The following is a 71477-nucleotide window of genomic DNA, read 5'->3' on the forward strand; positions in this document are numbered from 1 at the left end:
GAGCTTATACTATAGACAAAAACAGATAAAGAGGAGTGAAAACACAGGCAAAGTGACTCAGCAAAGCCAGGAATAGAATGTAGCTGCTCTGACACCTACTCCTGTGTCCTAGTCACTGAACCATATTGCCACTCTCTTTTTCTGGAGCAGTTACAGTGAAATGTAGTAGAACCTAGCAACGTGCAATACAGATCTCAGGAATGCTATGAGCTTCATCAGAGCCTGCAAAATTTAAGCTTTAATTAAAAAAACTGAGGTTATAATTCTTAGAGTTGTTGAAACAAACCTTCTAAACATGAACCACATGCTGCACCACACCTTTTTTAGACAGAGAGCCTGAAACACTAGGTATGAAGCCCTCCATTTAATGGTCTAGCTTCATATGGGCCTTACCTACACTAGAAAATGTTGTAAACCATGGAATGTAGCTACACCGTTTTTAAAAATCAGGGCTTTGGAGCTGTGCTCCAGCTCCGCTCCAACTCCAGGCAAAAACCTGCAGCTCCACTGCTCCGGAGCTGCTTCATGCTCCAGCTCTGCTCCAAAGCCCTGTTAAAAATGGTTTAAGTACTAGTACAAACCAAACTCTTTTCCACACCAGTTCAGACATATGCAATTCATACCTGGTGGAAGGTAACATATTTTTCATCTGTGTTTAAAGGTGCTAGAGGTGATCCTGGGAATTAGACCAATAAGCCTCACTCAGACATGAGGTAAAATGGTTAAACTAGAGAGAGAAGCCACTTGACTATCCAGCATGATTGCTGCAAAGGAAAATCATGTTTCATGAATCTCTTAGAATGGGACAATAAAATAATAGGTCTTAAATTTATGGATAAAGGAGAACTGGTTGATCGTTTATTAGACTTTCAAAAAGCCCCATATAAGGACATTAAAAAAATCTAAGTGATCATCGGTTGGGAGGTAAAGAGGCACTATGGATTAAAAACGGGCTAAGACTCCAAAAAATAAATAAATAAATAAATTTTCATGATGGCTAAAGATTAACTAGAAGGGCCCCATGGTTCCATGCTGTGACTGGTGCAATTTGCTGGAATCCTGACTTTTTTGGTAACTCATCTTTATCCACCCAGACACCTCCTTTTTTCTGGCACTTCGCTGAGGCTTACATGCTGACAAATCCCTCCCTTCTTGTGTTTCCCTTAATTACTTTCCAGTATCCCTGAGCCACAGCTTCTCTTATTTCCTCTGTCCTGTCTCCCACGTCTGAGCTGCTGGCTAAAACTGTCAGTAAAATTTACCAGGCAGAAATGACAACAGAGTAAAACAAAAATATAATTTACATGTAGTCAAACATCATATTAACAGAAGTGTAGAGTTTTATCAATGGCCATTGGAGACTTACTCAGAAATTTTAATATAGAATGCCAGTTATGTTTACAGTTCTGGCTTGTTAGAGCTACAGGCTCAAAGAAGGCATTTCTGTTTTTCATATTCATAAGCCATTGGCTATAGTGAAGAGCTATACAGTTAGAGAATGTTGGAGGTTTGTTTCCACTACCTCTCTTCCTCACATGGAATTTCAGCAGAACTTTACAGAAACATTGTTTTCCTGATAGCAGTACATTTAGCAATCAAAGCTCTGTAAACAGTGGTGGGTTTAAAATAAAAGGCAGTGTACTCCGTGCTCCATAAGCAGTCACATTTAGAAGACACTGAATGCCGCTCTACAAGGAGATGTACCCTGCAGTCCGTTGTGATGTGAAAATTCTGGATTGCTTCTTTTGTTAGATTTGTGCCATCAGTAACATCAAGTTCTCGCAAACTCTCCATTTTAGCCAAGCTCAACAAGATATTGTCAGTCAAAACAAAACCACTGCGGATGAAAAACAGATTGTATTTAGGGCTTCAGAGGCAGTACAAACAGAGAGACATCTGAAATACAGAGCAAAATAACAGTTTCTGTATTGGCGACTTAAAGATCCAGAATCTCCCACTAGTGATGGCAGCGATGTGTGTTCATAGAATCAGAGAGATTAGAGGTGGTCTGGGTGGCCTAACCGGTCTCTTCCACGTCCCTGTCAATGCACAAGCATGCCAGCAGTGAGCATTGCTAGGGACAAAGGATTAGTAATGTAACTAATTGTAAAGAACTTTTTATCCCAGAGGGCTGCCCTACGGAATACGGATGGGCAAAGGGAATTATATGTCTACTCCAAAGCATGATCAGGGCATTTTGGCCAGCTCACTGCTACTCAAAGGTCAGATCCTCCCAAACTGCTGGATGAGCTACCAGGCCCCTCCCCCACACCACCACTTGGGAGAGAGGAAAAACTCTGCCTGCGCTGGATGGAGGAGTGAAAATGGCAGCCTACCAGGCCTGGACGTCACTATCTGGAAACCAGTAAGTTAAAAAGACTTCCCTGGGGGAAGGAATATTGAGGGACCAGGTGTACTATTCTCCTGCCAGAGACTATGGCTCTGCCCTTACTCCAGCTTCTCACTTCCCTGCTCGGTCCTTCAGTTTTTGGCTACCCAGCGTCATTGCACAGTTGCAAGTGCTGGCATCGTACAACCCTCACCATGGCATCCTCCTATGCTCTTTGGAAGTCAACTAACGAGCTCACTAGCCGTCTCATGTGGGGGTCAACAAGGTCAACTCACCTCCTGCTCACGTCTCCCTGTATATTCAGAGGATAAGGAAATGAGGGCAAGTTTCCCATGCCCACAATTCTTTAGCACTTGTGAGAGCAAAAACACTTGCTCCTGCTACTGACTACCAATTGCCTATTAGCTTTACTTGCATGATAAGGGAGATATCTCCCCTGCCCTGCCCTTCCTCTCCCCCGAATACACTGGGCTGAAACTGATGGTGTGGAAGCAAGGACTTGTTCACATGGTAAATGGAACCAAAATACTGAATGTGGCTACATTTCACATCTGTAATTATTGCAGTTCAAGCCTGTTTATTGATACTCTTATTTCTGAATAACTTGATTTCTTTTGTACTGAATTATTTCAAAATAGGGCATTTATTCACAAACAGACAAACTGAAATAGTCAGAGGTGTGAATTACAACCGATTTAGTTATTTCACTTCCATTTACTGGATAAATAACTCCCAGGAGATACAAAACAGGGTAAATAAAGAACCCCCCCCCCTTCTTAATCGCTTTGTGCTGCCTCTTTATTTAGCTTTAAAGGGGTGTTAACTACAGCCATGTCTACACACAGACTTGCACCAGTTTATCTAAAAATTGGTTTAAAAACCTCACACTTTTAGTTAGACCAGTGCAGCTTGTAACATACAAGTCCTAATGTAGTAAGTTTCTTTCATTCTTCAATATCTGCAGCACATTGTTTGGTCATACCTAAGGCAGAGTCTAGTCAGCAGTGGAAAGAGATGGGGAAATTGTTTCAGAGTCTTTTCATCAAATCCATATGAGAGGGTTAGATCCATTTCTCTTAGCTTCCAGGATTTGTCAGACAAACAGCTGAGAGCAGAGTTTGAGAGCTTGGTTCCAATCACACTTAGTTTAACAAGGCTGGAAGGAATGTTATCAACAAACATATCCAAATTGGAGATCCCTTTAAAAGCAGACAGAGAGGACAAAATAGAAAGACATTTATGACTCTTTTCTTGACAATATTTTTCAAAGTAAGTATCAGGGTTTGTTTTTTTTTAAGTAAACTTTGTCTACTTTTTTTTAATAGATACCAAAGTTCTATGTTTTTCATCCACTATTCAGCAAGAATGAGACAGTGCAAAAGCATGAAAGGTACAAATAAAACCAATGTTTGTGTTACATTAGCACCTAGAGGCCCAACTGAAATCATGGCTCCATTGTGCTAGGTGCAGTACACACACACACACAGACTAGGTCTACACTACTGCGGTAAATCGACTTATGCTATGCAACTCCAGCTACGTGAATAATGTAGCTGGAGTCGACATACCTTAGGTGGAGTTACTGCAGGGTCTACACTGCAGGGGGTCTTATCTTATTCTTCTTGTCGGGGGTAGAGTTCAGGGGTCAACTGGAGAGCGATCTGCTGTCGATTTGGTGGGTCTTCACTAGACCTGCTAAATCAACCGCTGGTGGATCAATCTCAGAGCGTCAATCCCGGCTGTAGTGTAGATGTAACCTTAGTGACACACTGTCCCTGCCCAAACAGCTTACAATCTAAATAGACAAGACAGACAACGGAAGTATCACCATCCCCATTTCATAGAGGCGGAAGTAAAGCCTGAGGAGAGTAAGTGACCTTCCCAAGGTCACAGAGGAAATCCATGGCAGAGCCAGGAACTGAATTTGGATCTCCTGAGTACCATCTAGTGCCTTAACCACAAAGGCTCTCTAGGAAGACTACATTTTCAAAACCTGCATTTTCAAGTGCTTAGCTTAATAACAGTATCTTTTGCTCCCCTAATAAAAATAAAAACGTCCAGTCCTGTGACTTAGGACTTGTCTAAACTTAATATGCTACAACCATAGGCACCGACTCTGTGGGTGTTCCAGCTCTGGGGCAGAGTGGGGGTGGGAAGAGGCGGGGTGGAGGTGGGGCTGGGGGCGGAGGGGTTGAGCACCCCTGGGGCCCAGAAGAAGCCGGCACCTATGGCTACAGCAGCACAACTGTGCAACTGTGTAGCACTTCAGTGTAGACACTAACTATAGTGACAGGAGGGATTCTTCCATCACTGTAGTTAACCCACCTTCCCTAGAGTCAGTAGTTAGGTCCATAGAAGAATTCCTTCCATTGACCTAGTACTGTCTACACCAGGGTTGGGTTGGCATAGCTACATCTCTCAGGGGTATGGATTTTTCACACCCCTAAATTTTCAGCATAGGCCAGCCCTTATAGAGAGGATTAGAACTTCATAGGGGTTATCACAGGTGCAGCTGCGTCCATGGCTGAAATGGGGAAAATCCCAAGTGTAGATAAGGAGTACTGGGGGTCTGTCAACTGGACTGGGAAGGAAACCAGGAAGCCATTAAGAGCCGCAAGGCAGCAGCTTCATTAAATGGTAGATATCTAGACTGATTTTTCAGTCAAGTTTGAATGAACACAGTCAAGCCAATCAGATTCTGAATTGGGGAACTGATTTTTTCAGAGACAATATTAAGATATATCAGCCAACAGAAACATCCATAAAAATAAGCTCTCTGCTGTCTTGCCAGTCACCATTTAACAGAAGATGAAACTACCACAAACCTTCCTAAGCCTGCACAGAACAAAACCCAAAAACACTTCAACCTTAAAAACAACTTACATAGAAGATTTAATTCTGTCAAGTTTGGTAGGTTCTTCAGCACTTGTCCAAAGACATCCACTGAGTGTAACAAAAAGTCCTTGATGTAACAAACAGTCAGTGTGTGGATAGTGGAGAGCTGATCCAGGAAACGCTCTGAAAGAAGGTTATAACCAGTTTGCCTCAAGGCCAGAGCGTGAAGCTGAAGTTTTGGAACAGGATGCGACTCTAAACATAGTGGATGACTGAAAAGGTGGGGGGGAGTACTTATTTGACATCCCAGAGATATTTGTTTTCCAATATTAAGGCACAAGTTATGTATAAGTCTTTACATTAGGTTCATACTTATGGTAGCACATAGTGAATATAACAGGAAAGATAGGGGTGAAATCCCCACACTTTGAATAAATTAGGTTGCAGTTAAGCCAAATTATTAACCAAACTGGAAGATATCTGACAATGAGTTATCTAGAAAGTTTGAACAATAAACAAACTAATCATTGGTTAGTAGAAGGGTCTGAAAAAAAGGTCAGATATGGAAATTTCACAAAGCGTCCATTTTAAAATTATTTAAAATTCCTAAACTAAGGAACAAATTCAGCTGACGATCCCCAGAGAACTTTCTCTGTTCTCTCTGATTATGTGCTGTAAAGTTGGTAAAGATACACAGGATTTTTCATACAAAACAAAGAGGTTGAATCTCTGCTTTAAGTGTAAAACTGAAGTATAAAAATGCTACAATACTTAAATGTGTGTGTCAAGATTTAAAAAAAAAATTACTAGTGATTTGGGAGAGACAAGGTGGGCGAGGTAAGTTTTTTGTGCCTGATTTTGAGGACAAGTGCTCAGCTCTTTCTGAAAATCAGGACCCATTAAAGGTGTCTCCATTTGGACATCAGAAAACAGACACACTTAAAATCAAGTCACTTTTGAAAGTCTTGGCCAAGAACTATATCCTCCTTTTGGGCTGTGATTATATTCTACAGCCTAATCACGGGTCCCCATATTTTATTTTTAGAGCCTGGAATTCCCAAAGGAGTCTAGCATCCAAAAGCTATCAAAATTCAGGGGAGAGGGACACCGAATTCCTTAAGTCCCTTTTAAAAATCCCAGCCATGATCACAATTTGAAAAAGCTATTTATATATTCAGTTTAAAATACTCCTCAAGCTTTAGGAAACATGTTTACGACATATCAAAACAGTAATGCAATGAAAATCTTAACCTAGTCCACTAAAGGAAGCGGATACAGTTAAGAATAAATCTTCACTAACAACACACTCTAATATACCCAGCGTGCAGGGGTGGCTCTATGTATTTTGCTGCCCCAAGCACAGCAGGCAGGCTGCCCGCGGCGGCTTGCCTGCGGGAGATCCCTGGTCCTGCGGATTCGGCGGCACGCCTGTGGGAGGTCCGCCGAAGCCGTGGGACCAGCAGACCCTCTGCAGGCATGCCGCCAAAGGCAACCTGCCTGCTGCCCTCGCAGCGACCAGCAGAGCGCCTCCCACGGCTTGCCGCCCCAAGCACGCACTTTGCGTGCCGCAGGGGCGGCTCCAGGCCCCAGCACGCCAGGCTGCTGGTCCCACGGCTTTGGCGGACCTCCCGTAGGCGTGCCTGTGGGGGGTCCGCTGGTCCCGCGGCTTCGGCGGACCTCCCGCAGGCTCCGCCGAAGCTGCGGGACCAGCGGACCCTCCGCAGGCAAGCCACTGAAGGCAATCTGCCTACCGTGCTTGGGGCGGCAAAATGCCTACAGCCGCCCCTGGCGTGCTGGTGCCTGGAGCAGCCCCTGCCAGCATGAAACCCTTTGAGCAACAACGGCTCCAATCCTGCCAGCTCTTATGCATATATTTAAAGTTTCACCCTGAGTAGTCCTATTGATTTCTCATGGTAGCAAAGTGAAACACCTGCATCAGAGCTGGCAGGACTGGTGCCATAATTCTGAATATAAATATAGCCTATAGAAACAACACTCACCTTCTGAAGAATAAGGGATGGGATGTTTATCTGGCAAACTGAGGCATAACAAAAAATGCTCCTTACTCAGGATACAAGAAAGTGACAGTTCTCTGAGTTTTGGTAAATGGAATAAAACATACTCTAGTGCTTTCTCAGGAAGAGCCTTTTGCACAGTCTGCAATGAGAGCGTATGTAGGTTTTGTAAGCAAGCAATTTTGATCAATTCACTGTCACTTAAGAAGGTTATGCCACACAACAACAAGTGAGTAAGGCGTTGAAAGCGCACAACTTCCATGATTACACTTCTCTCAGATAATCTAGAGCACGTTTTCAAGTGAAGTTTCTGTAGATCTGTGAGCAGCTGTAACCCTTGCAGGATTTCCTCACTCCAGAGGGAATCCACAGTTACATCTAGCAGACCAGGCATGAACCTCAGCAGCTTTTGCCATTGCTTAAGCCTAATGTCTTTCACTTCTACAGAAGTGATCTTTCTTTTCCGAAGCATGTCCCAGAATTCGGCGTTGAAAGCGCTTATGCGTCGGAGGACAATGGTACTCTTTTGCCACACAACAGGCTGATCAACCAGGTCCTTGAAGAAACTGCATGTGGCACGGACCTTGGATTTTTCCGCAGCAGGAAGGTACATGATTATCTCAGTCAGCATTTCTTGCGGTAACTGCAGCAAGTGAGTGGCTCTCATTATCCCTGTATTACTGGCTGGTATACTTTTCTCCTGCATTCTTCCACTCTCTTTAAAAAAAGACAACAATTAGTTATATAGCCAAGAAAAGTATTATGTAAATGTAAGCCCTGTGGCCCAAAGCCTACAAGGGGGAGTTGACTGAGGCCTGGTCTACACTAGGACTTTAATTCGAATTTAGCAGCGTTAATTCGAACTAACCGCTCAACCGTCCACACCAGGAAGCCATTTAATTCGAACTAGAGGGCTCTTTAGTTCGAATTTGGTACTCCACCCCGGCAGGTGGAGTAACGCTAAATTCGACATGGCTAGCTCGAATTAGGCTAGGTGTGGATGCAAATCGAACTTAGTAGCTCCGGGAGCTATCCCACAGTGCACCACTCTGTTGACGCTCCGGACAGCAGTCCGAGCTTGGATTCTCTGACCAGCCACACAGGAAATGACCCGGGAAAATTTGAATTCATTTTCCTGTCTGGGCACTTTGAATCTGACATCCTGGCTGGACATCGGGGCGAGCTCCGCAGCACCTGCAACGATGCAGAGCTCTCCAGCAGAGGAGTTCATGTGATCTGTGAATAGAAAGAGGGACCCAGCATAGACTGACTGGGAACTCTTTGATCTGATCGGTGTGTGGGGCGAGGAGTCTGTGGTTTCGGAGCTGTGCTCCAAAACAGGGAATGTGAAGACCTACGAGAAGGTCTCCAAAGCCATGAGAGACAGAGGATACAGGCGGGATGCAACGCAGCGCCGCGTGAAAATCAAGGACCCCAGACAAGGCTACCAAAAAATCAAAGCGGCAAATGGACGCTACGGAGCCTGCAACCACTGCCCCACCAGTGACCATGGGCTCTGATGATGGGGCAGTGTCGACGGACAGTTCCTTGACGATGTTCACGGACGGGGAAGATGAGGAAGGGTTTGTGGAGGACGAGGCAGGCCACAGCGCTTACAACGCTGGTTTCCCGGAGAGCCAGGATCTCTTCATCACCGTCACGGAGATCCCCTACCAACCCTCCCCGGCCATGAACCCAGATCCTGAATCAGGGGAAGGAGCAGTCGGTAAGTGCTTTAACCATGTTAACTTTTATTATTAATGTAACAGGAATCTTAAGTGTGTGAAAAGGAGGTCTCTCTATATATGGGGATAGAACAGAAATCCTCCACAGAGATCTCCACGAAGCTCTCCTGGGGTTACTCGAAAAGCATCAGCAGGAGGTTCCTGGAGAGAGCTGCCTTATTGGGTGCTCCGTGGTAGCACACTTTTCCGCGCGAGGCTTTCATTAATTACTCATGGAGCACTGCCTCCCCGAGCACGGCTGCATCGGGCCCTGGTTCGTGCTAGCTTTCACGCAGCATGCGCTCTCTATCTCCTTCAGTGACCGTCCTCAGGGTGATCTTGCTCGGAGACTCCTGCATCTATTTAGGGTAATTACAGTAATTTTACGCCTGGTCCAAAGTATGTTTAAAAAATCTCCAGACAGACGGCATAGCAGAGACTCAGCACGCAGCTGCGTGACGAGCGTAACGGAAAGCCAAAGAATATCATGGACGGTCATGGAGGGAGGGGGGGAATGAGGACGCAAGGTATCCCACAGTTCCTGCTGTCTCCGCTAAGCATTTGCATTCTTGGCTGAGCTCCAAATGCTTCTAGGGTCTAACACAGTGTCCGCGGTAGCTCAGGGCATAGCTCGGCAATTTACGCAACCCCCCCCCTACACCCAGAAGTGAAAGGGGAAACGGTCCTGTGTTGACTCTGTTAGATGTCACCGTATCCGTAATGAATGCTGCAGTTACATGCGATGCTGCAGCACTGAACAACGACATCCTCACTCCCCCCCCCGCCATGGGTGGCTGACGGTGCAGTATGACTGATATCCATCGTCATCATCAGCCCATTGGCACATGGGGCAGTGCAAAAGGACTGGTAACCATGCGTACTAGCATCGGTCAGGTCGATCAAGGGCGCCTGGCCCTAATTTTTCATGGTAGATGGTGCAGTATGGCTGGTAACCGTCCTCATCATAGCAACAGGGGGCTGAGCTTCATCAGCCCCCACCCTTCATGTGTAAAGAAAAGATTCAATTGCCCCTGGACTATCAGCAGGATGATGGTCTCCTTCATCCACAGTAATTAATGTCCTGCCTGGACTATCATTGCAGCTGGAGGCTTCCTTCCACTCATTTCTCACAAACAAGTCCCTGTGTCTTATTCCTGCACTCTTTATGACTTAATCACAGAAGTGGTGGGACAATGGTATGGTAGCCCAGGAAGGCTGCGGGAAGGCCGGAATGAGCAGGTGGGGTTGTTTCAGGATCACCCACTGTGAATAGCATTCAGCTCAAAATTTATGTATTATCGGACACAGAGCAGCTGTGCTCTCTGGTTCTATGATACAGAGGTTCTCTAGTACACTTGCCCATATTCTAGGCAGGACTGATTCTATTTTTAGATACCAAAAAGGAGGGATTGACTCAGGGAGTCATTCCCAATTTTTGCTTTTGCGCCCCTGGCTGATCGGCCAGGGGCACTTATGACAGCACCACATGGTGCAGTGCAAAAGGACAGGTAACCATGAGCATCTTATTACCGTCTTCTTACCAATTCATGGTATGGTAGACGGTGCAGTATGCCTGGTAACCATCCCTGCTGTCATGCAAAAGCAAAAGCATGCTGCTGTGTAGCGCTGCTGGCCTGCCTCTGTCAACGGCATCTAGTACACATACGGTGACATACACAAAAGGCAAAACAGGGTCCATGGTTGCCACGCTATGGCGTGTGCAAGGGCAATTCCGGGAAAAGGGGCTCGATAAGATTGTCTGCCGTTGCTTTCCCGGAGGAAGGATTGAATCGCGACATTTACCCAGAATTCATCGTGAAAATGATTTGTGCCCCACCAGGCACAGGGGTCTCAACACAGAATTCACAGAGACAGCCTAGACTCAGTTATTTGTTCGCAAAAATGTATCTTTGCAAGGAATTCACTCGCTGTTTCCCATCTCACAGCTTCCACTGTCTCCAGACCTGCCACAGCATCCACCTCGCAGAGGCTGGCAAAGATTAGGTGGAGAAAGAAAAAGACAAGGGACAAGATAGTCGATGAACGTATGGGCTGCTACCTAGCCAAGGCGGACCAGCAGAGCCAGTGGAGGGAGACCATCTCTCAGTACCAGCGATCACACAGCGAACGGGAGGAGAGGTGGCGTGAGGAACACAAGCAGGCGACTCAAACGCTGCTTGGACTAGTGAGGGAGCAGACGGACACGCTCCGGCGCCTTGTGGATGTTCTGCAGGACCGCAGGAGGACAGAGCCCCCCTGCAGTGTATCTTCAACCGCCCTCCCCCGCCACAAAGTCACATACCCCCCTCACCCAAAAGAACCAGGAGGAGGGGCGCCCGGGGCCGTCAATACTGTCAGTGCACCCCAGCAGAGTGCTCAAGTACCCAAAAGCTCCCATACCCTACTTTTTCAGAAGTCCTTCCCTTCCTGACTCACACAAGTCCCAATCCCAGTCCCATCACCTAACTGTCTACTTAAGTAATAAAAATACTTTGCTGTTAATTAATGTTTCTGATTTTTTTTTCCACAGAAGACTGTGTTTCAATGGGGGGCGGGGGAAAGGGGGTTGTTAATTGCATAGGACAGGCACCTTTCACACGGTACAGACACGGGGGAAGGATCAGCAGCGGGTCACACACACAGTGCAGTCTGTAGGCACCATGGTCGGTATGGGAGGTGGTTTCCAGGTTCTGAGTGGGCGGTGGGGATGTTACTTTGTAGCGGGGGAGGGCGGTTACAGATCTTAGACAGCGGTCCTTGTCCTGGACCGCAGAGTCACGCAGCAGAGGAATCTGTATCCGTCCTCCTCCGCCACAAGGTCACATATCCCCCCGCACACAGAATTCGAAAAAGAGGGATGGCAGGCTCCGTTGAAAGAAGCATTCCGGCACTGCGGACCGCTGTAGGAGCAGGAGCCTGTCATTTCTTGAGTTTACAGGCGGTCTTTACATCAGCGCACACCCTACCCAACACAGTCTGCGTCCCAGTGTCAAGCCTTTAACGAAAAGTCATGAATAAAGAAACCTCTCTTAAGTAACAGTGTGACATGTATTTTATTTTTACACGTGTGTTGGAAATGGGGGAAACGGGGTGAACGGGGTATGTAACCGAAGAGGAGAGTCAACAGTAACTGGGTAAAGAAACAGGGGCACGTTCAGCTTCTCTGTAAAAAAACTGACCAGCCACAGGTCACGCTGCTCGCTGCTCGCTGGGATTAGAAGAGTTCCTTGTCGCTGTCCCAGGCGCCTGTATAGGGCTTCATGAGCAAGTGCATTAGCGGGCAGGCTGGGTCACCTAGGATGACTATAGGCGTCTGCACATCCCCAACAGTTATTTCGTGGTCCGGGAAGAAACTATCTTCCTGCAGGCGTATGCGCAGCCCACAGTTCCTGAGAACACACGCATGACGAACCTTGCCCGGCCACACGACATTCATGTTGGTAAAACGTCCCCTGTGGTCCCCCAGTGCTTGCAGCACCATTGAAAAGTAGCCCAATTGCTCAGCAGCTGACTGTGGAAGAGGTGGACGATAAAGTGCGAGGAGGAGAAAACGACGATGATAGCAGCGGGCTCCATGCTTGCAGTGATGTGGCGTCCGCGCTATCACTGACCAGAACAGTGCACGAAGAGATTGCCTGCAGGCGCTTTAAAGGAGGGAGGAAGGGATGGCGTGATTGACGGTTCAATGACGACAGTTACCCAAAACCACCCTCGACACATTTCTTCCCCCAGCAGGCATTGGGGGCTCTACCCAGCATTCCAATGGGCAGCGGGGACTGTGGGAACTGTGGGATAGCTTCCCACAGTGCACCGCTTCCAAAGTCGACGCCGGCCCCGTTAATGTGGACTCAGAAATTCGAATTACTGTATTTAGTGTGGATACACAAATTCGACTTCATAAGGTCGAATCCACAAATTCGACTTAAGTAGATTCGAAATAGTCTTGTAGTGTAGACAAGGCCTGAATGAAGTAGCATGACTGCCAACTACATTTATACCACATATTAACATGTACCATGAAATACATAAATGTGTGCATAAACTACAGTGTGTTTTGTAGAGATACTGTAAATACCATACACGTGTTACAATAAAAGAATGTTAAGGTTGCAAGGTCAAGTACAGGAAAGTTAGGAAGTGGCAGAATTAAGGTTGTCTGTGCATAATGATACAGTAGGGCATTGAACTCTGCATTAAAAATTCAAGCTGTCACTTGAAGTATAAGGGTTTTCTGGTTTTGCTTGGGGGCTCTGTAGGGAAGCGTGTGACCTGGATTTTCAGCAGTCAGTCTGTAAAGAGTCAGCCTAGAGCAAAGTGGATTAAGTTGTGCTTCTCTGTTTGGGGAACAACCTGCTTTGTCTCGCTCTGATTTTGATTCTTGTGTGTTAGGGTCCTGGAGTCTAAGAAATAAAGTAGTGTGTTACCTTATTTCAAGTGCACAAGGAACTGGCATTCTTCCTTGATATTACAGATAATCTAGTGCAGAAGGGATAAAATGGGCAACCATACATTAAGTTTTAGGAGATTTCCTGAGGCAAAACAGTATGTAAAACACTGGATGCTAGAAGATAGCAATAACCACTGCTATAGGATGGAGCCACTCATTGACACCACATGTACCTTTGTACGTATAATACAGCCAATATGCTTAATTTCTATTGCCCTGCTACAGCCCCAAGATTTGTTTATACCTAAGCCACAATTACTATCTAAACAACCAGACACAAAATATAAAGGTGCCCCTTCCCTTGCAGCTACTGTTTTGATTTTTTACCAACTTCCTCTGGTGTTTTCTCTCTGTCTCTAATTCTATCTCCCTTTTAATTTTACCAGCTAATTGTTGGGTTTATTTTAAATTACTTTACCAGATGATCCCAGTTTAACTGATTGATGCACGGTTAGCAGCACAGGTAGATGAAACCAATAGCATAATGCAAAGTTATCGGCTTGCTGAAGAAAACAGTGCATGGGACTGGTGAGCACTTCCCTTTCAGTTTTTCACAACCAGTCCCCTTTCTTCACCACGTGCACATATAGCATGTTGCCTCTCATCCCCCTGCACACCGGTTGCTCTCTCTTCTGGGGTTGGAGTTTTTCTATACACAGATTAGAGGGGAAGCAGCACAGATACTTAGGAAATCCATATCTGATGGTCTTAGCAAAGAATGGGGTCCAGACAGCCACTCTTGCCCAGATGCCTTGAGCTTATGAAGGAGATTTTTCATCAAACTCAACAAGCTGTTACCAGATCCCTCTCTGAAGAGAGGAAGCTTGGACTCTGAGCGCCTATAATTGTGTATTTTCCTTTTCCTTGATTTAGATTTTATATATATGCACTGTGCCTAACTAGTGTAATTATCCAGTTAGTTACATTGTTGACTAGTTAATTATATGGCCTTTTGCCTGCAACTCTGCATTTTAAAGCTCAACTAGTGGAGCCAATCTAAATCCTTGAGGTCTGGTCTATTAGATGCCTTGGCTATCTCCTGATTTCACTCCCTTTTTATTTTTTTGTTATCTCAGTGAGCTAGCACATCTGGATAAAAGTTTTGTTAGTGTCACCAATCACTTATCTTTTTCCTTTTGTAACATAGTGGTAGAACTCACCATTTGGAATATTACCCCAGGCACTAATAATACCTACAGACCTACTGAAGTCATTAGTAACAAAAGGGCTGCCTCATCACCTGGTGGATATAAAATCTTGTGCCCAAGTAGCCGTGAGATAAAAAACCCACTCAGATGGAAAATATTTCTTAAATTGAAAGAGGACTTTGCCTTTCTTGACAAAACGCAAATCAAACTGAGCAAGAACATTTCTTTTAAAAGTCTTAGGAAATTTCAAGAACAAAGCAGAGATGCCCCTCTTGTTAATAAAGAACACTTGGCTCATGCAAACACCTGCACATAAGTAACTTTACTCATGTGAGCAAAGTTGCTCGGTTGAATGGAGTCTTTGAGGGGGAGCCAGAGTCCCTTTTCTTGGTCAGATATTAGGCACTGAAAGTAAAATCCTGTGTGCGGGGTTAGCAGAGACCCCTTAGCCCTGGTTGCAGGTGTATGGGCCGAATTCAGCTGAGTGCTGATGTTGACATACGGGGGGGGGGGTTAATCTTCGCAGCCTTGCGCCAAACCGCCCACTGAGTTTCCGAAAGCGAAATGCTGAAAAGGAAAAAACACACGAGAGGCGGCCCGGGGTGGGGGGCTGTTCCCCCTATAGCGAGCGGCCTGTTCTCGGGGTCCAGTCCCCGCGCTGCTTCTTTCGCTGGGGGACCCGCTGAGGAACCGAACCGAACCGAACCAGCCCAGCCCAGCCCAGCCCAGCCCAGCCTCGCGCAGTCAATCAGCACGCACCGCCCCCGACCCGGGCCGCAGCGGGCAGCGCTCACTTCTGTTGTTAAATAATAAAGGGGGGGGAGGGGCACGTTCCCCCCTCTCACCCACCTCACAGCGACCGCGGCTGACAGGCTGGACCCACCTAGCCCGCAAACACCCGCTTCCCGCTTCCCGCCCACCTCGCCTTACGTCACTGCGAGCGAACCACGCCCCGCGTGCCACGGCCGCAGCCCGGCCTCCGCCGACGTCACTCCGCTCCCTGCCAATCAGCGTGCGAGGCGGTGGGACTCAAAATTTCTAACGGCTGCGCGCGCGCGTGGCGCAGAGGAGAGAGAGGCGGCGGCGGCGGCGGCGGCGCGAGCGAGGCGGCGGGTGAGTGTGGCGGGCCGGGCGCTTGGGGGAGGGGTGGCGGTGTGACAGGGCAGAGCGCGGTCCGGGCCCGGCGCGTCCCTGACGCCCGGGGGAGGGGCGGAAGCCGGCGGGGCTGTCCGGCTCGGCCCGGTCCGGTCCGCCCCGCCCCGCCCAGGGCTAGACCCGCGCTGTTGTCTGGGCTAGGGGAGAGCCGCGGTGGGTGACCGCTTGTACCAGGCACCTGCTGTCAGCAGCGGCGGCTGTTCACTCCCGGGCTTTATGTCTCTCGTGGCCGGTGCTCGGCGCTGCACACGAGCTCTGTGGCGCCCATGAAACCCCAGCTCTCCTTGCACAGATGCCCTGGATATTGACTATGGCTAACAGGGCTCTGGGGGTGGGGAACTCCTAAGCCCAAGGCTGAGCTTTCCCCATCAGTTTCCTGAAGCCGGGAAGAGGCTGGAGCCTTGTAGGTTTAGAAAACAGCCAAGGGACTTGCACAGTGTGCAGAGGCGGTCAAAAAAGCAAACGGGATGTTAGGAATCATTAAAAAGGGGATAGAGAATAAGACTGAGAATATATTATTGCCCTTATATAAATCCATGGTACGCCCACATCTCGAATACTGTGTACAGATGTGGTCTCCTCACCTCAAAAAAGATGAGGTAGCCAGAAGGATCCCTTGTACAATATGGGGAGTGGGTTAACTGTGCATGTCCTTGCTTCCAAAGACCGTCAGTATGCAAATTTTAACAACAATTCTCAATTAAAAGATTTGGCCAATGTAGTTTCTTTCTCTTACTTAAGAAAATCTATTAGACTTTAGTATATCACATTTTCTGATGTAACCAAACACTTTGTATTCTAAGTTGAACAAAACAAGTATCTGCATTTCAATCCAACACTTCCGCTTGAGTTCAAATCAGACCATCTCATGAAAATATTAAACACAACAATTCTGGCCACGAGACAAACACCACAAGACAGAACATAGAACACACAACATAATTTTGACTGTGCCAGTAAATCATGGTACGTTGAATGCTGTGCAGCTGGCATTAGTTTTCTTTGATTATCTGAAAGAAAAACAGAGGTCCACCCCTTCTGGGCAGTTAAATACTTAAAATATACAAATACTCTTGTTGATTCTAGGCAAAACAGAGGAATTACCCCATATTTTCTCGTATGTGTTTCTTAGACATTCCTGGTTCAGCGGCCTCTACCTTATCAGTTAGTTAATTTGCATTAACACAGATGCTTTCTGGCTTGCTTTTATTTCTTTTAACTCCTGCTTTTAAACACTGAAAGAAAACATCACCACTTATAGTGCCTAATAAAAGTTTCATTACATAGCACTGTATACATTCTTCAACTGATTTAACAAAATTGTTCATAGCCAAATGATTGCAATCTAATAATTTCTTTGCCTGAATTTATCTACAAACATTTCAAAGACACCAAAAACTTTTCTCTTTAGCATTTTTACAAAGTTCAACTGCTGTTCCATCCAGCAACTACAGAGTCAACTTTTCACTTTCCTTAAAAATCACTTGCTTGTCTCCCAACAGTCACTTTTATCAACTCAAATCACCATTCCAAATATCCTCTTGAGTATTTGAAATCCTCATGCTTATATTCACTTACTCCTTCTTTCCACTACACCCTCAAAAGTTTCCAACCTGTTTTCCAATCTCTTTGTCTGTTGCCTGCCCGCCTGGGCCCGATCCTTTTTTTCCTCGCTGAATCATTCCGTCCATGGACACTAGCTTGTTCCACAACCAGTTCTTAGCTAGGAGGGTGAGCTTCTCAACTAGCCCCACCCTTCTGGTCTTTTCCCCAAAACATTTCTACTCACAAGACTTCCCGAGTCCTCCCTTGTAAGGCTTGCCACCTGGGCAAAAATACATGGCCATTGGGTAAAGGCCATTTACTTAACACATAATCCAAACCACTTTAGGGGGTCCACCCAGAGACCCACCCATTTGTATGCTGACACTTAAACAGAAAAGAAAATTACACAGAAAGCAGAGAGAATTACAGTCTAAGCCAGATTTTTCTACTTCTATTACATTGTCCGTTACAGGGGGCGGGACAGAAAGATCTCAATACAACCTCAGAGCTTCATCGCACACATGGCTTCCACTCTGAGGAATTACGAACGAGAAGTTCAGTTCCGCTCACACACCCAACGCCCAAATGAACAGAGCAGAAAAACAACAGTAACCGGTTAAACAAAACAGAACAAAACTAAATAGTGTTTCCTTATTCTATTAGGACTCACCTATAATCATGCAATCCTTATCATATAACACCAACAATACCAAACAAAGCAAACATAAAATAACAAGGGTAAAAACAGATAGATGGTGTAAATTCTGCAGGGCTCCCTCATACATAATTGCTCACCAAACTGTGACAAATTCCTGTTACTAATTTATCCCCCATGTCAGGTGATCAGACTGACAGAGCATATAATCAAATTTTAAAGCTTCATTAAAAATAATAAAACAACAATGGAGAGTGTTGGGAATGCTCCCACCTCACACAGGAAAAATATGAATGCCCCAAGCCTTAAGCCACTTTAATACTCACACATGTCTCACTGGAAAGTTAAGCTTTGCAAATATAATTCCAATTCTGTAACTTGTACTGCCTTTGGTTGCCTGTGTCTCTATTTTCCACAAGCAGCTGGGGCTGAAAGCAGTTTTTCTTTGCACTTAGCATAGTCTGCACTGATTCTTGACCTTGAACACAAAACAACTTCTCCTTTATCTCTGGGCTAAACCGAATTTCAAATTAACCCGTTCCTAGACAAATTGCTCACACTGTGTCAGAGGCTTTTCTTTGGTGATTAAAAGCTCCTCTTAGATATATGATCTCATCTAGATTGAAGGTACCTTCTAATGGGCATTATTTAGATGGATTTTCACGCGTGTACAGATTCCAATCATTTAAATACCTGCAGGTTTTAGGACCATAATGTACGTGTAGCGAGTCGGTGTGGTTCCCCTCCGGCCCAGCAGAGGGAGCTCCTGACCGGGAGCCTTCTAGGAACCAAGGCAGCTGCCCAGACTGGCCTCCGCTTCCCCGCGCCCACTACGAGGAAGTGCCGCCCGAGCCGCCCCGTGACAGGTACTGGGACCACCCGCCGGACCGCCCCTGCGCCCCCCCCGAAGAGGAGCCGCCGGGGCTTCCCCGGCCCTGCTTCCCAGAGGAACCGCCGGAGCAGGCCTGGCCGGACTTTCCGGAGGCACTACCAGACCTCCCCCCAAGCCCAGACCCGGAGGAGCCGAGGACCTTTGGCTGGCCCGAACCGAATACAAGTGTGCAGGTAGGCCCCGAGGGGGATATGGAGTGTAGCCCGGGGATAGCCGACCCCTGTCAGGCTACGGACACTGAGGTCCCCATGTCAGTGTGTTGCGGTCAGGACCCCACTGACCAGCGGCCGTGAGAGCCGCTACTAGGGCCCCGGGCTGGAACACAGTGGAGTGGGCGGGCCTGTGTTCCCCCTGCCACCCCACTCGCGGGTGGCAGTTTCCCCCTCACCTCCGCGCTCAGGCACGGAAGCCTATATTGACTTTGCTGTTGCTCAGCCCCTGCTCCAGAGGCCTGAGCCTATATTGACTTTGCTGTTGCTCAGCCCCTGCTCCAGAGGCCTGAGCCTATATTGACTTTGCTGTTGCTCAGCCCCTGCTCCAGAGGCCTGAGCCTATATTGACTTTGCTGTTGCTCAGCCCCTGCTCCAGAGGCCTGAGCCTATATTGACTTTGCTGTTGCTCAGCCCCTGCTCCAGAGGCCTGAGCCTATATTGACTTTGCTGTTGCTCAGCCCCTGCTCCAGAGGCCTGAGCCTATATTGACTTTGCTGTTGCTCAGCCCCTGCTCCAGAGGTCTGAGCCTATATTGACTTTGCTGTTGCTCAGCCCCTGCTCCAGAGGTCTGAGCCTATATTGACCTTGCTGTTGCTCAGCCCCTGCTCCAGAGGCCTGAGCCTATATTGACTTTGCTGTTGCTCAGCCCCTGCTCCAGAGGCCTGAGCCTATATTGACTTTGCTGCGGCTCAGCCCCTGCTCCAGAGGCCTGAGCCTATATTGACTTTGCTGTTGCTCAGCCCCTGCTCCAGAGGTCTGAGCCCAAGGACTGCTGTCCGGCTGCCCGCCCTAACTGAGGGCCGGGGCGTATACTTAGTGACTGTGTGCCTTGTGCGGCCCCTGCCTGAGGGTCTGGACCTGGACTCATATTGAGACTGATTGCCGTTATCCAGCCCCCCTGCTCCAGAGGGACTGGACTTATATTGAGACTGATTGCCGTTATCCAGCCCCCCGGCTCCAGAGGGACTGGACTCATATTGAGACTTTTTGCTGTTATCCAGCCCCCCTGCTCCAGAGGGTCTGGACTTCCCACGTAGAGGGGACAAGGAGCGAGTCGGTGTGGCTCCCCTCCGGCCCAGCAGGAGGGTTGAGCCCCGACGCGCCAGCTTACAGTACGTACATGTAATATGCTGGGGTACCCTTAGGGGGTAAGGTGGAATGTTTAGACTGTCCCTCCCCCATGTTCCAATCACACAAACTGAGGGGGTGCCCTGTCCGCGCTAGCGGATCAGAATCTAAGGATCTCTCCCTACAGGGTACTCACACAGGAGAGACTCACAAGGAAGACTACGACTCTCCTTTCAGCAAAGAGCGTCGGCTAGTCTCTGGGAGACGGCGCCGCGTACTCTAATTGCATCCAGTGAGACGAACAGATTGTCAGTAGCCCACACAGAAGGGAAAGGGGAGGGAAGATGGGTTCACACACTCCTAGACCCAGGCAGCTTCCTCGCCGGACTATGCCAGGCTGAGTCAGCCCACCGTGGGTCGGATCTCCTAAAGATCCACTAGTTACCGGGCTTGCGTTAGAGCAGTCCTGATCATTAGCTTCCGCTTCACAGGGTACTCTGGGCGTCTTCCGATAACGATCACTCACACTGGTGTACACACACACACACACCAAGGCCTCTTTCCTTTTTTTTTTAACCCTTTTTAAACCTTTTTATCTCCTTTTTAAATTTTTTTTTTTTTTTTTTTAAACCACGATGCATCTTTACCTGGTCCAGACCAATACCATGAGGCGGTATGACAACCCCTCTTGAGGCGGTAAAAACCCCTCAGCACCGGTGCATTCTAATGCATTTACCTATGCATTACCTTATGCATTTCCTTGGCCAACTCAGCAGTTCCCAGTACTGCTATAAACTAACCTTATTGGGGCCTCTCCCCAATACCACTTTGCATCTGATCCTGCTGCACAGTCAATAAGTTCAGATGGCGTGAGCCCAACAGAGACAGATGTCCTCACGGACAGTCCTCCTCCGATACCCCAATAGAGATTTCAAAAGGTCTCATACCTCTCATGTGGCGCCATGGGGTTCGAAGGGGAATGATCCATAGTAGCCGTCTGTGGGACCGTGGGCGTTGCCATCCCGGACGAGCCCCCAAATTGTCGAAGAAAAACTCAGTTCTCGCTTTTTGTTTGGGTGCAGCAAAATCAAATACTTTATTATTTCTCCAGTAATTACAATGGAGGGAGAGAGTGCCATAGGACACAGGGTCGCCCCAGTCCTGGACAGGTCTCTCAACTGGTAAACAATTACATCAAGCCTTTATACCTTTGTTACAGACAATAGCTAGCAATTCTGGAGACAGTAAAAAGAAAACATTTGCATTTGTTTATACATAAGCCTCTTTGCTATCTTATTTATCTCACTACTAAGAAAAAAACAAGACTGCACGTTGCAAGGTCGTAATAACTTTTACACAGTTCACTCTGTCTTACATTATCTTGCTTCTACAAATCTCACGTCATTAGGGTCACAGTATGGCCTGACTCTTGCTAACTGACTAACATGCATTAAAATCCCCTTCAAATCCTTATTAATTCTTTCCTTGCTTCCACAGTAAGGAAACTCATTTGAAATTTAAGATGTCTGGTGTGTGTGAGAGAAATAAAGGCAGAGTTACAGTTCTTCTGTAAAATACAAACAAAGGCTAGGTTAAAGGTAATCGGCAAATAAATTGACTACATTAACTTCAGCAATATATGCTGCATATCCCTGCCAGTTGGACGCAGTGGGATATTCAGCACATACTGCAAAACTGACTTCTGTCCTCTGCTTTTTAAATCCTTTGCTGTACATTCCTGCTGGCATCTGCTCCATTGTGATATTGCAGCCACTAGGAAACCCAGCTTGGAGCATGGAACTAGCTAATAGGTATATCAGACAGATTTTTTTTGTTTAAATTGGCTGATTTTGCAAAATTTCCCTTTTTATAATTTGGAAGTATATTGGTTTTTTTGAGGTTTTATGGGTTAAATGGATCATAAGGCCTTAATAATAAAATAATTGTATGCATATTGTTAAAGATAAAATATGAAAACTACATTATTTGCAGTTCGTCTTTAAATGATTAATTACTAGATGAGTAACATAGCATGAAACACTACTTTAAAAACAGTCCTATAGTAGACCCAATAACTTTCACGAATGTGCCTTTATAGTTTGATTTAGTAAATGTTTATCTTTCATATCAGTGGGAATATGATAACTTGCATAGGATTTTCCTTTTCAGATTCTGTCAATTTCTTTTTGAACATGGGATTTTTAGGGAAATTCATTCACAGCACACACAAGTTAAATAACTTAAGTGTTTTCTTTTTCTCTGAGAGTAATACCTATACTTTAAAAATGAATGGGTAATGACTCTCCAGCAAACCTTTCCATCCAGCCATGATGCCCTATCTTATAGTCCCCCTCCCTCTCAAAATCCTCACTCAACCCCTCTTAAAATATGTATACACACACACAAAAGTCTGGGACAATAGGTTAATCTTACAGCATGTCCTAAAAGTCATCAGATCCAGGCTTGGGTTAACCAAGATGTGAAGTGAACTCCCGAAACATCCTGCTGCCAGCCCCCTGTCAGTTATACTAGATAATTATTAGTCCAAGTGCCTCTGATGATCACAGCTGCCAAGATATTGCAGGGATGAGAGGCAGTATCTATGATAGAACCCCAGCTCATTTAGGGCTTCATATGTCAAAACAAATACACATAGTCCTTCAGTTTAAGACCAGAAGGGACTTTTAGATCATCTAGTCTGAGCTATATATAACAGGTTGCCAAAACCACCCAGCAATGGAAATGAGACCAAAGTAAATGAGACCAACAGGAGACTAGACCCAGGTGCACCAGTGATCAAGGTCCCTGCAATGGCAGGGGAATGATTAAATGAAAGAGTCCCAGATAATTCTGGCAAGTGACCTGCACCCATATGGTGCAGAGGATGCGAAACCCCCCCAAGGTTACTGCCAATCTGACCTAGGGGGAAATTCCTTCCTGACCCCAGTTATGGTGATCACTTAGATCCTGAGCATGGGAGCAAGAACCAGCTAGCCAAGCAGCTGAGAGAGAATATACTGTCTGTATTTGTAACCTATTTTGATTTATAAATCCGAGATAATACAGATACCTATTCTGAGTTCTAGGACTACTTACAAGACTTAAAATTGATAATGGCCCACGGGTGGGAAGAAAATAACATTTAGGCAGGTTAAGTCCAGTTCTCTGCCCATCCAATCCTAATCTGATTCAGCTCCATCATTTAAATACCTGCATTCTAGCCTCTGAGGATGAATGAGTTTTTCAGTATGTCCAGGAGGCTAAGAAATGTGGGCTGTGGCAGGCTTGGGTGAGGAGTGAATTCTGAAGTTAGACACCTCATTGAGAGTGTCTTGCCAGAAACCCCTTCTTCTTCTATCAAGATGGCAGTATGGCTTGGGGAGAAACATAGCCTGTTAGGTAACCTGGACCTAAACCATTTAGAGCTTTAAAGGTCTGTGCCAGCACTTTGAATTCCACTCAGAAGCACACAACTGCAGTGTGTTTCAGTAGAATAAAGCTCCACTTAATAAGCAAGTTGCCATATTCTGTACTAGCTTCAGCTTCTCAGATTCTCTTGAGGCCCCAAGCAGAGAATATTACAGAGGTGACAAAGGCTCAGATAAGCATGAAAAGGTCCAAATCCCTTTTTATTATTATTAATAATAATAAAAAAAAGTTTCCCTCGCTGAGTACAGATGGGGGAAAAATGCACTCCTTGATCGACATATTCTTCCTGCGAATCTAATAGCAGCCATGCCTAATAAACCCCCTGAATTGTAAACCTGATTCACAAATAGTGGCCACACACTTTCAGTTAGTGGAGCATACATCATTTTATGTAATGCTTCTTCTACCCAGCGGTGCACTCTCTGCCTTGTCCATGTTAAACCTCAGCCAGCTAACCCCAATTCAAACCCAGTCTCTTAGTGACACTGGTAACTTCTACAGCATCAGTGGAATTGACCATAATGATGTCTTCAAATCAAGACTGGATGCCTTTGTGGAAGATAAGCTTCAGTCAGATGGAAGTTATCGGGCTCCATAAAGGAGTAACTGGGTGAAATTCTTTGGCCTGTGATATATACAGTAGGCCATACTAGGAGATCTAATGCCCCCTTCTGGCCTTAAAAATCTGACACTCTTTGGAAGTGCAGTGAGGGAAGCTCTATTCCATGTCCAAATGTAGACAGTTCAGATTAGCCACACTATCAGAAATGGTTCAACTATATATTGCTATGCAAATGGTATGAAAGAGCCCCAACACTTGTGTTTAAATGTCTTTATATTCCAGTTGATTGAACTCAGGTGGGGATCTCTGCCCCCCAGTGCTCTAATCATTCTTCCACTCACTTTATCCATCACAAGTCTTCTGTATGCTAAATGACCTGTTAGGGTGACTCGAGGGAAGACAGCATTTACTGACCACTGCATAAACAGTCATGGACAACTGCCAAAGTGTAATGGTTATCCTATGTCATGGATGCAGTGATTACGTCCCTAACCTCCAACCCATTTCCAAACACTACATCCAGAGTGCTGCCAGCTGCATGCAGAGTAGCTTTAAATTAAATTGACTTTCACCCATTCATATGGTAGTATTTTCAGTATTCAACTTAGCAGTTTGCCCTTCTGTGAATTAATTAAAAGTCACTGAAATAATTGACTACATGTTTATTTCTGTTTCTTGGGGGAGGGGGGCAGGGAATTGACTACTGTTCTTTTTTCTATATACAGTAGACCCTCAAAGTTATGGACACCTTGGGAATGGAGGTTGTCCGTAACTCTGAAATGGGAGTGCAAGGGCTCCGGAGTGTGTGTGTGTGTGTGTGGGCAGCTCGGGGCTGCAGCCGGAGGGTGGGGTGGGTGGGTGTGTTAGCCAAATAGGCTCGTTCCCCCTGGAGCGTTTCCAATTACCCCAAGGAGGCACGGAGAGACAGGGGGACGGCTACCACATTCTTTATTCAATCAGCTGAGTGGGTGTCCTTCTCGGCTCGTGCCTGAGAAGGAGCACACTATACAGGCCCGAAGCATGTTCTTTTATACCCACGAACAAACAACTTGGCGTGTCGAATTCTGCTAACCTATGCATTCTTTTACATTTGTGTCTGGCAGAAATTAGGGACCACCTGTTCGCCTCCCCCCTTTCTTTACATCCTCTCCCATGGGCAGGCACATTTGTTTAACTCATTCCCATTTTTGGTATACAATATATATATATCTTGTGTCCATGTAATTTTGGACGGGGGTAGCAACTGGAAAAACAAGCGGGGAAAATGACAAATGCCTGAGGATATATTTGGCTTAAGCATATATCTGGCCTTATTTGGCTTAAGCATATATCTGGCCCTTTTGTCTAACAGGTGGCGCCAGGGCTCAGGGTAGTGGGGGGTGTTCGGGGCTGCAGCCGCAAGGTGTGGGGAGAGGGTGCCAGGGCTCCGGGGCTATGTCAGTGATCGGGGCTTTAGCTTCAGTGGGAGCGCTGGGGCTGAAACTGGCACTTCCCTCATAGCTAGAGCCCCAGTACCCCCCGTGGGGCTGAAGCTGGGAACAGAGCTGCAGGGTTGAAGCCTCGAGCCCTGTGCTCCTGAGGGTCAGAAGCCCCAAGTCCGCCCAGAGCCCTGAACCCCTCCCCCTCCACATGGCTGCAGCTCCAACCCTCCCTCCCCCCCCCCCCCCGGGGTGAATAAAGCCCCTAGGCAATACAGCATTCACGGGGAATGTTTTGTTTTGTTTTTTGTTCTGTGCTGCTGCCTGATTGAGGACTTGCGGTTTCACATGGTGTCTGGTTGACCGGAAAGTCCATAACTCTGGTGTTTGTATCTTTGAGGTTCTACTGTCACATGTAATGTACTACAACTTATGTACTGCTATCAGTGAACCAAATTCAGTATTCAAATTTCATTCATTCTTACTGTGAAAGGGGGGAAAACGCAGTAGAAAGTACAGTGTGCTGTTAAAATTTTAGCCATTATTAAAGCTCTCCTTTGTTTCAAACAGGATTTCCATACAAATTCATCAAGAAGTTTACATTTGGACTTCCAGAACAATGGAAACAATATGTTGAGAATTTTCTTGAGGAACTAAAGAGGTAACTTTTGGTAGGCCTTTATTTTGCTCAGTGCTAATTTAATAGCGTAGAGTGAATATTTGTTTTTTTTAAAATATGTCATAGTACAACTGAGGTTCAATAGATGTGTATTTAGACTAAGTTCTAAGTAAATTCTTAGTAACCAATGTGTTAGATGGAAAATAAAGTTTAGCAGGCTTTGTCTACTCTGTGTGTGTGCGCATGCAAGTGTGTAAGTGAAAGAGAAACCAGTGCAGCTACACTGATTTATCTACAGTGGTACTCCATGTATACCCATTGCACTGATGCAGGAGGACTTGCACTGGCTTGGCTTCTGGTGTAGTTTATTTACATTAGGGGTTTTAATCAGTGCAGCTGCATTAATACAGTGGCATGGGGTTGTGGGGACAGGGGAAGAATAGTGTACAAGGCTTTTCATTTGTGAGTTTTTTGTGTTCGAATGGTGTAAAATAGTATTTCAGCTGAAGTTCTTTAATAACAACTAAGCAATATTAAGCAGTGACAGATTTTGGTTTCCTATTTTTTTTCTTAAACTTCAAAAAATTAGGAAGGAACAAGATACCGATGAGGCTGGCAATGAAAAAATCAGTTCTGTGGAAGTGGATATGTTGGAAGAAGAGGGGGTAACAGGAGACTTAAAAAAACAATCTCGAACACAAAACGCCACTCATGAAGTAGCATTGAATGATAACAGATGTGAGTACTTCCCCTCCACCCCCACTTTTTTGTTCAAAATTGATAGTAGTTTAAATGGTTAAATGACTGACTTTTTCTTAATATTTCTCATTTTTAGAATTGTCACAGCATGAGGTGTTTTTTTCCCAATTGTTATGGCATTTCTTTCTCACAATAAAGCTCAATGTTCTATGAAGGGACAAATTTAACCCACAGTTTGTGGGGAATGAAACATCAACATTGGTTTGTGTTGAATAACTTAGGCTATGTGATGCATCCACATACAGGGAATGAAAGGTTGCTAGAGGGTAACTTCCTTGTACATTTTTATTTTACTCCCCTTTATAAAATGAGTACATTCACAATTAAAATTCCTGTTGCTTGCAGCCATTCCAAATTCTCTTCTTTAAAATATTTCTCTTAATCTCCCTTAATGCATAGACCTCTCTCTCACAGCCTCCGTTTTGTGCTGACTTCTGTCAGAACCTGTTAATTGTTATGAACTGTTACTGGACACATGAGGTGGGTGAGGAAATCTCTTTTAGTTGGTCCAGTAGAAGATATTACCTCACCCACCTTGTGTCTCCTAATAACCTGGGACTGGCATGGCTACAACTACACTGTATGAACAGTTATGACAGGTTTTCTCTGAAATGTTGACAGTTTTATAACCCTATATATTGTTTCCCCTTATCCACCTCTCTTTCTTAGTTCAAGCCTAGTTTTCCTAATTCTAGGGGCACCATATCTTAATTACTCTTTGCACCTCTGTCAGTTCCTGAATATCCTTCTTATGATATGATGCTCCAAAAGTCTTTCATCAGATTTAATTATTCATTATCTCTTTATCCAGACTTCATTTTTGTATCATCTGCACATTTGTACTCTTTCCAGTGTCCTTCCATACAATTGATTGATTGTATACTTGGGAATAGATTCAAAGTCTAAACTTTTCTTTGGCTAATTCCACTTACCACCACTTTCCTATACGATCTTTGTGTATCATTACTCTCTGAATTAGGTCACAAAGTCAAAAGACTTCAGAACACAAATTTGGTTGGTGTGGGGGAAAAAATTACTATAATACTTCAATCACACTAAGTTACATGGGTTTTTGACTTGTCTGCTTTTAAAACTAAGAATGGTAATTTCTTGATTTAGATATTCACTTTTCTGTGAGCATCATTTTCATGTAAATCAATACAAAACTGGGTGACTGGGCTACAAAATGGCAGATGAAATTCAATGTTGATAAATGCAAATGCACATTGGAAAACATAATCCCAATTATACATATAAAATGATGGGGTCTAAGTTAGCTGTAACAACTCAAGAAAGATCTTGGAGTCATAGTGGATAGTTCTCTGAAAATATCCACTTAGTGTACAGCGGCAGTCAAAAAAGCAAACAGAATGTTGAGGATCATTAAGAAAGGGATAGATAATAAGACAGAAAATATCATATTGCTGCTATATAAATTCCTCGTACACTCATATCTTGAGTACCGCATGCAGATGTGGTTGCCCAATCTCAAAAAAGATAGATTGGAATTGGAAAAGGTTCAGAAAAGGCCAACAAAAATGATTAGGGGTATGGAACAGCTTCCATATAGAGAGAGAGAATAAGAAGACTGGGACTTTTCAGCTTGGAAAAGAGACGACTACGGGGGGATGTGATAGAAGTCTACAAAATCATGACTGGTGTGGTGAAAGTACATAAGGAAGTTACTCCTCATAACACAAGAACTAGGGGTCACCAAATGAAATTAATAGGGAGCAGGTTTAAAACAAATGGAAGTATTTTTTTCACACAACACACAGTCAAACTGTGGATCTCATTGCAAGAGGATGTTGTGAAGGCCAAGACTGTAACAGGGTTAAAAAAAACTAGATACATTCATGGAGGATAGGTTTATCAATGGCTATTAGCCAGGATGGGCAGAGATGGTGTCCCTAGCCTCTGTTTGCCAGAAGCAGGGAATGGGAGACGGGATAAATCACTTGATGATTACCTGTTCTGTTCATTTCCTCTGGGGCAGCTGGCATTGTCCACTGTCAGAAGACAGGATACTGGGCTAGATGGACCTTTGGTCTGACCCAGTATGGCCTTTCTTATCATAGAATCATAGACTATCAGGGTTGTAAGAGACCTTAGGAGAGCATCTAGTCCAACCCCCTGCTCAAACAGGACCAATCATGTTTTTATGTTTTAAAGTATATTTTTATGTTCTTCTATAAATGTAGTATTCTGAACTTGCAAACTTTAATTTATGCCTGTAAGATCGTACTAAAGATTACTTTTAAAATACAGTATTTTGATGTTTAAAAAAACAACTCAAAACTATCCTGCTGCTAACAAGATTTTTTTTTCTGTTTGTATGTGTAGATATGACACCCAAACGCAATTCTGTGCAGAAAGACCCAGATGCAAGTTACAGCCGTAGTGGTCGGCGCATTAAACCTCCATTGCATTACTGGTGTGGACAACGAGAGTTTGTTGATCGTAAACTAAATGTTACTATAGAAGAGGGTGGAAAAAACTACTTGAGTATTGTAAGACTTTTCTGAATGTTATTACCTTATCATTGTTCTATAATTGTTTAAAAATTATCAAAGTTAAGATGACTTTTCTATGCCACAGCCTCTTAATTCAGTAGTTTTTGAACTTTTTTCTATTGTGGACTACTTGGTAAGGATCGCTCCTTGAGGATAAGGATGGTTCAGTGGTGAGCATTCTAGCTTGGTACTCGGGAGATGTGGGTTCAGTTCTCTGATCTGCCACAGACTCCTTGTATTACCTGGGCAAGTTATTTAGGGCTGGATTTTCAAGTGCCTAAAGAGCCAGATATCTGCCTCTGTAGGCATCTGAAATCCCTTTTGAAAATCTGGCCTTTGGTTTCTCTGTGTCTCAGTTCCCCGTCTGTAAAATGGGGATAAAAGGGCTGTGCTATCTCACAGGGGTGCTGTGAGGATAAATACTGTGACACTGCACCCCATATTCTTCATAGTTCTATTATGATATGATTATGGCATAATTAAGATGCATTTTGCACAAGATAAGTCATGTGAGGTGTCATTGGAAAAGTTATGATTTGCTGAATATGATTATCCTTTTTGCATGCATGTATCATTTTTGTATCAGCGGTTTGAGCATTGGCCCGCTAAAGCTAGGGTTGTGAGTTCAATCCTTGAGGGGGCCATTTAGGGAACTGGGGGTAAAAATCTGTCTGGGGATTGGTCCTGCTTTGAGCAGGGAGTTGGACTAGATGACCTGCTGAGGTCCCTTCAAACCCTATGATTCAAATGTAGTTATACCTGGGTAACACCCACTAGTCTAAATAGCTGGTTGTAAGGGGCCTATTCAGGGTAACGGGCCATTCGAAAGACCAATAGGCCTTAGGAGAAGCTTATCCCCCACTGGCTGAGCCTTCCTGAGAACTCTTCAGACAGCATGTAAGTAATGGCTGCTATGACTCTACAAGGACATGTGACCAGGCCACGTGATTCTGGACTCCATCTTGGGATGTCAGTATTTTTCCACAAATTGGTCTGGGAGCCAAGCTTTGAAACAAAGGGTTCTCGCCATATGCTAAAGCCATATAAGGCAGGGAGTGACATCATCTGGGGTTCTTCACTTCCCACACAAGATGACCCCTGGAAACAGTTGAGGAACAAAGACTGAACTGGGGGAAATGTTGGACCCAGGGATTTCTGTGTATAAAACATACGGGGATTCCAAGCTGCAAAGCAGGTGTAGCTTGTGCCTTAAGAACTTACAAGTCTGCATGTACCATCAGTTAGGGTGAGAATCTGCTTGGGGGAAAATCTCTGCTTGATTACCACAAGTGTGCATTGTTCTCTACATTGAGGGAGAGGTGGACCTGGTATTAAAACCGCATACTGGCCAGATTTGGGCAGGACAGTACAGGCGAGTCTCATCTTACACGGGGGTTCCGTTCCGCGGTCAGCACGTAAAGCGAAAACTGCATATAGTCAAAATTACATTGAGTTGAATGGCGGGTGGAACATACAGGTACAGTATTAAAATTGTTGTTGTTTTTTTTTGCCGACCGCATAAAGCTGAAATCGTGCATGTTAAATGCGCGTAAGATGCGACAGACCTGTACTGCTCTGGGGTCCCAGGCTGGGAAGCTGGTGGTTAGAGAGCCTGCATGTAACTGCAGTTGGGTGTGTCCCTACCTGTGTGAATGCTGGTGAGAGTGCAGGCTGGAGAGCTTTGGCACTTGTCACAGCAGCACAGTGTGAGAGCGAGCCCAGGCTGGTGGGTCAGAGGGCTCAGTAGTGGTACCTCAGTTCTACGTGGCACCCTGGGGGGAACTCATCACAAATACCTCAGATTGTGAGGTGCTCTCATACTATGGTAATGGGGGCCATATAAGCACCTGAGAGAGATTCCGTTGCAACCTCAAAATGCTCATTCCACAAATATTGATTATATTAAAAATGTAACATGAGGACAGCACTAAAGAGAGAAGATGAAAATAAACTCATGCCAGTGCAGTAGGCATTAACATTTTTTATCTGCGCTGTTTAATTTAACTTTCTCTCAGTGGGTGGAGGACTTCACATTCATTAGGACCAAATGTTCCCTCTTCTCCTGTAGCTCTTTCTGATCTGATCTTCCCTGGTCACTTTGCAGTTTGGGTCAGTCTTTTGTGTTTGGAACTGCTGGCTAATTCTAACATACTAGACAAATTGGATCATGGTTGAGTTTAAGCGAAAGGAAGATGTTGTTTCTTAGTTGTGCATGGGCTTAAATGGGGCTGCCGTTACGTTGTTGTTGTTGGGTTTTTTTTGTTTTTTTTTAAGCTTCATTGATCTAAAAAGCCTCTGGAAATCTTAAGAGGACTGGACTTTGCTGTAATAGCTAGCTGGTGCCATTGCTTGAAGATGCTGCTTTGCCATTGTGATATAAACGGCTCCATAGACCTCAGTTTGAGACTCAGTTTCTTAGTTAAAGTGGTCCTATCAATTAAAGGAAACCTGATCTACTATTTTGGTCTCACTGTGGTGTCCCTTGTGGAATTTGTATGAGCATCAACATTTACAAAATACTACTGATGCAGTATAGCAAAATACTGTGCCATACAGTTTATTACTAACACCTCCAGTCCTCCATTTCAGAGTGCAAAATAAAGAATACATGGCTTGTTGTTCCTTACTGGTTTTACTATAGCTGATGTGTATAATCTCTGGCAGACACATTTCTCTTCTTATTTTTCAAGGTATGTAGTAGTAGTAAACAAGCCAAAAAGAAAACCATATCCAGCTCCCCAAAGAACAACAGAGAGGATACAACAGAGACAAGTGAAGGAAAAACTAAAAGCCAATCTAAAGGTAAGAATGGCCATGTGTTTGCAAGCTACTGAATGTATTTCCCCCCCCTGAAATAATTGTAAATGAGGAAGATAGTCTATTAAATGTGGGCCTATAACAAAATCACTATGATGGGGTTGATATTAAGAACTTTTAAAATCTTGATTGCCAGTTGATTTTTTTTAATAATTAAAGCAATACTGTCCATTAGTTTTATGCCAAAAAGAATGATAGGTAGTGTGAAAATAGAGAGGGGATACAAACTTCATGAATAGACAGATTTGCTGTCTGCCATAAATTGAAATGGAAACAGGTTGATTAAAATTTCTGCTGCTATGCTGTGAATCTGAACACATCAGACTTAGTGTTGTCAGTGTGCGACACTGAAAAAGGAAAGAATAAACAAACGTTCATCAATCTAGCTTCATTTTCCAAACTGAGTGAAGTGCAGAAAGTAAGCGGCCTGCGTGAATAGGAAAAAGTACATTCGATCATCAATTTTTAAGTCTTTTGGGAAATATACAGTAAACCCATTAAACTAAGTGTAAAAACAAAAGTTAGTGTCCTTTTTGAAGCAGCTAGAGCAGGGGTTGGCAACCTTTCAGAAGTGGTGTGCTGAGTCTTCATTTATTCACTCTTATTTAAGGTTTCGCATGCCAGTAATACATTTTAATGTTTTTAGAAGGTCTCTTTCTATAAGTCTATAATATATAACTAAACTATTGTTGTATGTAAAGTAAATAAGGTTTTTAAAAAGTTTAAGAAGCTTCATTTAAAATAAAAATTGCAGAGCCCCCCAGATTGGTGGCCAGGACGCGGGCAGTGTGAGTGCCACTGAAGATCAGCTTGTGTGCCATCTTTGGCGCACGTGCCATAGGTTGCCTACCCCTGAACTAGAGCATCTTCTATAGAATTCTTTATTGCATGAAGGGAATATTTCATTTTGGCTGGATCTAATCCAAAATAAAACTCATGTAACTGAATGATTGAGATTGAGTAAAACAGTAGCATTTTCTATTGACTTTATGTTCCATATTTATTCAGTTTCTTCATGTTGGAATTAACTCCTCAAGATTCTCTTTGTGGTTTTGATAGTCTTAATTTACTCAGCAGTTTGGATGGATTCTATCAGTTGGGAGCACTTAACTGAAACCTAGCAGATTTGTTTTGTACAAGGAGCTCTGTCCCTGGCCAGGCATGGCTGCCCCATTCTTGTGAGCTGAAGGGTTTTTGCATTTTTAAATGGAACTACTTCCTACTGGACCAATTCTGCTTCTGTTATGATGTGAGGGCTCTCATTGACTTCAGGGTGTAGAACATGTCCTTAAGCAGTTGAGGGAGTAGGATTCTTATCAATTGAAATATCATGTCCTGATACAAGAACTTGAAGAGACAGATGTAATGAGTGCAACACATCCTCTTTGACCTAGAACAGGCTGTCAGCTTACTTGGTGGCAGAGATTTTTGGGGATCGGATCCTCCTTGTCTGTCTTGTTACAAGTAGGTTGACTTGTGCAAGCAAGGTGGATTTGAAAGGGCTTCGGGGATCAGGATGACATACAGTCTTGCACTTGTTTATGACTAGAGCTGCCTGTTTGTCAGAGCAGTGGAAAAGTCACGCACACTATGATTTCTCTCTGATTTTAATAAAGCACCCATGAAGAGGGGAAGGCCTGGTGGGGAAAGAGTGAGTTCTCCCTATATTCAACCCTGGGAGTGGTGGCTCCTGTGTCCCTACGAAATCTGAGCGGTGCTATCGACCTGTGTGCTAGGCTGCACTACCTGGAGTGGGGAGTTGGGTCCAGCTCTGCGGGGAACAGGAGCCGCCGCTGCCCAGGATGAGTGCGGTGTGAGTTCAATCTCAGGCACACACACACCCCACCACCCCCGCTCCAGGCCTCTCCTCTTTTGTCAGTTTTCTTTAAAATAAAAATATGAACATGTGACTTTTTCTACATTTACTGTGACTTTTGGAAATTTATATTTTTTTTTCAATTTTTTGGTTGAGCATGAGGTTACATTCTCTTCCAAGAAAAAAAGGAACTTCCACGTTCTTTGATAGTCTGAGCATGGTACCACTCAAACCTTACTTATTAACACCTCTTCCCAAGCCTCTTAGCCATAAAATCGTAATAATTGAACTGTATCTATTTTCTGATAATTGGGTTCTTTAACTTAAGCTTGAAATATATTTTTACTGCTCACTTCCGTGAGCATGAAATGTGCAGTGAGGCTGTTCTATAGATTTCTTACTATACCTAACTGAAAATGTGTTTATGGTGTAGATTGGGGGGAAAAAAATTCCATGTTTCTCTTTGATCTGTGCAATACATATAAGTTATTAGCATGAAAATGTCTTGGAACACAACTGATATATTTAACTCTTATCTAGTGCTTTTCATCCATAGATCTCAAAGTATTTCACAAAAGAAAATCAGTTTCCCCCTTTAAAATGGGGATGATATTTAAGTACAGAAAAGTTACGTATCTTGACCAGGGTTCCGCAGCAGGTCAGTAGCAGAGCCAGAAAAAAAGAGCCTAGGTCTCCTGCCTCCTCATTCAAGTGCCCTGACTGCTGGACCATACTGCCTCACACATACACTAGGTAGCATCTGACTTTCCAGAAGGGTTTTGAAAATATAAGCCTCAGTGGAGTCTCAGTAAATGGAAGTATATGCAAGAGTGCATAATTGGACCCGTAGGGTTATATTGTACTCTCCCCAAGGCATAACCCCCGAGATGGACCAGAGAGCTCAAAAAAGTTTGCCATATTCACCTGGTGGAATTTTCAACTAATGCTCATGTTGAGTATGAGTTTGCACCATAGCCTTCAAATGCTGGGCAATTAACTCTTTCACAACCTGGAAAGGATGTCCATGCAAGGTGTCTGCACCTTGCCTATGCCATGTCTTTCTCATGTATGGGACAGGACAGTACAGAGTCGGAGTTAACGCTGCTTAGCGGCACTAATTCCCACTGATTTTACAATATTATTTCTGTATGTTTGGGAGGAAAGCTGGCTTCTGAAGGCAGCTGCTTCCTAGCCCAGCGTGAACTGATGGACCCCCTCCTGACCTGTGGAACCCTAGCCTCCTATTAGTCTGATGGAGAGACTTCTGTGGAGTCAGGGGATTTGCACACTGGGGAGTTGCTGCTTGCCTCTATCCTGTTCCACTAGCTTCTGCCAGTAAAAGTGGAAAGGAGCATCCAGCTTTAACAATTGTACAAGGAGTTCAATATAGCTGCTGTAGGGGGCGTAAGTCATAGTAGTTTAACAGCATGCAATGCTACATCACAAGTAAAACCTGTCTTGGTGTATGTGAAAACAATCTATATAATATTTTTTCTTTTAGGAAAAATCTATGAGAAGAGAACAAATTTCGAAAAAGAAATTGGGTCCAGTGACAAAAGAGACCCTAGATGTTTTATTTCAGATCCTGATGAAAGTGACTCTGAAGCGGAACTTAATAATATTGATAAAAAGACTGTTGTATTGACACCCTTGAAGCATAAAAAAATGTATCGAAATAACCTAACATATAATAGCCAGACTGCAGAGCAAAGTATTTCAAAATATGGAACTGAGACCAGAAATTGCAAAACAAACTCAAGGAGAGAGCTAAAGACTTGCAAGTATTCTCTGAGGTCACTGAAACAGTTTTGCCAAGACAAACTGTTTACAGAAGAATCCTCAAGCAAGGATGAGGAAGACTCCAATGAAGATATCCCTCTATCTATCAAAAGGAAAACAAAACCCTCTTTGGAAAGAGAGATTTGTAATTATAAATCTTCCTTCGATGCTAAAATTTCACAGAGCGATGCAAAGAAGAAATCGTCGGAGCAAAGAAAAATAGAAAATTCCGCAGCCACTTCCTCCCACAACAGACAGTTAAGGATAGATCTGTCTGATCAGAAGAAACAATCAGAAGTGGAACCGAAAGGGAAGGCTCCTGCTGGTGGGTCCAACAGTGCCCCTTTGATTGACAGGAGAGTAAACACAAGAAAAGCGAGTATCAACCCTCTAACGTATGTGTTTGAGTCAGAAACTGAGACAGAAGACTGTAATAGAGAATTTCAAATAAAAGAAAAGAAATCAAAAGTATCTGCCAAAAAACCTGATAGCAAGATTATCAACAGTGCAAAGTCTTCAGCGGTGGAATCAAAGGAATCTGACAAGAGAGAGGAGCAGAATTTCTTGGAGTCTTTTCCGGGTGCAACTGAACACTGGACTGAGAGAGAACTACAGAAGCTACACAGGCAAGCGGTTATGCTTGGTAACAAAAAACAGAGCAATTTGCCTGGACTTGTAAGCAATGTATTAGACATGAGCAATTAGATTTGCTTAGCATCGCTTTGATTACTTTTCAGTCAAGGTAGAGTAAGATGTACCAGTTACACTACTGTGTGTTTAATATTTACTTAGACTATTCTATTTGTTTTTCATGTTTCATTTTCAGTCCTTATCTCTTTCTTAAATTTGGAACTGTCTTTTTCAGACTTTTTTTTAAAAAAGACCATGAACTTTGAGTATTTCTCCAGACAATACAATCCTATACACCTTTAAGGAAAAAAAATGAAATTAAGACACAGACAATGTAGGTTTTGGTAAAATAAGTTATGCAAAACTATTAAATTTAGAGTAAAACAAATTTTTCTTTAACATGAGTCTCCTGTTTTTTTAAATATTCCCTTACAGGGTTTACAGCTCAAACCTATTACAGCATTGTGCCAGTGTAGGGAAGCTAGAAATTTAAAATGACTAGAAACAAAATAGAAACTCACTTTTTGTTGTGGGAGTTAAGATATGCAAAAAGTAAACGATATATGTTGTACAAAACCCCCACGGAAATTAGGTTTTTAAATTCTTCAGTTGAAGGTGCTGATGTTTCTAAGTGTGAAAGATTTTTCACATGAGGAAATGGGGAGGGAGCAGGACTGTTTACCTGAAGGAACAGGTGAATAAAAGGTGACATGATAGAAGCAAACAAACTAAAGAATGGGATAGAGCAAGGGTAGGCAACCTCTGGCACGGGTGCCAAAGGCGGCACACTAGCTGATTTTCAGTGGCACTCACACTGCCTGGGCCACTGTTCTGGGGGGCTCTGCATTTTAATTTAATTTTAAATGAAGCTTCTTGAACATTTTAAAAACCGTATTTACTTTACATACAACAATAGTTTAGTTATATATTATACATTTATAGAAAGAGACCTAAAAACGTTAAAATGTCTGACCGGCACGCGAAACCTTAAATGAGAGTGAATAAACGAAGACTCGGCACAGCACTTCTGAAAGGTTGCCGACCCCTGGGATAGAGAAAGCTAAGTGGGAACTAGAACCTGTTCTCTCCAAATACAATAGGAAGGGGGATGTTAAAAAAAAATAAAAACTAACACTTACAATGTACAGGGAAATTAACTTGTGGTACTTATTACCACAAGGCAGTGATGAGGCCAAGAGCTGAGCAGGGTTTGACACTTCTGTGAATAATAAGAATTTTAAAAACCTTAAAACAAATAAATTCATGTTTTAGTGTATAAAAAACTACTCTGCCTGAGATTCGGAAGAAACTCCGCCCATGTACAGGTCACTGCATGATTGTCTGTTATGAAGGTTTTACACCTTCCTCCAAAATGTCTGGTACTGCCAGCTGTTGGAGGCAAGATTCTGGATTAGATGGACCATTGGTTTGGTCTAGCAATTTCTACATTCCTAAGAAAAGGAGTTCGTCTTTTTTAAAATTTGATTTAATTTTTTTTAAACCTAACAATTTAAATGTTAGATTCATTCTGTCTTATGATCAGAGGTTTGACTTTTGAATGAACACGTAGTTCAACCAATTTCTTTTGGCTATAGATTACATTTTTTGCTCTGTTTACAGGGCTGTTGCTTCTTTTCCAAAACACAAGAATGGCTTTTGGTTGGATGTAGCAATGGCTTTGGGTACTCGATCTGCGGAAGAATGCCAGCAGAAATATATGGAAGAGCATCAGACAAAAGGTTCCAAAAAGCATGCCACAAAGACTGCATTAGATAAAAAAGGACAAAAAGGTACTGGCCTTTCTGCCCAAATCATGTTTGTTTCTTCTATTTCTTCATTTTTCTGATTTTCAAGCAGTTGTTTTTTAATTCAGTCCACACTAAGCAGGTGAACTTACACAGAAGTGGTATTATTGCATGTGAAGTATGTAAGTTGATAGTGATGCATTTTCAGCATGCACATTGGATTTAATCCAGTACAGCCTCCGCTGAATAAAATCTAATAACAGCTGTCTATAAATCTATAGTAGTGTTAGCCCAGTGAGAATTGAGGTGGTGCACAACATTTGCAGCAGCCTAAACTTCCTCATTCTGAAGGTAAGGCTGCCCATCCGGACCGCTCTCCAGGCTGTGCACCATCCGTGCCATCATCATCACACCTGTCAGCCAACCACCTCAGGTGCTCACAGGGACATTCCTCATACTCCAGGACATTGTGAGCCCTTTCTCCCATTGGTGCATCTCAAACTGTTCGACCTGCATTCTCCGCTGCTTGTTACAATCGAACCACCCACTCTGGTGGATAACCCATCCCTGCTCCAAAAGCAGCATTTCCAAGCTGTGAGTTCCAGGCCTATACCAACGATTCCACCACTCCTGGAGGCTTCATCGGACTCCAACAGTTTCTCTGAGCTGGACCTGACATTCTCCCCTGCTTCCAGGAGAAGCTCAGACTCCTGTGCCCACACATCTCACCCCCTAGCGTGTGACCCAACGCTGCTGGCTTGGTACCGGTACACCTGTGGCCCACATACCCCCAAGTCCCAGCCATATCCATCCCTGCCCTCCTGGATTACCTCTTAGAGCTCAAAATGTCAGGTTTTGCCCTCAGCTCTGTCGGGGTCCTTCTGGAGGCACTAAATGCCTTCCTTCCCCCCCTGTGGATGTACACACTGTTACACTCACCCCACCACTGTTCACTTCATGTGAGGCCTTCTCAATAGCTTCCCTCAGATACTAAAAGTTATGCATCTATGGGACCTTAATCTTTCCCTCTCTACCTTCCCCAAACCTCCCTTCAAAACCTCTGGCAACATGCTCCCTCTCACATCTCTCCAAGAAGGTAACCTTCCTCATGGCTATCACATTGACCAGGAGGGTTATCAAACTGGCAGCCATGATGGCTGACCCCCCCTTCCCCCCACAAACAAAATTTCATAGGGACAAAAGGTTTCCTTATGACTGCATCCCAAGTTCCTCCCAAATGTGATGTCAGAATTGTTCTACCGCAACTGATCTGTTCACCTTCCAGTTTTCCATCCTGAGCTGCATTCCAGTCCTGCAGACAGGACTCTTCACTCCCTTGATGTCCGCCGTGCACTGGCTTTCTATCTGCTCAGAACTCGCTTCTTTCATGCCTCTCCCAGACTGTTTGTTGCTGTTGCTGACTGTTCCAAGGGCCAAGCCCTCTCATCCCAATGAATTTCAAAATGGGTTTCGGGCTGCGTCTGTGAATGTTATAGGCATCCAGCACCCTGCCACCTGCCGGCATTATGGCACGCTCAGTGTGGGCACAGGCATCCACATCTGCCTCCCTCATGGAGGTCTCCTGGCAGGCATCTGCCAGGTGGTAGTGTGGTGTTCCATACATACTTTCACAACCTATTACAGCATCTCCCATTTGATAGTCCCCATGTCTGTTCTGAAGCTTTAATGTTAAATACTCAAACTGTAATTTATCAGCTGTGAGAACTAAGTGGCTTCAAATCTGCTGAGGGTGGAAGCCTCGTTGAATTGTACAAAGTTAATTCTGAAATGAGCATTCCAGAAGCTGCTGACTCTCTCAGGTCTGCTCAGTCTATTGCACAGAAGATCTGAGACATAGTGAAGTCAAAGGTACCTGAGCTCACAGATTGTACAACAGAAACCTAACATCTTTCATATCTGATATGCAAACACAGAATATTTCTGCTTAAATGACCAATAAAATAGCTAAAAAGTTGATGTTTACAATGCTGCCACAAGGCTGCAGAGTCAACGTCCAATTGAGATAAGGGCTAGACACACTTCAAAAAAAGTGTAAATTCTATAGAAACTAGAAGTACAGGGAGCAGGAAAACGCCAAAGATCATAAGACTGAGGATTTTGCATCACAACAGTATTGTCTATAACTAATAATCTGCAAGACCAAATAGCATAGTCAATAACTCTGAACAAATGTAATATGTTGGCAGATTCAGATAAGAAACAGCCGGTAATGATAACTGCTAAGGTGGGAACGTTTAAAAGGAAACAACAGATGAGAGACTTCCTGGAGCATTTGCCAAAGGATGACCACGATGATATTTTCAGTGCAACACCCTTACAGAATAGAAGAGTAAAGGTAAATCTGTAATTTTAAAAATATATTAAATTAAATCTTCTATTTTAAAAATATGCCCATTCAATTTCTTGGATCACAGGTCAGTGACTTTGTGTTGGGAGAAGGGGCTTATATCTTTGACCACTTATAGCTGAGTGTTGAAAATTTGCACCTTCAGCGTAAATAGATTAAAGGAGACTGGCAAAGGAAAGAAACTTGTGTCCAATTTTTGTTGCTTTATGATGTGTAAAGAGATTCTGAAATATGTGTGTATGCTCACTCTGTCAGTCTCTCACAAAAAACTGTTTCTGGTAACTTTGAAAATTGGGGATATTGAATGTGGTCCTTCCTGGTTTTGCTGGAGAACTCTTAAAAGCTCACAGTTCTCACACTAGACATTCTGGGGCATACTGAGTATTTTAACAAATACCTTTTCTCCCAAGTGTTTCTTACATATTTGAGTAAACAGATGTCAACAATTCAAAGGTGTTGTCCACTGTGTAAAATAGAACCAGTGACAGAATTTTTTCTTGCCCACACCTGCATCTAAATTAGGTTTAGCCCAGTTTCAGTTGCAGCTGTTGTCAGCAGCGATTCCATTTCATTGTGTAGGCCAAACTGCTTACAGCCCAATAAATATCCTTTCAATCAGTTTTCGCCCACTTGTCTACCTTGGTCGTCTTGGAAGACTAGAGAATTATTGTTTGACACGACTTGAATTTCTAATCTTTTTATTTTAAAAAAACAAGCTACTGTCCTCTGCCCCCACACGTTTTTTTTTAAATCCTGCTTTGTTCATCTTATATGAAAAGTTGCTTGAGAATAGGGAGAAAGCCCCCTACCCAATATCTTTTTTCTGGGTACACTGCTGGGTATTTATATTGTTTGTGGTAATATGTTTTGTGTACTTGCATGCCTAACTTTGTAGTAGAACCCAAAAAAGGATTGGAATTAAAACCACTTGCTACTAGGCATGATGGAAACAGTCTACCTTTCCGTCAAGTAAGTGATAGTGGTGCCACAATATTCTTCCCAGAAAGTTAAAGAAGTATGGGCTGGATGAATGTGTGACAAAGTTCCTCCTCTATCTTGGTGGGTCCTGCGCTTATTGGCGGATTTGCTCGCCTCACAGATTCACCCCGTGGGTCGGGAAACAGCCCAGAGACCTTCCCCTCTGGTAGAAGCCACAATCCAGGTCAATTCCTCCTGTGTTTGATCAGGAGTTGGGAGGTTTGGGGGGAACCCGGGCCCGCCCTCTACTCCAGGTTCCAGCCCAGGGCCCTGTGTACTACAGTTGTCTAGAGTGCCTCCTGGTACAGCTGTGCAACAGCTACAACTCCCTGGGCTACTTCCCCATGGCCTCCTCCCAACACCTTCTTTATCCTCACTACCGGACCTTCCTCCTGATGTCTGATAACGCTTGTACTTCTCAGTCCTCCAGCAGGATGCCTACTCACTCTCAGCTTCTTGCACGCCTCTTGCTCCCAGTTCCTCGCATGCACTTCCTCTCCTCTGGCTCCCCCTGGCCTGACTGGAGTGAGCACTTTTATAGCATCAGAGGGGTCTTAATTAGAGTCAGGTGCTTAACTGCCTCACCTGACTCTTAGCAGGTTAATTGGAGTCAGGTGTTCTCATTATCCTGGAGCAGCCCCTGCTCTGGTCACTCAGGGAACAGAAAACTGCTTATCCAGTGGCCAGTATATCTCCCTTCTACTACTACTCTGCTGTTCCCAACTGGCCTGGGTCTATCACAGTGGATAGAAAACTGGCTAGATCATCGGGCTCAAGGGGTAGTGATCAATGGCTCCATGTCTAGTTGGCAGCCGGTATCAAGCAAAGTGCCCGAAGGGTCGGTCTTGGGGCTGGTTTTGTTCAATATCTTCATTAATGATCTGGAGGATGGCATGGACTGCACCCTCAGCAAGTTTGCAGATGACACTAAACTGGGAGGAGTGGTAGATACACTAGAGGTTTGGGATAGGATACAGAGGGACCTAGACACATTAGAGGATTGGGCCAAAAGAAATCTGATGAGGTTCAACAAGGACAAGTGCAGAGTCCTACACTTAAGACGGAAGAATTCCATGCACTGCTACAGACTAGGGACCAAATGGCTAGGCAGCAGTTCTGCAGAAAAGGACCTAGGGGTTACAGTGGACGAGACGCTGTATATGAGTCAACAGTGTGCCCTTGTTGCCAAGAAGGCTAACAGCATTTTGGGCTGTATAAGTAGGGGCATTGCCAGCGGATCGAGGGACGTGATCATTCCCCTCTATTCAGCACTGGTGAGGCCTCATCTGGAGTACTGTGTCCAGTTTTGGGCCCCACACTACAAGAAGGATGTGGAAAATTTGGAAAGAGTCCAGCGGAGGGCAACAAAAATGATTAGGGGGCTGGAGCACATGACTTATGAGGAGAGGCTGAGGGAGCTGGGATTATTTAGTCTGCAGAAGAGACGAATGATGGGGATTTGATAGCTGTTTTCAACTACCTGAAGGGGGTTCCTAAGGGGATGGATCTAGACTGTTCTCAGTGGTGGCAGATGACAGAACAAGGAGTAATGGTCTCAAGTTGCAGTGGGGGAGGTTTAACTTGGATATTAGGAAAAACTTTTTCACTAGGAGGATGGTGAAGCACTGGAATGGGTTACCTAGGGAGGTGGTGGAATCTCCATCCTTAGAGGTTTTTAAGGTCAGGCTTGACACAGGCCTGGCTGGGATGATTTAGTTGGGGATTGGTCCTGCTTTGAGCAGGGGGTTGGACTAGATGATCTACTGAGGTCCCTTCCAACCCTGATATTTTATGATTCACAGGTTAGTACAGTGGGAAACTGATAAGATTTGGTAAGATCTTATTTATAACATTCCCTTAATGGGCCTGAAACTTTGGAAGCTGAAGTGCAAGCAGAAGATGTGGACTCCTCAGAAGAGGTGACGTTGCTGTGTCCTGGGCATGCATTCTAAATCTCTAGTATACTAGCTGGTTTCTTGTCCTGCAGGACTGAGAGCCAAATTAACCATTTGCTTTCTAAGAATAGGAATTGCAGGGAAGCTCTCTAAAAATGGAGTCTTTCCTTCACACATCGGCTAGTGAAAGTCTTACTCATCGCATTGCAGTTTGCCACCAGGCTGTAATTATAGACTCTGAGCTGAAAATATATTGGTTCGCAAGGCTCTACTGTCTTTACCTCACTGCAACTGAAGGTTCACCACAGCTTCAATTCTCTTCCTGAAGAGAGGCGTAAGAAATTTTAAAGACTGTCTTTACTAAGCATCGCATAAGGCCTGCCTTTGACATCCATAGTGCAGCAGTAAAATCAGTTGCCCCTGGGATATGTGCTCCTAGACATGCTTTGACTGCAAGCGTCTGGCCTTCAATCAAAAGTACTGCAGAGACTTGAACTTCCAAAGAAGTATCTAAGAAATAGCTAGAATAGGCTCCTTTAAGCTATGGTTAGCAATGTCACCAGGTTCATTTCCCCAACCTCCTCCTATCACATAGACCCTCAAATAAATCCTGGTGCACTGTCTTCAAGAACCTTGATGGTAATGGTTTTCCCAGCGACTACTCTAATCTGACTTTCTTGGGCAAATTTGAAGAGGAAGTGACATGAAATCTAGCAATACTTTCTCTGTCAGGACATGTTAGGTCCCTTTCAATTCACTTCCAGACCTGGCTATGGCTCAGAGACTGTTCTGAGAGATGTTGTTTTAGTGCTTGTTTGAAGACAGGTTGAATATGAAGGGAAGTTTCTTTTATAAATCTAAAATGAGGCAGGTAATAAAACTGTCTGGAGGTGTAGTTACAGTTAGGATTTTTATTCTGTAAGTGAGATCCAAGTGATGGTTAATTTTCTGTGTGACTAGCAGTTGTTGGTGATGGAAAAATTCCACAGTTGTGTGGTCTGATTATTTTTTTTAAAGGTGGGTGTTCCCTTTGCATGTACATACACCTGCATGCATGCTTTCCAAGCCTTGTCTCGTGTGTACAGACAGACTTAACAAGCATAACCCTGACAGCAGCCATTAGTTTTTAAAAAGTGCACATGTAAAATTGTGCATGTATAAAAGGAGGCTGAATTGAGGCTTATTTAAAAACCAAATCCATCTTGTGGCAAGGAAAACTTAATATGGATTGAAATATCTTGAAAATTGCTAAATAAAATTTTAAGGCCACTTTTAAATCTCTTCCCATCTCACTCTCAAAACCCAGTCCAATATTCTTGGTGTCTGCTAAAACAAAAAAAAGTGCTGTGGCTTTTGCTGTGCAGATGAAGAAGGATTTGGCTGCTGGCTATTTCCAGTCTGTGCTCCTTACCCAGAGACCAAAGAGGGGAAAGCAGAATAAGTAAGGTGCATCTTTAATTCACTGTCGTAGATGAACAGGTTTCTAAAAGTGCTAGTTCATTGATGAGGATGATTATGTGATTTTCTTGTAGCTCCCAACATTCCGGGAAAGCCAAGATGATGATGTCTTCCAGCTTATGGACAGCAATCCAATCACACCTTCCTCAGCTGTCTTCCCCTTGGTAAAAACCCCTCAGTGTGATCACATTAGCCCTGGCATGCTGGGATCTATCAACAGGTAAGAGCTACAAACAGCTGTTCATTGTGTAATGCCACAAAGAGTTTCTCAGTTGTTTTTCTACTTAAAAGGAATCGATTTTGCTTCCTTAGTTGTACAGCAGGGAGCAGGTTCTGATGGGCATTATCTGCACTGTTCAGGCTCTACCTTTTTCATATAAATTGCGTTTATTGTTGTACAGGTGTTTAAACTTTACAACCAACGAGTAAACTTTTAAGAAATTTAATATTCTTCTTCGAGTGATTGCTCCTACGCATTCCAGTTAGGTGTGCGCGCTGCGCGTGCACGGCATCTCGGAACTTTTTTACCCTAGCAACACCGGTGGGCCGGCTGGCGCCCCCTGGAGTGGTGCCGCCATGGGGCGTGTGTTATACACCAGCCGGCCCGTCCGCTCCTCAGTTCCTTCTTACCGCCCGTGACGGCCAGTTGGAACTGTGGAGTGCTCTCTGTCCTCCACTACCCTAGCTTTCGCTACAGGTTTTTTGTATATAGTTATCTTAGTACATATAGTTAGTTGTGATAGTTGTAGTTATAGTTAGTTTAAGTTTAGTGTTAGGGTTAGGGGGGGTTTCCCTCCCTTTCCTTCCCCGGTGCGGGCTCATGCCCAAGGCACCGGGCTTTAAGCCCTGCGCAATTTGCCAGAGGCCTATGCCGATCGGGGACCCGCACGACGCCTGTCTTCGCTGCCTCGGCGAGGGTCATCGCACGGACAAGTGCCAAATTTGTTCCGCCTTCAAGCCGAGAACGCGTAAGGAGCGGGACAATAGACTAAAGCAGCTCCTTATGGAGGCGTCGCTGCAGCCCCCGGCACCGGCTGCGCCGGCACCGAGAGCCTCATCGGTGCAGAGCGCACCGGCTGCTCCGAGCCCCTCCGGCACCGCGGCACCGCAGCCTCAGTCAGGTACGGAGAAGACCCGGCACCGCTCTCTTTCGCCTGCCAGAAAGCGCAGACTGGCTAAGGCTATTGCTAAGTCCCGCGCGCAGGACTCAGCCATGACTATTGCGCCATCGGCGCCTCCCGCGGTGGCCGTACGCCAAGCAGGCACCGGGCCGTTGACTCCAGCGCCGCAAGGCCTGTCGAGTCTGGCACCGCCACGCTCCCCGGCACCGTCCGCGGTTGAGCCACGGCTGCCTTCGACGCCGGAGACATTCTCTGCAGCCCGAGAGCTCATACAGCTCGTAGAGGCACAGAGCCTCCGGCCCCCGGCACCGCCGGTGCGGGCTGTAACATCCGTCGGGAAGCCGGCAATGATGCTCCGCCCGCCCTCCGCGGACCGCCGGCACAAGCGACACTCCCGGTCCCGATCACGCTCCCGGTCCCGACGGCGGTCGCCTTCTCGATCTCGGCACCGTTCGCCGTCCCGGTACCGGTCGCCATCCCGCCGCCGGTCAGAGTCCCGGTACCGTTCGTTATCTTGGTACCGGTCGCACTCCCGGCGCAGATCCAGGTCCCGATCGCCGTCGCGACGGCACCACCGGAGGTCTCCATCCCGACGTCGTTCCCGACATCGCGATTCCCGCAGCCTCTCCCCACACCACAGATCCCGCTCTTGGTCGAGCTCCCGGCACCGCGGTGACCGACGGTCTCGATCACCGTCCCGGTACCGGACGTACTCACGCCATCCCTCGGTACCGTCTGCGGAGAGGCTACCGCCTTCAACTGTGCAGTCTGTCAGCGCCTCAGCGCCTCCTTGGCCATCCCCCCCGGCATCGGTGGCCTCTGCTGTGGACAGCGCCGCGCATCTGCCACCAACCCCACATGGCGATCCTCAGGGGTCTCAACAGTGGGGCTTCTGGGTTCCATGGGCCCAGCATGAGGCACAGGGGGTACCGTTTCCCCTGAGAGACCTAGCCGCCGAGCGCAGGGTCCCCGAGGCGACGGTTAGCTGGCCGGCTCCTTCTCCTCACCATGAGTCCCCCATTCCACCGGACCACAAGTCCGCCATGCTGTGCGATCCAGCCGAGGCACAGTCAACAGCCCCTGCGGCGGAGGCCGTAGTGCAGGGCTTGTCCTCTTCATCCTCCCCGGACGAGGCGGTGGCCGGCACTTCAGCCAAGGATCCACCGCCTATTGACCTGAAGGCCCATCAGGACCTGCTTCGCCGGGTGGCGACGGCCATGGATCTCCCAGTGGCAGAGGTCCAGGAGGACGAGGACCCTATCACCAATGTGGTGGGCGCAGACGCTCCCGTACGCGTGGCGTTACCCTTCGTCAGGACAATTCAAAAGAACGCCACTACGCTCTGGCAAACCCCTGCATCCATTCCTCCCACGGCCCGCGGGGTTGAGCGTAAATACTCGGTTCCCCCGACGGGATACGAGTACCTTTACACCCACCCGACCCCGGACTCGTTAGTGGTGCAGTCGGTTAATGACCGCGAGAGACACGGTCAACCTGCCCCCGCGCCTAAATCCAAGGATGCTCGGCGCATGGACCTGCTAGGCCGCAAGGTCTACTCGGCAGGCGGTTTGCAGATGCGAATTGCTAATCAGATGGTCCTCCTCGCCAGGTACGTCTACGACATCTTGACGTCCCTGGCGAAGTTCACAGAGCTCCTGCCTTCAGCCTCCCGCCAGGAGTTCACGGCGCTGTTGGAGGAGGGCAGATGGTCATCTAGGTCCTCCATCACGGCCGCCCTCGACACTGCGGACTCCGGAGCTCGGACCTTAGCCTCCGGCGTGTCAATGCGGCGCATCGCCTGGCTGCAGTCCTCTACCCTGCCGCCAGAGGTGCAGTATACTCTACAGGACCTGCCCTTTGACACACAGGGTCTCTTTTCCGAAAAGACGGATTCTCGAATCCAGACCCTGAAGGACGGCCGTATTGCAATCCGTACTCTCGGCATGCACACGCCGGCGACGCAGCGTAGGTCCTTCCGGCAGCAGCCCTCCCGGCCCTTTTATCAGCAGCAGTATCGGCCATACAATAGCCGGCGACCGGCCCAAAATCGCCGTCGTCCCTCGGGCAACCGCCGTAACCAGGGCCAGGCCACTTCCAAGGCCCCTCAGGGGGCTAAGCAGGCCTTTTGATGGGACGCTCGAGGACGGCCCATCTCTCTCCCTACCGGATCCTTCCCCGTTATTTTACAACCGCCTTTCCCATTTCTTTTCGGCGTGGTCCCAGTTAACAACAGACAACTGGGTGCTTCAAACGGTCCAGTCGGGATACCGCCTACAATTTGTTTCGCCCCCTCCTTCCCACCCACCCTCCCTGTCCCTCTTCAGGGACCCCTCTCACGAGCAAGTCCTCTTACAAGAGGTTCAGACTCTGTTGAGCGTGGGTGCCATAGAAGCAGTGCCTCAAGACAGGCGGGGCAGGGGTTTCTATTCCCGTTATTTTCTCATCCCCAAAGCGAAAGGGGGGCTACGTCCTATCCTGTACCTTCGCGAGCTGAACAAGTACCTGCTCAAGCCCAAGTTTCGCATGGTCACCTTGGGGACCATCATTCCCTCTCTGGATCCGGGAGATTGGTTTGCCGCCCTCGACATGAAGGACGCCTACTTCCATGTCGCGATCTATCCTCCCCATCGTCGTTATCTCCGGTTTGTGGTCAACAACACTCACTACCAGTTCGCCGTGTTGCCGTTTGGACTCGCCACCGCCCCGAGGGTCTTTACCAAATGCATGGTGGTGGTTGCCGCAGCCCTCCGGCGTCGTCAAGTACACGTCTACCCGTATCTCGACGACTGGCTGGTTCGGGGACAGTCTCAACAACTCGTGATGGACCAGATGACAGAAATCCTGTCTCTCTTTCAACGGCTCCGTCTTCTCATCAACGCCGAGAAGTCCACTTTGATTCCGTCACATCGAGTGGAGTTCATCGGAGCGGTTCTTGACTCCACGGTGGCCAGGGCCTCTCTCCCTCGCGCTCGACACCAGACGATGGTCTCCATCATCCGGGACCTCGTCACCTTTCCGACCATGACGGTGCGCTCCTGCCTCCGTCTCCTGGGCCACATGGCTTCGTGCACGTATGTCACCGCGTACGCATGGCTCCGTCTCCGTCCGTTCCAGTCTTGGCTTGTGTCGGTGTACCGACCGCATCAGGATCCCATCGACATGGTGGTCACGGTCACCAGGCCGACCCTCGAGTCCCTCAACTGGTGGCTCGACCCGGAGGTCGTGTGTGCCGGAGTCCCATTCCGCCCTCCTCGTCCGTCGGCCACTCTGACCACGGATGCCTCAGCACTCGGTTGGGGAGCTCACCTGGGCGACCTTCACACCCAAGGCCTGTGGTCGCCCCAGGAGCTCGCCCTGCACATCAATGTCCGCGAGCTGCGCGCGATCCGCCTGGCCTGTCGCACTTTCTGCACCCACCTGCAACGCCGCTGTGTGACAGTATTCACGGACAACACCACCGCAATGTTCTATGTGAACAAGCAGGGCGGAGCCCGCTCCTCCCCGCTCTGCAAGGAAGCAATGCTCCTGTGGGACTTCTGCGTAACCCACTCAATTCACCTGGAAGCATCCTTTCTTCCGGGAGTGCAGAACACACTGGCCGACCATCTCAGCAGGTCGTTCCTCTCCCACGAGTGGTCCCTCCGTCCAGATGTCGTCCACACAATCTTCCGGCGGTGGGGGTTTCCCCAAATAGACCTATTTGCCTCCAGGGAGAACAGGAAGTGCCACCGGTTTTGCTCATACCAGGGTCGCTCACCAGGCTCCCTGTCGGACGCCTTCCTTTACCCCTGGATGGATCGCCTCCTCTACGCCTTCCCTCCGTTCCCGCTCGTGCACCGAGTGCTCCTGAAGCTTCGGAGGGACAGAGCCCATATCATACTCGTAGCGCCGGCCTGGCCGAGGCAGCACTGGTACACCCTGCTGCTCGAGCTCTCCGTTCGGGAACCCATCCCCCTTCCGTTGTGGCCGGACCTCATCACCCAGGACTTCGGCAGACTCCGCCATCCGAACCTGCAGTCCCTCCATCTTACAGCTTCGTACCTGAGTGGTTGACCCACGCGGAGAGGGGCTGTTCTGCAGCGGTTCAGCAAGTCCTGCTTGAGAGCAGAAAGCCTTCCACTCGCTCCACTTACCTAGCGAAGTGGAAGAGATTTGCACTCTGGTGTGATCATCAAGGTCTCAATCCATTCGTGGTCCCGGTCCCTACCATCCTGGACTACCTCTGGCACCTTAAGGAGCAAGGTCTTGCGGTCTCCTCCTTGAGAGCTCACCTGGCAGCAGTGTCCGCCTTTCGTCCGTCCGTGGAAGGTCGGTCCATCTTCTCGAACCAGATGATTTCCCGCTTCCTCAAAGGCCTGGACCGCTTGTACCCACCGGTGCGGCGTCCTACCTCGACATGGGATTTGAACCTCGTGCTCGCTAAGCTGATGGGCCCTCCGTTCGAGCCGTTAGCCATGTGCTCCCTGCTCTACCTCTCCTGGAAGACGGCCTTCCTCGTCGCCATTACATCAGCGAGACGAGTTTCTGAGCTCCGCGCTCTGACGGTTAGCCCGCCGTACACCGTCTTCCATGGGGACAAGGTGCAGCTTCGCCCTCATCCGGCCTTCCTCCCAAAGGTAGTGTCAGCTTTCCATCTGAACCAGGAGATCTTCCTCCCGGTGTTCTTCCCGAAGCCACATGCCTCGCCTCGGGAGCAACAGCTGCATACCCTCGACGTCCGCAGGGCGCTCGCTTTCTACATCGAGCGGACTAAGCCCTTCCGGCGTTCGCCCCAGCTGTTCGTGGCGGTGGCTGACCGCATGAAGGGCGAACCGATATCCTCCCAGCGGCTTTCCTCCTGGGTCACTGCGTGTATCCGGACCTGCTACGAGCTTGCTCGCGTGCCGCCATGCCGCCTCACGGCACACTCGACGAGTGCGCACGCCTCGTCGGCCGCCTTCCTGGCCCACGTTCCGATCCAGGACATCTGCCGAGCGGCCACCTGGTCTTCGGTCCACACCTTCGCCTCCCACTACGCGTTGGTGCAGCAGTCTCGAGATGACGCAGCCTTCGGCTCCGCGGTATTGCACTCTGCCACGTCTCACTCCGACCCCACCGCCTAGGTAAGGCTTGGGATTCACCTAACTGGAATGCATAGGAGCAATCACTCGAAGAAGAAAAGACGGTTACTCACCGTAGTAACTGTTGTTCTTCGAGATGTGTTGCTCCTATCCATTCCAGACCCGTCCTCCTTCCCCACTGTCGGAGTAGCCGGCAAGAAGGAACTGAGGAGCGGACGGGGCGGCTGGGGTATATAACACGCGCCATGGCGGCGCCACTCCAGGGGGCGCCAGCCGGCCCGCCGGTGTTGCTAGGGTAAAAAAGTTCCGAGATGCCGTGCACGCACGGCGCGCACACTTAACTGGAATGGATAGGAGCAACACATCTCGAAGAACAACAGTTACTACGGTGAGTAACCGTCTTTTTTGAAGCTGGCTTGGATGGCACCCTGGGATTCAGAATGTGTCAGCCTTAAGGAAATGCAGAATTACAACATTTAATTAAGACATAGCAAAACAGTCTCCATGCTTCAGAATTGAGGTCCAGGAAGTGTTAGAGGTGAATCTCAAGAGTTTATATCTTAAATAAAAACCCAGCATTTGAAAGATTCTGTAAGGACACAACAGAACGTTCCTGCTGTGTTTAATTGTCGTTTGACGTTGTTCAGGTACATTGTTATATTTCTCTCTTTTTGGTGTGGGGTTGGTTTTTTTTTAGCCTTCCTCTGAAACATCAGTAACGGGCAGTTGTTGGAGTTGGGATACTGGTTTTGCATGCAGACTAGGCTCCTGCATAGGAAATCCTGCATTCCTGTGAATTTTTGGTTGGACAGAGAGAGAGATGTTTAACAAAATTGCTCATGCTATTTGAACTATGTGAACTTGAAAATAAACATCTAAGAAATTACAGAATTGATTGTCCTTTTTCACTCTTAAGATTAGTGATTGAGCTTCATATTTAGCAGGGTTTTGGTGCTGGCAGTGGTATTTCTTCAAAAAATCTGAAGACATTTGGTTCAGAAGTTAACTTGTGTCATTTTCAGTTGCTTGCAACTGAATGTTTGGAAGGGGGAGCCATGAGTGTTGTGTTTAGGCAATTTGCAAAAAGGAAAAACAGGGACAGTGTGTTAGCATTTAAAGATGATTTAAGGGCCAAATACAGCACTTCACTTGTATCCCTTCAAGTATTTTTAGCTTTAGTTCCAAAACAGATTTCTTTATACCAAATGGGAAATTAGAAAGTGCAAAAAAAAGCATCTTGAGGGCTTGCGAGTTAGTGTACAATAAAGCAGCCCCAAGTGCCCTAGCTCACTCCCTGTCCACACTGGCAAGGCACATAGAGCGCTCTGACTCCACGGCTACAGCGCTGCTGGTTCTCCACCTCAGCAAGTGGAATAACATTTGCTGTGCCTTGGCTATAACGCCTGGGCGTCAGTATGAACGAGATGTTGGGTTACTGTGCTCTGAACAGCCTCCGGAAACGTCCCATAATCCCCTTAAGTCAAGTGGCCACTCTTGTCATTGTTTTCAACTCCCGTAGGAATGCAGAAATGCCCTTTCAAAGCTCAGTTTCTGACTGCGGGCATGCAAGCCATTAGTGTGAAATGCTGTGTGAGAGAGAGGTGGGGGGGGGCGGGCAGGGTCTGCTGCTGTCTGAACTTACAAGACAGCATGCTCACATGCTCTCAGCCCCCCAAAACCCACTCTCTCTCCCCCCACATACACACAACACACTCCCTGTCACACTCCACCCCCATCCCATTTGAAAAGCACATTGCAGTCACTTGCATGCTGGGATAGCTGCCCATAATGCACCGCTCCCAATGCTGCTGCAAGTGCCACAAATGTGGCCACGCCAGTGCGCTGGCAGCTGTCAGTGTGGGCAGACTGCAGCGCTTTCCCTACTGCGCTCTCCGAAGGCAAGTTTAATTCTCAGCGCTCTACATCTGCAAGGGTAGCCATGCCCTAAGTGTGGAAAATGTGAAGTAGTGTAGGGTTTGTTGCATCTGTCTTGGGGGTTTTTGTTAGTTATCCGCTGCCAGTGTATCTGAGTGCCTTTCACTTCATTCATGCGTGGAGTTCAGTGTGTGTATGTGGTTTTTCTTTTTAAGGTAAAAATGGGGTTTGAGTTGTCATCAGCTCTTTGATGTTTCCTCTTTATCCATTACATATATAAGATAATCATGAGAACTGGTGGATAAGGCTTAGATGGTAGCACAGTACCTGCCACCCCAGAGCACTCTAGGAAAAGGTTAGCTGGGATAGCTCTACTGGCAAACCCCTTCGTGGGAGATGCAGCTTATACTGGGAAAAGTTCCATGGTCTGGAAGTTAAAGCTTAAACAAATTCAGAATTTTTTTTTCCCCTCTTCACAGTGAGTGTAAGTAGCGACTGGAACAACTTATTAAAGGTTGTGGTGGAGTCTCCATCACTGGCAATTTTTAAATCAAGATTGGATGTGTTTCTAAAAGATCTGCTTTAGTTCAGACAGGAATTATTACAGGGAAATTCTATGGCTTCTGTTATGCACGGAGACCAGTTGAGAAGATCACAGTTCTGGCCTTATGATCTATGAAAGAAACTTTTTTGGGAGTATAACTGCATCTACACAGTTTACAGCAGGGCTTTTTGCTGGTATAAAAATGTCCTAAAGAACTGCATCCCTAACCACCACTATTATACCAGCAAAAGTTTGTAGTATAGACCTGGCCAAAGCTGGTTGAGAACCCTCAGGAGCTCCTAGAAGTCCTGAAGTAGAATTCCTAACTACTGTGGCTGATACAAAAGGCTTCACTTCAGGGTTTGATTGAGGAAGAAGCAGGTTCTTGGTTGTTAAGCTTAGCGAGTGCTAACTTCTGAATGGAAGGGATAAGCACTATATTTTTAAAGGATGCTGACTGTTTCACTGGGATCTCACTTCAGAGAGCTGTTGCACATTCTGCCTATATGTTACTATAAAGTTTATCGTACAATTCATGCACTGAAGTATAGTGCTGGATTTTTAAAAAATAAGACTAAAGATGTTATCCATTTTTCTTTAAAATGGTTCAGTTACCTTTCTGCTTTAAGGGGTAACTAATTTATAATGGCTGTAATTGTACCAACTGGAATCTACAGACTAGATACCCCAGTAATACTGACGGAACTGTTTGTATTTACAGGCATGATTATGATAAGTATGTGTTTAGAATGCAAAAGAACACACAAGGCAAGAAGGGTACCTGGGGCAACATCAAGAAGAAATCGGTAATGTTTTTTTCCTGTAATTTGAACTGAAAACTAGTAATGCTAGCATGGAGTATGTAGCCATGAGTTCCTGTGCTCTGTTCCTGCTGCTGAATGGAATCAGAAAAACCCCACAATTGCAAAGCTGTGATTATAGACCTACTTGTTATAGTAAAAGCTCCCAGTCCTCAAAACTGTATGTTGGAGAAAATGGCAATTCTCGGTCACGACTGAATGCACAAACACTAGGAGCTAGATCCACAAAGGCATCTAGGAACCTAACTAGCACTTTAGGTGCCAAAGTCCAAAATGTAGCTCCTCAGAACATGTGATCAGCTGCTGCCTAGCCCTGTAGGTCAGTGGTGGGCAACCTGCTGCCCGTTGGGGTACTCCGCTGTCGGGCCGCGAGGCCATTTGTTTACATTGACCATCCATAGCTCCCAGTGGCTGTGGTTTGCCATTCCTGGCCAATGGGGGCTGTGGGAAGGGGCGTGGGCCCCAGGGACATGCTGGCTGCTGCTTCTCGCAGCTCCCATTGGCTGGGAACGGCGAACCGTGGCCACTGAGAACTGCGGGTGGCCAGGTCAGGCATTCAGCTGCCTGAGGCTCGGAGTGATGCACAGACTAGGAAAAGGTAGGCAGATAAACACCTAACTAGCCTCCAGGGCCCTGTCTGATAAGCTCCCTTACTGAATCAGACCCTTCTAGGCAAGCTGACAACAGGAGAAGGCCTCCTTCAAAACTCTTAGCCCCGTGATCATGATTCTCACCTGGATGTAGGAGGGTTTTGAGCTGGGATCTGCCAGCTCTGACATTTGCTCTTAACTGTTGAGCTATGAGCTATTCTGATGTGGGGCTCCTTCAGTCCCTCCTGTTGAAGCTGTTGCACTATGGTTTAAATAATGAGTTATGGGGCCAGAGAGAGAAAGCATTAGTGATGGAGTAGTCTGGTGGTTAGAGCACTCACTTGGGAAGGTCCAGTCCCCCAGTCTAATGATGTTTTTCTAATATAAAGTAGAGTTCTTCATGAAAAAAGGACAGCAAGTTTTTTACCAGATCTACGCTTCATCTTTTGCACGTGTCTGACCAACTGAAAAATTCACTCTGAGGCCATTTTGCTGCATTGGCCAAAGTTCTCAAACCTGGGTGCCTAAGGTCAGGCCCATCAGTATTAGTGGTCTGGGGCACTCACGTGAGAGGTGGTAATCTCAGTTCAAATCTTGCTCCCTGTTGTGAAGGAAGTGGGAGAAATTTGAACCAGAGGTCTCCCACCACCCAGGTGAGTACCCTAACCACTGGGATAAAAGTTGAGGGAGCTCCTCTTACTATAAAAATAAAGTGCCTAATGCCATCAGAGTATTTGAAGCTGAAGGAAGTGGCTCCTTGTAGCCTGGACTTAAGCCCTGCTAAATCCTGCTAGGGCTAAATCCACACTGCCCACAGTGTGAACTATGGTGGTGTGAACAGTAGTCTGCACCAAAGTGCTAAGCTGTAACTCCCCTATATTGATGCTATGGGTGTGAACTAAAAGGATCCTAGCTCATGTTAACACAGTTCTCTTCAAATAGGACTTGATAGTGTCCTGATATTATGCGGTGCTGAGCGCTCACCTCTTACGTTGACTTTGTTGGGATTTCTGCGTCTTTGGCGGTTCTCGGACCACTTGGTGATAAGCACCTAATATCCCCCCTCGTGTTGGCATCTCCCAGGTCCTGGCTTGGGCAAGGAGCCACCTAGCCTGCTGATTTCTGTGAATCCCATTCTCAGCTGCTGCGTCCTCCACTCATCATGTAGGAGCCTGAGTGCAAAAGTCACGCTTTGTGAATCCATGATTTTCTAAGTACCTACCCAGTTAGGTGTGGCGATGCTCCAGGTCGCGATGCCTAGGTTTCTTTGTGAATCTATCCCTATGTGCCTAACTTCCTCCAAACCCAAGCTCAGCTGCTGCCTCACCTCATAGGTACTAAATTCCCAGGTACCTAAGTTCCCACCAGTGGGCATGTGCAAAATCGACTGCTTCCTGGTACCTAGGTCACACCAAAGCCCTGGTGGGCCTCACAAAGTAGGTGTTCCCCCATCTGTCTCGCCTGGAGGACCCCATCTGGTGGATGGTCTCTGAGGCCACCTACTGAAGAGGGCCCTACACCACACACAAATGCATTAGAATAGTGAACTAGTATCTTCATTATAGTTGATGCAACAATGGACAAAGTTGTGTAAACTTTTTCCCCTGTCATTTAAATCAGGCTGGAACTGTGTTTACCACTCCAACCTCTGGAAGACCCACCACATTTGCCTTTGATCAAGGTGAGCTTTGTTATCCTTGCTGCTTTTCCTCATTTCAGGCCTAATCCTTTGAGATACTGAGTGGAAGGTGATTGCTATCTTCAAGCTAGGAGTGCAATAGTCTGCTCCCTAAAAGCTGTTCTGTTGGAGCAAAATCAGCAGCAATTCACTTCCTGCTTGCACTTGCTGTATCTAAGTGCTTTTCTACTCCAGTCAACCTTTTCCCCCAATGCTTTCTTTGTTGCAGGTGCAGTGAATGACTCTGTTATAGGGAAGCTGTTCATAGGTGAAGCAGCAGAGCTATCTGATGAAGAAGAGCTAGAAGATTCCTATTTTTCTACTTAAACTATTTACAACTATGGACTTGGTTTACACTTACTGTAACTTTTACTGAATTAAAGGGCAAAATATTCCAAGAGACTTCAGCCAGCCCTTTCAGCTATGGCTGCTGTAGTTGTTGGCATGAGATGCGGTTCCACCACCTTGGTCTGGGTCTCTGGTAACACAGACGAGGTCCTGGTGGACGGCTCAGGAACAGGGATGGGAGTGGAAGCCTGTCTGGCCTGACTGCGGGTGACCACTCCCCCCCTCTTGGCCAGCTCCACATGGTTGTCCAAGTCTTCCCCCAATAGCATGGATATGGAATAATTGTCATAGACAGCAAAAGTCTACTTTCCTGACCAGTCCTTGTACTGGTCTTCAGGGATGCTGTACCCATGGCAGGTTCTTTTAACATTTTTCAAGAAGGCCTCAGTGTCCTCACCTGCCATGTAAGTGGGAAATTTCTTGGGATGGGGAACAGTGCCTGGAGAAGGATGGTTAGGGTTGGCTGGAACATTTGGGTTAGCCCTTGCTAATTTCAGATCCTGCTGGTGGGCCTCCCTCTGGAGCTCCAACGCCCTCCTGTGGTCAGCCTCTGCCCTGGCCATTTCTGCCTTAAGTAGCTCCATCTGTTTTTTATGTGCTTTCTTGTTTTCATCTGCTTGCAGCCTGGCCAGTTGCAGTTTAACTGTTTCACTGGTACTCCTGTTTGTGCTTTCTGGTGCTGGCCACACCCCTCTGCAGTCAGTGAACTGTATTGTTTGGTTCACAAATTTCTACCCTTTCTATTCACAGTTGAATAAAAAGAAAACAAAACTTTTAATTTGCAAATGGTGTTTGCTTGCTGGCTCACAAGAAACTAGAAAAACTGGTTTGGTAACTTGTTTCTTGCAAACTGTTAATTACCCTCCAGCTAAACCCAGCTGGAAATCCTTTCTAACAAAGCCCTGTTAGAAAAACCTTACACCTCCTTTTCCTCAAGATGCTTGTCCAAGCAACCAGAAAGAAAAACTGCTTCCAACAAAGCCTGTTGGAAAACTTTATTCCCTCCAGCTCAGCCCAGCTGGAAAACACCTTCTAACAATACCTTGTTAGAAGCTGAATACTTCTCCCCCCCCCCCCCCCCGCGTCTTCTCAGGCTGCCTCCCTGCTCTAGAGGGAAAGAATAGCTCTCAATGGCTCCTGGTTCTTAATACCATCCCAACCCCTGCCTACCATGTCATAGGTCTTCTCCCCCACTTGGAGCTGTTGGGTTCCAAGATGGGGACCTGCATGGACTCCTCCAAACTAAAATCCTAGTTTAGATCTACTACGCTGCCACCAGCTAGGTTTTTAAGTGTCTAGCACACTCCCTGTTCCCCTGAACTTTCCCTGGGGAACACAGATCCAACCACCTTGAATCTCAACACAGAGGGAAGCAGCCCACTTCCCCTCCTCCCTCTCTCCTAGCCTACTCCGGAGAGATACACACCGATTCAACTCTGTGAATCAAACCCAGGAGGAACTCACTCTTCCCCCCTCCCCTTCCCTTGAATTTCCACAAGAGAAGGAATTAACCAACTCCAAAGAAAAGAAAATTTATTAGAAAGTGTACTTCTTTTTGTTCTATCTCTGTATTACTAGGATGCAAAAATACAGGGTTTAACTTATAAAAACTGGAGAGACTTCCCCTCCCTCCTCCTCAGAATAATCAGAGTAACAGCAAACAGAAATAAAGAATTTTCTTCAGCAAACACACAATTGCAAATGTAGAAATCAAATTATAAGACTAATCCGCCTTTCTAATTAATACTCACTATTAGATAGTAGGAACTACTCCAGGAGAACTTGGAGACATGTCTGGCCTCTCTTAGATCCAAAGAGAGCACGAACAATCCAACAAAGAACACACACAAAGGCTTCCCTCCACAGAGATTTGAAATTATCCTGTCCCTTGATTGGTCCTCTGGTTAGGTGTTTCTCAGGTTACTGAGCTTGTTAACCCTTTCCAGGTAAAAGAGACGTTAACCCTGATCTGTTTATTTATGACAGTGACTTTCCTTCTACCCCTAGGCTAAAACACAAGAAGAACCTTGGGGTATACACCTCCCCATAAAGAAAAAAAAAGATTGATGCCATTTTTAAATATTACAAAAAAGCAGAGTGCACAGGTAAAACGAGTACCCCTTTAATACACAAACATGTGGGCAGCTTGGCTGTCTGCTTGGAATGATTAGAAGTGCAGGTACTTTCCTCCTGGCATATCCCGAGGTAAAATATAATCACAGTTAAAAAAAAAAAAAAAGTCTAGGCCTTTGTTGAATTTCCTTTGCCTAAGCCAGAAGAAGCAAAGGCCCTGGATCTGTGAGGTGCAACAGAAAAATTAAACCAAAAATGATCAAGACCTGCATCTCATCAAAAAATGTGTATGCTTTCCAAGGGAGCATTTCCAGGGAATACAAGCACCCAAATGATTTTGTTATTGTTTGCTAACCACAGGGAATCATGGTACAGAGCTGAATTCTAATAGAGTAACTTCTCCAGGCGGCAGACTAGCCCCACAGCCCGTCCTAGGTTTCATTTTAGAGGCCCATGGGCCACCTCAAGGGCTTTTCCTGGGGTAGGCAAACTAGAAGATGTGTGCCCCTCTCTAACTGCGTCACAGTAGCAATTCCTCAGCATTCTGCAGTTGTAGGCCCCGATCCTGGCAGTTGCTCTGGGTGAGAATAGGGGTCTGTTCACATGGAGAAGCTGGCCAAATCAGTGCCCTAGGCTGAACGGTCAGTGCTGCCTTGAACAAGACAGAGCAGATCCCGGAACCTTGACAATTATAGACTATTTAGAATGTCATAAATATACAAAAGTGAAAACAGACTGATATTTGTAAAAGTCTATTGATCCCAAAATGGTTAAGTGTAAATCTAGTTTGATTAAAGATTGAACTTTAGTGCCAAGGGGCCAGATAATCCCTTCCATGGGAATTACTTGCATGAGGGACTGGAAAATCTGTGAAGCACCATTCTCAGAGTTTCCCCAGCATCATTTCCTTTGGAGCATTAGAGACATGTAGTGGATTAGTCCCCAGTGCCCACAGATCTTGGAAATCCAGAGATAACAAGGCTGTCTGTGTGAAGGCCTTATGCTTCTGCATTTTCTTGGCCCTCTGGATCTGCAGTGCCAACAGTTCCCCTGCCATCAGCAGATGCCCCCAAGACTAAAAGAGAATTCCACAGCACAGAGGGAGGAATTTACTTCAAGGTTGATGGGCAAATGATATGTGAACAGCATCCATCCCTGCAGTAAATCACGCTTGGCAGCTGACAAACCCTCCATGTTGAGTTGTAACATGCCTAGAGCTGGACCAATGACATAGAAGTCATCGGGCTGCACGCTGGGGTTGTCAGTGATGACAGTGCCGGGATTCGTTGAGCTCGTGGAATTCGGCTTGGTATTTGGATCATTAGCTTCCCTGACTGCTGTCAGGTACTGGTGGGTGGCGTGACAGGAACGCTGATCCAAGGTCTCTGTGTAGCCAACCAGTATCGCTGGGGCCTTCGTGACAGCCCTTTGTGCGGCACAACACAGACGATGATGCACGTTGTCGAGGAATGACTAGGTTCAGCGGTGGCCTAGAAGAATTGTATCATGCCACTGAAGATACCACCACTTGGCTAGACGACTATGCACATGCTAAATAAATAATCCCTGCAGTCAAATCTCCTCCACTCCCATGGATCCCCAACCCAAACAGCTTCCACTGATGCTGCCACCATGGCTTTAGGCAGGACTCCCTGCAAGCCTGTGCCTAGAGGATGTGCCGAGGAGGGAGGCGTGCCAGGTGTGGTAGGGGGCAGGGCCACAGAGTAGAGTGCTTCAGAGATTCTGTATGGCACTGCAGCCCACAGGCATTTGGGGAGGGGTTGCCCCAGTTGCACTGGGGACCACACTGGACCCCAAAGCAATCCATTGTCAGGAGGGCACAAAGATGTCTAAAAGCCAACTTAGCCCCTTGCTGCCCTTGGGATGCACCTGTTTGTGCTGCTTTGCTGAATGATAGTGACACTGAAATTTTTATTTCATAGGCAATTTAAGCTTTGTTTAGTTAACCAACTATTACTTTGACATTATGGGACGGTAATCACTCTATCATTATTTTTCCCCTTGAATTTGTTTTAAGGTTCATATAACATTAATAAAAATTATTTTATTCTCTGAAAATAATTATAATTATGATACGCTAATGCTGCACACTGTTCGGCTTCTCACTATAGGAAAAAGATAATGAGTTGGATGCCGAACCCTTCTTGTGTTTTGGGTGAAGTATAGTCACAGAATAGTAGAAATGTAGGACTGGAAGGGACGTCAATAGCTCATCTAGTCCAGTCCCCTACATTGAGGCAGACTAAGTATTATCTAGACCATCCCTGACAGATATTTCTCTAGTTGTTCTTAATCTCCAATGTTCCAAAGCTTAACTATCCTTCCAGTTAAGAAGTTATTCCTAATATCTAATCTATATCTCCCTTTCTGCAGTCTAAACTTATTACTTCTTGTCCTGTCCTCAGTGGATAAAAAGAACAATTTATCACCCTCCTCTTTATAACAACCCTGTACATACTTGAAGACCGTTATCATGTCCCCCTTCAGTTGTCTTTTCTCCAGACTAAACAACCCTTTTTTTCAATCTTTCCTCAAAATTAATGTTTTCCAGAACTGTAATAATTTTTGTTGCTCTCTTCTGGATTTTCTCCAATTTGTCCACATCTTTCCCAAAGTGTGGTGCCCAGAACTGAACACAGTACTCTAGTTGATGCTTTATTGGTGCTGAGTAGAGTGGAAGAATGACTTCTTGTGTCTTGCTTACAACACGCCTGCTAATGTATCCCAGAATGATGTTCAATTTTCTTGCAATGATATTACATTGTTGACTCATATTTAGTTTGTGATCCACTATAACCCCCAGATCCTTTTCTGCAGTACTCCTTCCTAGACACCCATTTCTCATTTTGTATTTGTGCAATTGATTATTCCTTCCAAAGTGTAATACTCTGCATTTGTCCTTATTGAACTTCATCCTATTTATTTCAGATAATTTCTTCAGTTTGTCAAGATTAATTTTTAATTCTAATCTTGTCCTCCAAAGTGCTTGCAACCCCTTGGTGTTGTCTGCAAACTTTATAACTCTACTGTCTATCCCATTATCCAAATCATTTATGAAGGTATTGAATAGAACCAGAGATAAGACAGCTATCTGTGGGATCTCACTTGATACTCCCTTCCAGCTTGACTGTGAGCCATTGGTAACTATTCTCTGACCACAGTTTTCCAACAAGTTGTGCATCCATGTTACAGTAGGATTGTCTAAGGCTATATAGCCCCAGTTTGCTTATGAGGTCATGTGAGACAGTATCAAAAGCTTTACTGAAGTAGAAATAACTCACATCTTCTGCTTCCCCCAGCTATAAGGCTTATTATCCTGTCAAGGGAGGCTATTAAGTTACTTTGACACCGATTTCTTGACAAATACACATCTTAGGGACCATATGGGTCTCAAACCCTGATCCCCAGGCTTGTAAAAGCTAGGTAGTCCCAATCTGCCACCTAGTGGTATGCTAGTAGCTTCTAGACTAGCAGCTGAACTGATTAGAGAAACCATGCCGATCCTGATTAGTCCCCAACCTATATTTAACCCAAGCACAGGAACAGGAAGTTGGCCATGCAACTGTGTTCCCCCTGCTTTAGGGCTGCTTCCCCTTTGATTCCCTGCTCTTTATGCCTGCTGCTGATCATCTGGTAACCTGACCCTGCCTGCCTTCTGATACCTGACTCTCTGTTTGCCTCCTGGCCTATCTCAGGTGCTAACCTCCTGGTATTAGACTTGGCCTAACTTTTGATTCCTACTCTGAGCACTCTGTTGATTGCCTATGTCCTGGTTGTGACACCATGTTGACTGTTGCTTATTATCTTCTAGGTGCTTATAAACTGATTGCTTGACTGTTTGTTCCAGTTCTGTCGTAATGTTTCTTTTTTACCTTTAAGGCGTTTCAATTGTTTGCTATTGCCTCTGATGGTGTCCCATTCAAAGTCTTACTATTGTGCAAAGCTAAACAATTGAGCCTTGCATTGCATCACCAGCCAGGTTAGGCAGGGTGATAAATCCCCCCTGCCCCAAAGGGCCATTATCCCCTGGTGACTGATTTCTGCTCCAAGTCTATAAAGCAGACTTTTAAGGTAAATACATTATTCCTTCAATATTACCCATGCACACATCTCACAGAGATTCTCACTCTTGACAAGTTACCAGCCTTGTGTAGAACCCTTCCATGTTCCTCTTTGTGGGTAAGTGCCCTGTAAGACACGTGTGGGGTGAGTGAGTTTGTCAGGCCTGCGGTGACAGCTGTTTGTAAAGATCAGGGGGGCCCTTTGCCAAGGGGTGCTGGTGTCACAGTGAGACTGGGGTGGCTGACAGTATGGGGCAGGGCACTGAGGCTGGTGGGGCAGGTAACACTCACTGGGCCGGGGGGCAGGCGGTGCCGGGATGGGGCAGGGGCAGGTGCCTGTCAGTTTCCAGCACTCGGGCTGCGCCAGGGCCAGCAGCCTCTTCACCTCAGAGTCTGCCCCGCTTGCCTGGGGGCAGCTCCTCCTCTCGATCTCCCCAGCCGCGGCCGCCCAGGAGGACGTGGAGCGGGGGACGCCGCCGCCGTAGAGGAGACGCAAGGGGCTGGGCTTGGCTGGGGCCCCGCACCTGCCGTCCGAGAACAGCAGGAACCAGGCACCACTCGGGGGGAGCCGGGAGGCCCGAGCCCAGGGCGGCGGCAGCCTCCACAGCAGCAGGGGCAGGCGGGGAGCGTAACCCACCATGGGGCAGTAGAGGCCACGCTGCTGCTGCTGCTGTTTCCCGGCGTTGCCGGGAGGCACCAACTACCACTGCCCCCCACCCACCCATGGAGTCGGCGCGCAGGGCCTGGGGCCCAGCCCCACCTGCTGCCCGCTGATAAGGGCTGGGCTGCGGCTTCCTGCTCATCGCCACAACGCCAGGCCAGGAGCGAACCTAGTCCCCGGCCAGCACCCCCTGCTGCCCCTCCCCTGCTCCCCCGGCGGCCTCCGCTCCCTCTGCTGAGCCCCGCATCACTTTCACGGTAGGGTTACCATAGGTCCATATTTTCCCAGACATTTTTACATATTTAAAAATTCTTCCCAAATGGCGATTTAACAACTAAAAAGCTGGACATGTCCGGGAAAATACAGACCTATGGTAACCCTATCCTCATTGAGTAATGATCCTACCTTGTCATAGATCTATAGAATATCAGGGTTGGAAGGAACCTCAGGAGGTCATCTAATCCAACCCCCTGCTCAAAGCAGAACCAATCCCTTGGTTGTCTTCTTGTTTCTAATGAATTTATAAATATTTTCTTGTTACCCTTTATGTCCCTAGCTACAGTGGTGAGCTGCAGCTGGTTCGCACCGGTTCGCGCGAACCGGTTGTTAAATTTAGAAGCCTGTTTAGAACCGGTTGTTCCTGGAGGAACAACTAGTTCCAAAAGGGCTTTTAAATTTAATAAAAGCTCTAGCAGCTCCCTACCCTTCCCCCCGCCCCAGCTCACCTCACTCCGCCTCCTCTTCTCAACGCTCCTCCGGCTTCTCCCCCTCCCCAGCTTCCCGCGAATCAGCTTTTCGCGCGGGAAGCCTGGGAGGGCTGAGAAGAAAGCAGAGGCTTCCTGCAGGTGAGTTTGAGCTGGGGCCGAGGCTGGAGGGCGGGGGCGCCAGTGAGAGGAGGGCTCCAGGCGCCGCGCTGCCTGACAAGGTCGGGGCCGGACCCTGGGGCTGGGCGGCACGGCACAGCTCCTGCCCCGGGTCCTGCTGCGAGCTCGGCCGGGCGGCGCGGCTCCTGCCTTGACCCCCGGGTCCTGCCCGGCAGTGCGGGTCCGGCCCCGGGATCCGGCCCCCGGGGTCCGGCCAGGCGGCGCGGTTCCTGCCCCGGGGTCCGGCCGGGCGGCGCGGTTCCTGCCCCGGTCCCCGGGGTCTGGCCCCGACATCGGCCGGGTGGCTCCGGTCCCAGCCCCAGCCCAGCTGGGCCCCCACCTCCAGGCAGCAGGGTAAGGGAGCAGGGAGCGGGTGTTGGAAGAGGGCAGGGGAGTTGGGGAGGTGGATTAGTGTCGGGGCAGTCAGAGGGCAGGGAACAGGGGGATTGAACGGGGGCAAGGGTCCTGGGGGGGCAGTCAGGAAGGAGCAGGGGTTGGATAGGGCGGTGGGGGACAGTTAGAGGTAGGGATTCCAGGGACAGTCAGGGGACAGAGAGAAGGGGTGGTTGGATGGGGTAGGGGTCCCCGGGTGCCATCAGGAATGAGAGAAGGGGTTGGATGGGGTGGCAAGGGGCAGACAGGGGACAGGGAAGGGGGGTGGATAGGGCACAGGTCCGGGGGGGGGGCTGTCAAGGAACATGTGGGGGTTGGATGGGGCAGGAGTCCCCCGGGGGGGCATGACCCCTCCTGGGGTGAGGAGGAGGAGGGAACTGGTTGTTAGTATTTTGGCAGCTCATCACTGCCTAGCTAGTTTAATCTTGTTTTGTGCCTTGGCCTTTTTAATTTTGTCTCTACATGCTTATGGCGTTTTTTTTCATGTTCATCTTTTGTAAGTTGACCTACTTTGGTTTGACTCTTTTTTTGAGTTTCAGGTCACTGAAGATCTGCTGGTTGGGAAGTATGGTAAAAGACCCCTCCCCCCGTTTTATCTTTCCTACATGTTGGGATAGTTTGTGTTTTGTGCCCTTAATAATGTCCCTTTAGAAAAGTGCCAACTCTCCTGAACTTTTTTTTCCCACCTAGTCTGCTTCCCATGGGATCTTAAACCTAACAATTCTCTGACTTGGCTAAAGCCGCCTTCTTGAAGGCCATTGTCTTGATTCTGCTGTTTTCCCTTCTACCCTTCCTTAGAACCACGAACTCTATCCCTGCATGATCACTTCCACCCAAACTGACTTCCAGCTTTAAATTTTCAACTAGTTCCTCCTTATTTGTCAGAATCAAATCTAGAAAAGCCTTTCCCCTAGTCCAGGGGTTCTCAAACTTGTGTACTGGTGACCTCTCTCACATCGCAAGCCTCTGAGTGCGACCCCCCCTTTATAAATTAAACATACTTTTTTATATATTTAACACTATTATAAATGCTGGAGACAAAGCAGGGTTTGGGGTGGAGGCTGACAACTCGCAACCCCCCCATGTAATAACTTCACAACCCCCTCAGGGGTCCCAACCCCCAATTTGAGAACCCCGGCCCTAGTCACTTTCTCCACCTTCTGTAATAAAATGCTGCTCCAGGCATTCTAAGGACTGGTTGGATAATCTGTGCCCTGCTGTATTTTCCTAACAGATGTCTGGGTAGTTGAAGTCCCCCACCATCACCAAGTCCTGTGATTTGCATGATTTTTTAGTTAATAACTATAATTATCATTGTTATAATAATGATAGTTAATATAATTATTTGAAGTTTTACAAAAATATGAATGCTACATTGTTATCTTACCTTCTCCAGGAGCTTGAGTTTCAGTCGGGTCATGTGATCTACCATGGAAGAGTCTGTCATTGTGTCAAATTTTCAGAGTAATAGGCAGGTAGATGTGGATTACACAGCTAAACTGGGGAGACAGCTTTTATTTTCAGTTATTTTTGTTCTCAAGGATCTTCAAAGAAGCATTCCATTAAAAAGTCTCCTCAGTATGAGTGGGTGACATTAGAAGACAATATATATATTTAAAAAAAAAAAAGTTCCCAGGCTCAAATGAATGACTAAGGTGTGACGAAGTGGGACTGGTCTTACTGGGGGCTGGGTACAGATCCTAAGTATCTAGCAGCAAAAGTCCATGCAGCAAATGCCTGACACTCTGTCTCCTAGCAACTGATGGCCGGGCCCCTCCCTGCAAAGGTGCTGGCTAAAGGTGTTGGAGACAAAGGGGTCAGGTGACCTCCTGGCCCGGGAAAGAAGCTGAGCAGAGAGGAGGGGCCGGAGGGGGTTGGGCAGACTGGAGTTGGCTGGAGAAAAGGGGGGAAGCAGGGAGAGAGGGCTCTGATCCCCGAGGGGGGCTGTGGGGCCCCAAGATGGACCTAACAGGGGGGATCCGGTTATCTGTGCCTGCAAGACCTGTGTTGGACTGTGTTCCTGTCGTCTAAATAAACCCTCTGTTTTACTGGCTGGCTGAGAGTCCTGGTGAATCGGCAGGGAGCCCGGGGGTGCAGGGCCTGACTCCCCCACACTCCGTGACAACTAAGGGCAACACAGATATTCCAAGCACAACTTTCTTTGCTATTTCTTATTGCAATCCCTTGTGCTGGGGATAGGTCATGGTCACTGCAATGTTGCTCAGCTCGAAATTGTCACTCCTTTCTTAATTGTTGCTAGCCTTTGCCTCAAAGCGTCACTAAGCCCAGCCCTGTGCGTTGCTAGCATGCTCTTATGACTAGCTCTGAGTACAGGCCATGTAGCCTGGTTGCTAAGTTTGTAGTGCCTGTCTACAATCTAAACAACTTATCTCCAGGTTTACATGACTTGCATACCGTATACTGAACTACCAGCACATCAAGTAGAGACAAAAGCAAACTGGACAAAAATATTTGTGGTTTCATAACATGAGGCCAGTGTCGGGGGACCAGATTGCATACATGAGTAAAGGTGGCAGTGCTGTTGTAGCTGTATCGGTCCCATGATATGAGACACACAAGGTGGGTGAGGTAATATCTTTTATTGGACCAACTTCTGGTGGTGAGAGAGACAAGCTTACACAGAGCTTGGGAGGAGAGGGTGGCTTTAAGCCACCTTCACACCAGTAACGTTATTGACATAAACTGGGACCTTATAGATCATTGTTGCAACCAAGGTCCTATAGTGGCACCAAATCTGGTATAAAGGAGGTCAAATAAGGTGTCTAACACAAGGTTATGGTTTGCTGGTTGTGATGATGGTGTCTATATGTGTGTATCATTTTTGTAGTTGAAGTTATGAATATTGGCTCTATACTGTATTTCAAACTTATGCTGTGCTGCTGGGTGATACCCCAGACAAGTTAGTGTCAGCTCTGCCTAGCCTGCTTGATGGCCCATTGAGGACCATCAGCTATACAACTGACCCAATGAGAGAAGGCAGAGATGCCTTGTGACTCAGCAAAGTATGCAGGGACTTGCCCATGTGACTCCAGACTCCATTTTGCTGTAATTTTCCACAGTAAGAACAAAGAGGTGTTCTTACACCTGGAAAAGACTATAAAAGGCTGATGCCTCATCTCCATCTTGTGTTCAGTCCTGCTTCTTACCTCTGGAGGGACTTTGCTACTAGTGGAAGCTCTACACAAAGGACTGATGACCCATCCCAGCTGGGGATGTACTCCAGAGACTTAGAATAAACTGCCGGTTCAAATCATCACTGCTACAAACCTAAACCAAGAACTTTGCCATTACTGTATGTAATTGATTCCATTTAACTAATTCTTGCTCTCATCTATAGCTTCTTCCTTTATGAATAAACCTTTAGACTTTAGATTCTAAAGGATTGGCAACAGCTTGATTTGTGGGTAAGATCTGATTTGTATATTGACCTGGGTCTGGGGCTTGGTCCTTTGTGATCAAGAAAACCTTTTTTCTTTTACTGGGGTATTGGTTTTCATAACCATTTGTCCCCATAACGAGTGGCACTGGTGGTGATACTGAAAAACTGGAGTGTCTAAGGGAATTGCTTGTGTGACTTGTGGTTAGCCAGTGGGGCAAAACCAAAGTCCTCTCTGTCTGTCTGGTTTGGTTTGCCTTAGAGGTGGAAAAACCCCAACCTTGGGCTGTTACTACCCTGCTTTAAGCAGTTTGTCCTGAATTGGCACTCTCAGTTGGGTCCCACCAAGACCAGCATCGTTACAACACCTCACTAATACTGATCCTCCCTGTAGAGATGTTGGCATAAGTTAGAGCTTATGAGGGGCTGGACCTACTCATGTAAATATAGTTAAGCATGTGTGTAAGTTGTTGCAGGATCAGGGTCTAAGTGAGGTTGTGATGATGATGTATGCTGTGTATACCAAGTCTACTGCTCCAAGGGATGTTTGAGGGCCTGTTCCAGGGCCCACAGATGGCATTCAGCAGCACAATCCATGGGTCCCCAAGGAGTGTTCAGGGGCTCATTCTGGTGACCCAAGATTATTCAGGGCCTGGCCCATTGTCTGTAGGGGGTGTTCAGGGCCCCTCCATGTCCCCAGGGGCCCACTCAGGTTGCTCCAAGGGTCCATCCCAGCATCTCATGGAGCATTCAAGGGGTGTTGAAGGGTCACTCCTGCAGCTCCCAGTGTCTGTCCCTGGCCTACAGGCAGCGTACAGGAGTCTGTCACAGTGTCCCCAGTAGTTATTCTGGTGGTTGTTCAGAGGTTCCCAGCAGGTCATCAGCAGGCCATGTCAAGGCCCACAGAGGGTGTTCAGAGGCCCATCCTACCATCAGCAAGGCAGGGCAGTCTCTACCATGATGTAACCATTGCAAGGACATCAGTTGCATGAAACTGTTGTCTCAATTTTCTCTGCATAATTCAGTGGGCTTGCTTCTCTTTTTATAGCAGTGTAAATCGGGAATAATATAATTCATAGATTTTAAGGCCAGAAGGGACCCTTAGATCATCTAATCTGACCTCCTGTATAACACAGGCCATAGACTTTCAACCACTTACCCCTATATAGAGCCCAATAACGTGACTAAAGCATAGCTTCCAGAAAGGGACCCAGTTCTGATTTGAAGTCTTGAAAAGAGAGAGACTCCACCATTTCCCTTGGTAGCTTTGGCAAGTGGTTAATCACTCTGTTAAAAAATTCACTTTATTTCTAATTTGAATTTGTCTGGCTTTAGCTTCCAGCCCAGTGGTGGGCAACCTGTGGCCCGTTAGAGTAATCTGGCAGGCCACGAGACAGTTGGTTTACATTGACCAAGCACAGGCACGACCGCCTGCAGCTCCCAGTGGCTGCGGTTTGCTGTTCCCGGCCAATGGGAGCCGCAGGAAGCAGTGGCCAGCATGTCCCTGCAGCCCACGCCGCTTCCCAGAACTCCCATTGGCCGGGAACGGCAAACCACGGCCACAGGAGCTGCAGGCAGCCGTCTCTGCGGATGGTCAATGTAAACAAACTGTCTCACGGCCCACCAGCAGATTACCCTGATGGGCCACGGTTTGCCCACCACTGTTCCAGCCACTATACCTCTCTCAGCTAGATTCAAGAGGCCTTTAGTATCTGTTTTCTCTCCCTGAGAAGTTACTTATACACCATGATCAGGCCACCTTCTTTTTGATAAGCTAAACAGCTACATGCTAAAAGTCTCTCAATGTAAGGCAGGATTTTCAGCTTCAAATCACTTTTATGGCTATTTTCTGCACCATCTTTAATTTTTCAACATCCTTTTTAAAATGTGGACACCAGAATAAACACCAGTATCAGTCTTAACAATATTCTTTCTTCCTAGATGTATGACCTTGTATTTGACTTCATTAATACATTTTGTTTGAATGAGCTCGCCAAAAAGTTTGCCCACCCCTGCAGTATTCTCACATACTCCTGAGTCCCAGTCCAGCACCCTTCACTGTAGGCTGATTTTGCTATGAACCTCTACATCCTGTCACAGGAAAGTTACAAAAGTACCCTTATAACATTCTCAACACTGCCAAAGAAGTTGATTTTACATTAACTACCAAAAAACCCTCATGAGACCTGTTTATAAACAAATTATTATATTTTGTATTTTCTTTGCAGCAAATGCATTAATTACTACAGCTAAGGATTTCTTGCTGGTGGCTTCTCATATGGGGCAGTAGCTTAGGTGGTTGCTTGGACGCTCAAACACATTAATATGTGCTGTTGAATAGTTCATGTCAACAGTCACAAAAGAGAGAATACAAAAATAAATACACACCTCATACCATGCTTTTTTGAGGGGCAAACAGGCACTGCAATGTTTTCTCTTGGTTCATTCACAGAACACTGATTAAATACATTCTAGCCACTGGAAACAATGGCCTAAAATTCTTTCAGATTCACCCAGCTGATCCCTAATGGTAGGGCAATCACAGAAGTGCAACAGAGCAGAATTTGGCCCTGTGTGTGTGTATAAATAGTTTCCCTGTCTTTTCCTACATTCAGTACACTAGCAATTTGCTGTTTGTTTTGACCTAGATCAAAACAGTATATAGGAAAGAAAGCAGATTACTGAATTATTGGGCTAATACCCCCCACCCTACGGTATTTGACACTAAACACAAGAATGAAGGGAATGGCAGGACCCCTTTATGCCCATCCCCGCTTCTGCTGTTCTACCTGGCACAATACTCACAAGTGTCTACCCTCATATGAGGGCTCCCATGGACTTCAGTTAGAATACCCATGTACCTAAGAGCTTTGCCAAATCTAGGTCATAGTGCTATCTATACCAATATCTCTGTCTCTGTACACACAATGAATTCAACCTCTTTTAATGTTTATTAAATTAATGAATGCAAGCAAATCATGGAACAATTATTGCTCCTCCACATTTCTGTGCCCTCAGCCATCAGCCGTCAATTTCATGCAGAAAACACAGTAGAGGAATAACAACACTTCACGAGGAAGCAGAATAAAATAGACGCAGCGCTAGTAGTGACATACTATAACAAAAATAAAATAAACCA

General features: G+C 46.4%; 2 protein-coding genes across 2 annotated transcripts; one reads left to right on the forward strand and one right to left on the reverse strand.

Moving 5' to 3' along the window:
• Nucleotides 1-998: 998 nt before the first annotated feature.
• LOC123361393 lies at nt 999-13726 on the reverse strand. Its single transcript, XM_045001412.1, has 5 exons — nt 13699-13726; nt 7186-7917; nt 5234-5440; nt 3333-3549; nt 999-1837 (listed from the first exon to the last, which is right to left on the reverse strand). Exons 2-5 carry the CDS (start codon nt 7904-7906, stop codon nt 1555-1557), a joined length of 1428 nt encoding a protein of 475 aa, XP_044857347.1. The 5' UTR covers nt 7907-7917; nt 13699-13726; the 3' UTR covers nt 999-1554.
• A 12995-nt stretch (nt 13727-26721) lies between these two features.
• Nucleotides 26722-56848, forward strand: LOC123361394 (mis18-binding protein 1-like). Its single transcript, XM_045001413.1, has 10 exons — nt 26722-26812; nt 29177-29343; nt 32037-32148; nt 35481-36384; nt 38009-38178; nt 40341-40489; nt 44907-45052; nt 54154-54238; nt 56464-56524; nt 56751-56848. The coding sequence occupies exons 1-10, from the start codon at nt 26722-26724 to the stop codon at nt 56846-56848; spliced, it is 1983 nt and encodes a 660-aa protein (XP_044857348.1).
• The last annotated feature ends 14629 nt before the right edge of the window (nt 56849-71477 follow it).

This window comes from Mauremys mutica, unplaced genomic scaffold, assembly GCF_020497125.1.
Source record: "Mauremys mutica isolate MM-2020 ecotype Southern unplaced genomic scaffold, ASM2049712v1 Super-Scaffold_100583, whole genome shotgun sequence".
Lineage (NCBI taxonomy): Eukaryota > Metazoa > Chordata > Testudines > Geoemydidae > Mauremys > Mauremys mutica.

What these genes read in the sequence shown, in the direction of transcription:
- LOC123361393 (XM_045001412.1), bottom strand. Translation starts at nt 7,906, where the DNA reads ATGCAGGAGAAAAGTATACCAGCCAGTAATACAGGGATAATGAGAGCC. An exon ending in GACAGAATTAAATCTTCTAT is followed by an intron (nt 3,550 to 5,233) that starts GTAAGTTGTTTT and finishes CTGCTTTTAAAG; the next exon opens with GGATCTCCAATTTGGATATG. An exon ending in CTGACTAGACTCTGCCTTAG is followed by an intron (nt 1,838 to 3,332) that starts GTATGACCAAAC and finishes TTTCATCCGCAG; the next exon opens with TGGTTTTGTTTTGACTGACA.
- LOC123361394 (XM_045001413.1), top strand. Translation starts at nt 26,722, where the DNA reads ATGTTGGAAGAAGAGGGGGTAACAGGAGACTTAAAAAAACAATCTCGA. An exon ending in GAAAAAACTACTTGAGTATT is followed by an intron (nt 29,344 to 32,036) that starts GTAAGACTTTTC and finishes TTATTTTTCAAG; the next exon opens with GTATGTAGTAGTAGTAAACA. An exon ending in CACATTTGCCTTTGATCAAG is followed by an intron (nt 56,525 to 56,750) that starts GTGAGCTTTGTT and finishes TCTTTGTTGCAG; the next exon opens with GTGCAGTGAATGACTCTGTT.